This window comes from Zea mays, chromosome 8 (assembly GCF_902167145.1).
Source record: "Zea mays cultivar B73 chromosome 8, Zm-B73-REFERENCE-NAM-5.0, whole genome shotgun sequence".
NCBI lineage: Eukaryota > Viridiplantae > Streptophyta > Magnoliopsida > Poales > Poaceae > Zea > Zea mays.
Window position 1 is genome coordinate 8,114,768 of NC_050103.1, and position 70,845 is coordinate 8,185,612.

General features: G+C 43.9%; 4 protein-coding genes and 1 long non-coding RNA gene across 9 annotated transcripts in view; 1 reads left to right on the top strand and 4 right to left on the bottom strand.

Annotated features, from left to right (window-relative positions):
• Positions 1 to 21,331: 21,331 nt before the first annotated feature.
• LOC103634724 (non-specific lipid transfer protein-like 1) lies at positions 21,332 to 22,832 on the bottom strand. 2 transcript variants are annotated; one of them, XM_008657310.2, is made up of 2 exons: positions 22,210 to 22,832; positions 21,332 to 22,021 (listed from the first exon to the last, which is right to left on the bottom strand). In XM_008657310.2, the coding sequence occupies exons 1-2, from the start codon at positions 22,523 to 22,525 to the stop codon at positions 21,876 to 21,878; spliced, it is 462 nt and encodes a 153-aa protein (XP_008655532.1). In that variant the 5' UTR covers positions 22,526 to 22,832; the 3' UTR covers positions 21,332 to 21,875. The 2 variants fall into 2 exon arrangements, with proteins under 2 accessions (XP_008655532.1, XP_020397996.1); XM_020542407.1 differs by having other exon boundaries at positions 22,206 to 22,832.
• Positions 22,833 to 22,919: 87 nt separating this feature from the next.
• Positions 22,920 to 26,624, top strand: LOC100279335 (Mediator of RNA polymerase II transcription subunit 17). 2 transcript variants are annotated; one of them, XM_008656570.3, is made up of 8 exons: positions 22,920 to 23,421; positions 23,515 to 23,717; positions 23,803 to 23,916; positions 24,300 to 24,385; positions 24,458 to 24,848; positions 24,981 to 25,436; positions 25,516 to 25,836; positions 26,116 to 26,624. In XM_008656570.3, the coding sequence occupies exons 3-8, from the start codon at positions 23,878 to 23,880 to the stop codon at positions 26,440 to 26,442; spliced, it is 1,620 nt and encodes a 539-aa protein (XP_008654792.1). In that variant the 5' UTR covers positions 22,920 to 23,421; positions 23,515 to 23,717; positions 23,803 to 23,877; the 3' UTR covers positions 26,443 to 26,624. The 2 variants fall into 2 exon arrangements, with proteins under 2 accessions (XP_008654792.1, NP_001145828.1); NM_001152356.1 differs by having other exon boundaries at positions 22,982 to 23,421; positions 23,515 to 23,713; positions 26,116 to 26,622.
• Positions 26,625 to 28,120: 1,496 nt separating this feature from the next.
• On the bottom strand, positions 28,121 to 31,380 carry LOC118473077 (uncharacterized). Its single transcript, XR_004851841.1, has 2 exons — positions 30,903 to 31,380; positions 28,121 to 28,453 (listed from the first exon to the last, which is right to left on the bottom strand). It is a non-coding gene; the product is annotated as an uncharacterized lncRNA (long non-coding RNA).
• A 3,751-nt stretch (positions 31,381 to 35,131) lies between these two features.
• On the bottom strand, positions 35,132 to 41,271 carry LOC103634727 (uncharacterized). Of its 2 annotated transcripts, none has more exons than XM_020542766.3 (3): positions 40,974 to 41,271; positions 40,064 to 40,119; positions 35,132 to 39,020 (listed from the first exon to the last, which is right to left on the bottom strand). In XM_020542766.3, the coding sequence occupies exon 3, from the start codon at positions 38,850 to 38,852 to the stop codon at positions 35,793 to 35,795; it is 3,060 nt and encodes a 1,019-aa protein (XP_020398355.1). In that variant the 5' UTR covers positions 38,853 to 39,020; positions 40,064 to 40,119; positions 40,974 to 41,271; the 3' UTR covers positions 35,132 to 35,792. The 2 variants fall into 2 exon arrangements, with proteins under 2 accessions (XP_020398355.1, XP_020398356.1); XM_020542767.3 differs by having other exon boundaries at positions 40,813 to 40,975.
• A 22,209-nt stretch (positions 41,272 to 63,480) lies between these two features.
• The window catches only part of LOC103634728 (DNAJ heat shock N-terminal domain-containing protein), a 7,880-nt gene continuing 515 nt past the window's right edge, over positions 63,481 to 70,845 (bottom strand). The window contains exons 2-3 of one of the 2 annotated variants that reach the window (XM_008657312.3): positions 69,408 to 69,463; positions 63,481 to 67,167 (exon numbers count right to left, since the gene is read on the bottom strand). In XM_008657312.3, the coding sequence (XP_008655534.1) occupies positions 63,940 to 66,996 (3,057 nt within the window). In that variant the 5' untranslated portion in view covers positions 66,997 to 67,167; positions 69,408 to 69,463 and the 3' untranslated portion in view covers positions 63,481 to 63,939. The remainder of the gene's footprint in view (positions 67,168 to 69,407; positions 69,464 to 70,845) is intronic. The other variant, XM_008657313.3, reaches the window with a different exon arrangement.

Here is a 70,845-nt window from a genome sequence, read left to right on the forward strand (position 1 = left end):
CTATTTCCTAATTGATTTTGGTGGTTGAATTGCCCAACACAAATAATAATTGGACTAACTAGTTTGCTCTAGTCTATAAGTTATACAGGTGCCAAAGGTTCACACTTAGCCAATAAAAAGACCAAGAAATGGGTTCGAACAAAGAGAGCAAGGGACAACCGAAGGCGCCCTGATCTGGCGCACCGGACTGTCCGGTGTGCCACCGGACAGTGTCCGGTGCACCACCGGACAGTGTCCGGTGCACCTCTTGACTCCAAGCTGAACTCCTCACCTTCGGGAAAACGCAGAGGCGCTCCGCTATAATTCACCGGACTGTCCGGTGCCCCAGGGGAGAGCGACTCTGAACTCGCCGGCTTCGGGAATCCGCTCCGCTATAATTCACCGGACATGTCCGGTGCACACCGGACTGTCCGGTGAGCCAGCGGAGCAACGACTACTTCGCGCGCAACGGTCGACTGCAACGCATTAAATACGCGCCTGCGCGCGCAGAGGACAGGGCACACGCGGGTGGCACACCGGACAGTCTACAGGACTTGTCCGGTGCACCACCGGACAGCCAGGCGGGCCAACAAGACAGAGCTCCAACGGTCGGAACCCAACGACCAGGTGACGTGGCTGGCGCACCGGACACTGTCCGGTGCGCCATGCGACAGGAGCCTCCACCAAACGGCTAGTTTGGTGGTTGGGGCTATAAATACCCCAACCACCCCCACATTCAAGTCATCCAAGTTTTCCCACTTCAACTACTTACAAGAGCTCTAGCATTCAATTCTAGACACATCCAAGTGATCAAATCCTCTCCCAATTCCACACAAAGCTTTAGTGATTAGTGAGAGAGATTTGCTTGTGTTCTTTCGAGCTCTTGCGCTTGGATTGCTTCTTTCTTTCGTTCTTACTTGCGAACAACTCAATTGTAACCGAGGCAAGAGACACCAATTGTGTGGTGGTCCTTGCGGGGAATTTTGTTCCCGTTTGATTAAGAAGAAGAAGCTCACTCGGTCCGAGGGACCGTTTGAGAGAGGGAAATGGTTGAAAGAGACCTGGTCTTTGTGACCACCTCAACAGGGAGTAGGTTTGCAAGAACCGAACCTCGGTAAAACAAATCATCGTGTCTCACTCTTTATTCGCTCACGATTTGTTTTGCGCCCTCTCTCTCGGACTCGATTATATTTCTAACGCTAACCCGGCTTGTAGTTGTGATTAAGTTTGTAAATTTCAGATTCGCCCTATTCACCCCCCTTCTAGGCGACTTTCAATTGGTATCAGAGCACGGTGCTTCATTAGAGCCTAACCGCTCGAAGTGATGTCGGGAGATCACGCCAAGAAGGATATGGTGACCGGCGAGAAGCCCGCTACAAGCCATGGGAAGGCTCCATTGGGAGAGTCCTACAACAAAGGGAAGGGGAAGGAAAAAGAATCCCCTTCACACAAGTCACGTCAGAGCGGTGACAAGAAGAAGAAGATGAGGAAGGTGGTCTACTACGAGACCGACACCTCATCGCCATCCACCTCCGGCTCCGACACGCCGTCCGTCACTTCTAAGCGCCATGAGCGCAAGAAGTTTAGTAAGATCCCCCTACGCTATCCTCGCATTCCTAAACATACGCCTTAACTTTCCGTCCCATTAGGCAAACCACCAACGTTTGATGGTGAAGATTATGCTAGGTGGAGTGATTTGATGCGATTTCATCTAACCTCACTCCACAAAAGTATATGGGATGTCGTTGAGTTTGGTGTACAGGTACCATCCGTAGGGGATGAAGATTATGATGAGGACGAAGTGGCCCAAATCGAGCACTTCAACTCCCAAGCCACAACTATACTCCTCGCCTCTCTAAGTAGAGAGGAGTACAACAAGGTGCAAGGATTAAAGAGCGCCAAGGAAGTTTGGAACGTGCTCAAGACCGCGCACGAAGAAGATGAGCTAACCAAGATCACTAAGCGGGAAACGATCGAGGGGGAGCTCGGTCGCTTCCGTCTTCGCCAAGGGGAGGAGCCACAAGGCATGTACAACCGGCTCAAAACCTTGGTGAATCAAGTGCGCAACCTCGGGAGCAAAAAATGGGATGACCACAAAATGGTTAAGGTTATTCTAAGATCACTTGTTTTCCTTAACCCTACTCAAGTCCAATTAATTCGTGGCAATCCTAGATATACACTAATGACTCTCGAGGAAGTAATTGGGAATTTTGTGAGCTTTGAGTTCATGATCAAAGGCTCAAAGAAGATCAACGAGCTTGACGGCCCCTCCACGTCCGAAGCACAACCGGTCGTATTTAAGGCGACGGAGGAGAAGAAGGAGGAGTCTACATCGTGTAGAACACCCATCGACGCCTCCAAGCTCGACAACGAGGAAATGACGCTCATCATCAAGAGCTTCCGCCAAATCCTCAAGCAAAGGAGGGGGAAGGATTACAAGCCCCGCTCCAAGAAAGTTTGCTACAAATGTGGTAAGCCCGGTCACTTTATAGCCAAATGTCCTATTTCTAGTGACAGTGACAGGGGCGATGACAAGAAGGGGAGAAGAAAGGAGAAGAAAAAGTACTACAAGAAGAAGGGCGGCGATGCCCATGTTTGCCGGGAGTGGGACTCCGACGAGAGCTCCACCGACTCCTCCTCCGACGAGGACGCCGCAAACATCGCCGTCACCAAGGGACTTCTCTTCCCCAACGTCGGCCACAAGTGCCTCATGGCAAAGGACGACAAAAGGAAGAAGGTAAAATCAAGATCCTCCACAAAATATGAAACCTCTAGTGATGAGGATAATGCTAGCAATGAGGAGGATAACTTGCGTATTCTTTTTGCCAACCTAAACATGCAACAAAAAGAAAAATTAAATGAATTGGTTAGTGCTATCCATGAGAAGGATGATCTCTTGGACACCCAAGAGGACTTCCTTATTAAAGAAAACAAAAAGCATGTTAAGGTTAAAAATGCTTATGCTCTAGAAGTAGAAAAGTGTGAAAAATTATCTAGTGAGCTAAGCACTTGCCATGAGATTATTAACAACCTTAGAAATGATAATGCTAGTTTAATTGCTAAGGTTGATTCAAATGCTTGTGATGTTTCAATTCCCAATCCTAGAAATGATAATGTTGATTTGCTTGCTAAGATTGAAGAATTGAACATTTCTCTTGCTAGCCTTAGGAATGAAAATGGAAAATTGCTTGCTAAGGCTAAAGAATTAGATGTTTGCAATACTTCCATTTCCGATCTTAGAAGTAGAAATGATATATTGCATGCTAAGGTTGTAGAATTAAAATCTTGCAAACCCTCTACATCTACTGTTTAACATACTTCCATTTGTACTAGATGTAGAGACATTAATGTTGATGCTATTCATGATCACATGGCTTTAATTAAACAAAAAAATGATCACATAGCTCAACTTAATGCTAAAATCAATGAGCATGACTTAGAAAATGAAAAATTTAAATTTGCTAGAAGCATGCTCTATAATGGGAGACACCCTGGCATCAAGGATGGCATTGGCTTCCAAAAGGGGGACAATGTCAAACTCAATGCCCATCCTAAAAGATTGTCCAATTTTATTAAGGGCAAGGCTCCCATGCCTCAGGATAACGAGGGTTACATTTTGTACCCTGCCGGTTATCCCGAGGACAAAATTAGGAGAATTCACTCTAGGAAGTCTCACTCTGGCCCTAACTATGCTTTTATGTATAAGGGTGAGACATCTAGCTCTAGGCAACCAACACGTGTCAAGTTGCCTAAGAAGAAAACTCCTAGTGCATCAAATGAACATAGTATTTTATTTAAAACTTTTGATGCATCATATGTCTTAACTAACAAATCCGGCAAGGTAGTTGCCAAGTATGTTGGGGGCAAACACAAGGGATCAAAAACTTGTGTTTGGGTACCCAAAGTTCTTGTGTCTAATGCCAAAGGACCCAAAACCATTTGGGTACATAAAGTCAAGAACTAAACTTGTTTTGTAGGTTTATGCATCCGGGGGATCAAGTTGGGTAATCGACAGCGGGTGCACAAACCACATGACAGGGGAGAAGAAGATGTTCTCCTCCTACGAGAAAAACCAAGATCCCCAACGAGCTATCACATTCGGGGATGGAAATCAAGGTTTGGTCAAAGGATTGGGTAAAATTGCTATATCTCCTGACCATTCTATTTCCAATGTTTTTCTAGTAGATTCATTAGATTACAATTTGCTTTCCGTTTCTCAATTATGCAAAATGGGCTACAATTGTCTTTTTACTGATGTAGGTGTCACTGTCTTTAGAAGAAGTGATGATTCAATAGCATTTAAGGGAGTGTTAGAGGGTCAGCTATACTTAGTAAACTTTGATAGAGCTGAACTCGACACTTGCTTAATTGCTAAGACTAACATGGGCTGGCTCTGGCATCGCCCACTAGCACATGTTGCGATGAAGAATCTTCATAAGCTTCTAAAGGGAGAGCACATTTTAGGACTAACAAATGTTCATTTTGAGAAAGAAAGGATTTGTAGCGCATGCCAAGCAGAGAAGCAAGTTGGTACTCATCATCCACACAAGAACATCATGACGACTGACAGGCCACTGGAGCTCCTACACATGGATCTATTCGGCCCGATAGCTTACATAAGCATCGACAGGAGTAAGTACTGTCTAGTTATTGTGGATGACTATTCTCGCTTCACTTGGGTATTCTTTTTGCAGGAAAAATCTCATACCCAAGAGACCTTAAAGGGATTCTTGAGACGAGCTCAAAATGAGTTCGGCTTAAGGATCAAGAAAATTAGAAGCGACAACGGGATGGAGTTCAAGAACTCACAAATTGAAGGCTTCCTTGAGTAGGAGGGCATCAAGCATGAGTTCTCTTCTCCCTACACGCCATAACAAAATGGTGTAGTGGAGAGGAAGAATAGAACTCTATTGGACATGGCAAGAACCATGCTTGATGAGTACAAGACTTTGGATTGGTTTTGGGCCGAGGCGGTTGAAAGGGAATTAGGCTTACACCTAGTTCCTAAATAATTTTGGTGGTTGAATTGCCCAACACAAACAAATTGGACTAACTAGTTTGCTCTAGTGTATAAGTTATACAGGTGTCAAAGGTTCACAACAAGCCAATTAAAAGGACCAAAGTTGGGTTCCAATTTGAGAGCTAAAGGCATCCCGAAAGGCTCCCTGGTCTGGCGCACCGGACTGTCCGGTGGCGCACCGGACAGTGTCCGGTGCACCAGGGGACTTCGCGCAGAACTCCTCAGCCTCGGGAATTTCTAGAAGCCGGCGCGCTAAAATTCACCGGACTGTCCGGTGTACACCGGACAGTGTCCGGTGCTCCAACGGGACGCGACTCAGAAATTCGCCAGCCTCGGGAATTCACGAAGGCTGCTCCCCTATAATTCACCGGACATGTCCGGTGTGCACCGGACTGTCCGGTGCATCCACGGAGCAACGGCTACTTCACACCAACGGCTACCTGCAACGCATTAAATGCGCGCACAACGCACGCAGAAGGCAGGCGCGCCCATACCGGCGCACCGAACACTGAACAGTTCATGTCTGGTGCGCCACCGGACATCGAGGCGGGCCCAGAAGTCAGAACTCCAACGGTCAGATTCCAACGGCACTGGTGACGTGGCTGGGGCACCGGACATGTCCGGTGTGCACCGGACTGTCTGGTGCGCCATCGAACAGACAGCCTCCACCAACGGTCATGTTTGGTGGTTGGGGCTATAAATACCCCAACCACCCCACCATTCATTGCATCCAAGTTTTCCACTTCTCAACCACTTACAAGAGCCAGGCATTCAATTCTAGACACAACAAAGAGATCAAATCCTCTCCAATTCCACACAAGGCTTTAGTGATTAGCGAGAGAGATTTGTCGTGTTCTTTTGAGCTCTTGCGCTTGGATTGCTTCTTTTCTTTCTCACTTGTTCTTGTGATCAACACTCAATTGTAATCAAGGCAAGAGGCACCAATTGTGTGGTGGCCCTTGCGGGGAAGTTTTGTTCCCGGCTTTGATTTGAGAAGAGAAGCTCACTCGGTCTGAGGGACCGTTTGAGAGAGGGAAGGGTTGAAAGAGACCCGGCCTTTGTGGCCTCCTCAACGGGGAGTAGGTTTGCAAGAACCGAACCTCGGTAAAACAAATCCGCGTGTCACACTCTTTATTTGCTTGCGATTTGTTTTGCACCCTCTCTCGCAGACTCGTTTATATTTCTAACGCTAACACGGCTTGTAGTTGTGTTTATATTTGTAAATTTCAGTTTCGCCCTATTCACCCCCCCTCTAGGTGACTATCAATTGGTATCGGAGCCCGGTGCTTCATTAGAGCCTAACCGCTCGAAGTGATGTCGGGAGATCACGCCAAGAAGGAGATGGACGGCGAAAAGCCCACTACAAGCCACGGGAGCACTTCATCGGAAGAGTCCCGCACCAAGAGGAAGGAGAAGAAGAAGAGCTCCTCCAACAAAGGGAAGGAGAAGAAATCTTCTTCTCACCACAAAGAGAAGAAGGAGAGATCTTCCTCTCACAAGCCGCATCGGAGTGGGGACAAGCACAAGAGAATGAGGAAAGTGGTCTACTACGAGACCGACACTTCATCAACATCGACCTCTAGCTCCGATGCACCCTCCGTAACTTCTAAACGCCAAGAGCGTAAGAAGTTTAGTAAGATCCCCTTACACTATCCTCGTACATCTAGACATACTCCATTACTTTCCGTTCCATTAGGCAAACCGCCAACCTTTGACGGTGAAGATTATGCTAGGTGGAGTGATTTAATGAAATTTCATCTAACCTCACTCCACAAAAGTATATGGAATGTTGTTGAGTTTGGAGCACAGGTACCATCCGTAGGGGATGAGGATTATGATGAGGACGAAGTGGCCCAAATCGAGCACTTCAACTCCCAAGCCACAACCATACTCTTGGCCTCTCTAAATAGAGAGGAATACAACAAGGTGCAAGGATTGAAGAATGCAAAGGAAATTTGGGACCTCCTCAAGACCGCGCACGAGGGTGATGAACTAACAAAGATCACCAAGCGGGAAACGATCGAGGGGGAGCTCGGTCGCTTTCGACTTCGCCAAGGGGAAGAGCCACAAGACATGTACAACCGGCTCAAGACTTTGGTGAACCAAGTGCGCAACCTCGGGAGCAAGAAGTGGGACGATCACGAGGTGGTTAAGGTTATTCTAAGATCTCTCATTTTCCTTAACCCCACTCAAGTTCAATTAATTCGTGGTAATCCTAGATACACTCAAATGACCCCCGAGGAAGTTATCGGGAATTTTGTGAGCTTTGAATGCATGATCAAAGGCTCCAAGAAGATCAACGAGCTTGATGAACCCTCCACGTCCGAAGCGCAACCGGTGGCATTTAAGGCGACGGAGGAGAAAAAGGAGGAGTATACACCGAGTAGACAACCAATTGACGCCTCCAAGCTCGACAATGAGGAGATGGCTTTAATCATCAAAAGCTTTCGCCAAATCCTCAAGCAACGGAAGGGGAAAGATTACAAATCCCGTTCCAAGAAGGTTTGCTACAAGTGTGGTAAGCCCGGTCACTTTATCGCCAAATGTCCATTATCAAGTGACAGTGATAGGGATAACGACAAGAAGGGAAAGAGGAAAGAAAAGAAGAGGTACCACAAGAAGAGGGCGGCGATGCCCACGTGTGCCGCGAGTGGGACTCCGACGAGAGCTCCACCGACTCCTCTTCCGACGAGGACGCCGCCAACATCGCCGTCACCAAGGGACTCCTCTTCCCCAACGTCGGCCACAAGTGCCTCATGGCAAAGGACGGCAAAAGGAAGAAGGTAAAATCAAGATCCTCCACCAAATATGAAACCTCTAGTGATGAGGATGATGTTAGCAATGAGGAGGATAACTTGCGCGTTCTTTTTGCCAACCTCAACATGCAACAAAAAGAGAAACTCAATGAATTGATTAGTGCCATTCATGAAAAGGATGATCTCTTGGACACCCAAGAGGACTTCCTTATTAAAGAAAATAAGAAGCATGTTAAGGTTAAAAATGCTTATGCTCTAGAAATTGAGAAATATGAAAAATTATCTAGTGAGCTAAGCACTTGCCATGAGACAATAGACAACCTTAGAAATGAAAATGCTAATTTGTTAGCTAAGGTTGATTCTCATGTTTGTAATGTTTCAACTTCCAATCCTAGAGATATTAATGATGATTTACTTGCTAGGATTGAAGAATTGAACATTTCTCTTGCTAGCCTTAGAATTGAAAATGAAAAATTGCTTGCTAAGGTTAAAGATTTTGATGTTTGCAATGCTACTATTTCCGACCTTAGAACTAAGAATGACATGTTACATGCTAAGGTTGTAGAATTGAAATCTTGCAAACCCTCTACATCTATTGTTGAGCATGTATCTATTTGTACTAGATGTAGAGATGTTGATATTAATGCTATTCATGATCACATGTCTTTAATTAAACAACAAAATGATCATATAGCAAAATTAGATGCTAAAATTGCCGAGCATAACTTAGAAAATGAAAAATTTAAATTTGCTAGAAGTATGCTCTATAGTGGAAGACGCCCCGGCATCAAGGATGGCATTGGCTTCGAAAGGGGAGACAATGTCAAACTTAATGCCCCTCCTAAAAGATTGTCTAATTTTGTAAAGGGCAAGGCTCCCATGCCTCAGGATAACGAGGGTTACATTTTGTACCCTGCTGGTTATCCCGAGAGCAAGATTAGGAGAATTCACTCTAGGAAGTCTCACTCTGGCCCTAACCATGCTTTTATATATAAGGGTGAGACATCTAGCTCTAGGCAACCAACCCGTGCTAAGTTGCCTAAAAGGAAAACTCCTAGTACATCAAATGATCATGACATTTCATTCAAAACTTTTGATGCATCATATGTTTTAACTAACAAATCCGGCAAGGTAGTTGCCAAGTTTGTTGGGGGCAAACACAAGGGTTCCAAGACTTATGTTTGGGTACCCAAAGTTCTTGTTTATAATGCCAAAGGACCCAAAACCGTTTGGGTACCTAAAATCAAGAACTAAAATTGTTTTGTAGGTTTATGCATCCGGGGGCTCAAGTTGGATCATCGATAGCGGGTGCACAAATCACATGACATGGGAGAAAAGGATGTTCTCCTCCTACGAGAAAAACCAAGATCCTCAACGAGCTATCACATTCGGGGATGGAAATCAAGGTTTGGTCAAAGGATTGGGTAAAATTGCTATATCACCTGACCATTCTATTTCCAATGTTTTTCTTGTAGATTCATTAGATTACAATTTGCTTTCTGTATCTCAATTATGCAAAATGGGCTACAACTGTCTTTTTACTGATGTAGGTGTCACTGTCTTTAGAAGAAGTGATGATTCAATAGCATTTAAGGGTGTGTTAGAGGGTCAGCTATACTTAGTAGACTTTGATAGAGCTGAACTCGACACATGCTTAATTGCTAAGACTAACATGGGTTGGCTCTGGCACCGCCGACTAGCCCATGTTGGGATGAAGAATCTTCATAAACTTCTAAAGGGAGAACACATTTTAGGACTAAAAAATGTTCATTTTGAGAAAGACAGGGTTTGTAGCGCTTGCCAAGGTGGAAAGCAAGTTGGTACCCATCATCCACACAAGAACATCATGACGATCGACAGGCCGCTTGAGCTACTCCACATGGATCTATTCGGCCCGATTGCTTACATAAGCATCGGCGGGAGTAAGTATTGTCTTGTAATAGTGGATGATTATTCTCGCTTCACTTGGGTGTTCTTTTTGCAGGAAAAATCTCAAACCCAAGAAACCTTAAAGGGATTCTTAAGACGAGCTCAAAACGAGTTCGGCATAAGGATCAAGAAAATTAGAAGCGACAACGGGACGGAGTTCAAGAACTCTCAAATTGAAGGCTTCCTTGAGGAGGAGGGCATCAAGCATGAGTTCTCTTCTCCCTACACGCCACAACAAAATGGTGTAGTGGAGAGGAAGAATAGAACTCTATTGGACATGGCAAGAACCATGCTTGATGAGTACAAGACTTCGGATCGGTTTTGGGCCGAGGCGGTCAACACCGCTTGCTATGCCATCAACCGGTTGTATCTACACCGAATCCTCAAGAAGACATCCTATGAACTCCTAACCGGTAAAAAGCCCAACATTTCATATTTTAGAGTCTTTGGTAGCAAATGTTTTATTCTTGTTAAAAGAGGTAGAAAATCTAAATTTGCTCCTAAGACTGTAGAAGGCTTTTTACTAGGATATGATTCAAACACAAGGGCATATAGAGTCTTTAACAAGTCCACTAGACAAGTTGAAGTTTCTTGTGACGTTGTGTTTGATGAGACTAATGGCTCTCAAGTAGAGCAAGTTGATCTTGATGAGATAGGTGATGAAGAGGCTCCGTGCATAGCGCTAAGGAACATGTCCATTGGGGATGTGTGTCCTAAGGAATCCGAAGAGCCTCCAAGAGCACAAGATCAACCATCCTCCTCCACGCAAGCATCTCCACCGACTCAAAATGAGGATGTGGCTCAATTTGATGAAGGACAAGATCAAGAAGATAAGCCACCTCAAGATGATGGCAATGATCAAGGGGGAGATGCAAATGATCAAGAAAAGGAGGATGAGCAAGAACCAAGGCCGCCACACCCAAGAGTACACCAAGCAATCCAACGAGATCACCCCGTTGACACCATCCTCGGCGACATTCATAAGGGGGTAACTACTAGATCTCGAGTTGCACATTTTTGTGAGCATTACTCTTTTGTTTCCTCTATTGAGCCACACAGGATAGAGGAAGCACTCCAAGATTCGGATTGGGTGGTGGCGATGCAAGAGGAGCTCAACAACTTCACTAGGAATGAGGTATGGCATTTAGTTCCACGTCCTAATCAAAATGTTGTAGGAACCAAATGGGTCTTCCGCAACAAGCAAGACGAGCATGGTGTGGTGACAAGGAACAAAGCTCGACTTGTGGCCAAGGGATACTCCCAAGTCGAAGGTTTGGATTTCGGTGAAACCTATGCACCCGTAGCTAGGCTTGAGTCAATTCGTATATTATTAGCCTATGCTACTTACCATGGCTTTAAGCTTTATCAAATGGACGTGAAAAGTGCCTTCCTCAATGGACCAATCAAGGAAGAGGTTTATGTTGAGCAACCTCCCGGCTTTGAAGACAGTGAGTACCCTAACCATGTCTATAAGCTCTCTAAGGCGCTTTATGGGCTCAAGCAAGCCCCAAGAGCATGGTATGAATGCCTTAGAAATTTCCTTATTGCTAATGGCTTCAAAGTTGGAAAGGCCGATCCTACGCTCTTTACCAAAACACTTGAGAATGATTTGTTTGTATGCCAAATCTTGATGATATTATATTTGGGTCTACTAACGAATCTACATGTGAAGAATTTAGTAGGATCATGACACAAAAGTTCAAGATGTCTATGATGGGGGAGTTGAAGTACTTCTTGGGATTTCAAGTGAAGCAACTCCAAGAGGGCACCTTCATTAGCCAAACGAAGTATACTCAAGACATTCTAAACAAGTTTGGGATGAAGGATGCCAAACCCATCAAGACACCCATGGGAACTAATGGGCATCTCGACCTCGACACGAGAGGTAAGTCCGTGGATCAAAAGGTATACCGGTCGATGATAGGTTCCTTACTCTATTTATGTGCATCTCGACCGGATATTATGCTTTCCGTATGCATGTGTGCAAGATTCCAAGCCAACCCTAAGGAAGCTCACCTTACGGCCGTAAAACGAATCTTGAGATATTTGGCTTATACTCCTAAGTTTGGGCTTTGGTACCCTCGGGGATCCACATTTGATTTGATTGGTTATTCGGATGCCGATTGGGTGGGGTGTAAGATTAATAGAAAGAGCACATCGGGGACTTGCCAGTTCTTGGGAAGATCCTTGGTGTCTTGGGCTTCAAAGAAGCAAAATTCGGTCGCTCTTTCTACCGCCGAAGCTGAGTACATTGCCGCAGGTCATTGTTGCGCGCAATTGCTTTGGATGAGGCAAACCCTGCGGGACTACGGTTACAAATTAACCAAAGTCCCTTTGCTATGTGATAATGAGAGTGCAATCAAGATGGCGGATAATCCCGTCGAGCATAGCCGCACTAAGCACATAGCCATTCGGTATCATTTTCTTAGGGATCACCAACAAAAGGGAGATATCGAGATTTCTTATATTAACACTAAAGATCAATTAGCCGATATCTTTACCAAGCCTCTTGATGAACAAACTTTTAACAAACTTAGGCATGAGCTAAATATTCTTGATTCACGCAATTTCTTTTGCTAACTTGCACTCATAGCTCATTTGTATACCTTTGATCATATCTCTTTCATATGCTATGACTAATGTGTTTTCAAGTCTATTTCAAACCAAGTCATAGGTGTATTGAAAGGAAATTGGAGTCTTCGGCAAAGACAAAGGCTTCCACTACGTAACTCATCCTTCGCCGTCACTCCAAGCAATTCTCCATTTTTGGGGGAGAAACCATGAGCACCAAGCAAAAGGACTCCATCTTTGGTACAATCTTCACTCACTTATTTTGACCAAAGAGGGAGCAAGTAATGTGGGGGCTCTAATAATTCCGTTTTTGGTGATTCATGCCAAAGGGGGAGAAAGTATGAGCCAAGTATGAGCCCAAAGCAAAAGGACCGCACCACCACCAATTTCAAAAACTTAGTTTCAAAGAGTATTTTCAATTGGTATCCTATTGTGTTTAAAAGGGGGAGAAAATAGTATTTCAAAAATGATATATCAAAACCCTCTTGAACACTAAGAGGAGGATCTCATTTAGGGGGAGTTTTGTTTAGTCAAAGGAAAAGCATTTGAAACAGGGGGAGAAAATTTCAAATCTTGAAAATGCTTTGCAAATCTTATTCATTTACCTTTGACTATTTGCAAAAGAACTTTGAAAAGAATTTACAAAAGAGTTTGCAAAAACAAAACATATGGTGCAAACGTGGTCCAAAATGTTAAATAAGAAAGAAACGATCCATGCATATCTTGTAAGTATTTACATTGGCTCAATTCAAAGCAACCTTTGCACTTACATTATGCAAACTAGTTCAATTATACACTTCTATATTTGCTTTGGTTTGTGTTGGCATCAATCACCAAAAAGGGGGAGATTGAAAGGGAATTAGGCTTACACCTAGTTCCTAAATAATTTTGGTGGTTGAATTGCCCAACACAAACAAATTGGACTAACTAGTTTGCTCTAGTGTATAAGTTATACAGGTGTCAAAGGTTCACAACAAGCCAATTAAAAGGACCAAAGTTGGGTTCCAATTTGAGAGCTAAAGGCATCCCGAAAGGCTCCCTGGTCTGGCGCACCGGACTGTCCGGTGGCGCACCGGGCAGTGTCCGGTGCACCAGGGGACTTCGCGCAGAACTCCTCAGCCTCGGTAATTTCTAGAAGTCGACGCGCTAAAATTCACCGGACTGTCCGGTGTACACCGGACAGTGTCCGGTGCTCCAACGGGACGCGGCTCAGAAACTCGCCAGCCTCGGGAATTCATGAAGGCTGCTCCGCTATAATTCACCGGACATGTCCGGTGTGCACCGGACTGTCCGGTGCATCCACGGAGCAACTGCTACTTCGCGCCAACGGCTACCTGCAACGCATTAAATGCGCGCGCAGCGCACGCAGAAGGCAGGCGCGCCCATACCGGCGCACCGGACACTGAACAGTTCATGTCTGGTGCGCCACCGGACATCGAGGCGGGCCCAGAAGTCAGAACTCCAACGGTCAGATTCCAACGGCACTGGTGACGTGGCTGGGGCACCGGACATGTCCGGTGTGCACCGGACTGTCCGGTGCGCCATCGAACAGACAGCCTCCACCAACGGTCATGTTTGGTGGTTGGGGCTATAAATACCCCAACCACCCCACCATTCATTGCATCCAAGTTTTCCACTTCTCAACCACTTACAAGAGCCAGACATTCAATTCTAGACACAACAAAGAGATCAAATCCTCTCCAATTCCACACAAGGCTTTAGTGATTAGCGAGAGAGATTTGCCGTGTTCTTTTGAGCTCTTGCGCTTGGATTGCTTCTTTTCTTTCTCACTTGTTCTTGTGATCAACACTCAATTGTAATCAAGGCAAGAGGCACCAATTGTGTGGTGGCCCTTGCGGGGAAGTTTTGTTCCCGGCTTTGATTTGAGAAGAGAAGCTCACTCGGTCCGAGGGACCATTTGAGAGAGGGAAGGGTTGAAAGAGACCCGGCCTTTGTGGCCTCCTCAACGGGGAGTAGGTTTGCAAGAACCGAACCTCGGTAAAACAAATCCGCGTGTCACACTCTTTATTTGCTTGCGATTTGTTTTGCACCCTCTCTCGCGGACTCGTTTATATTTCTAACGCTAACATGGCTTGTAGTTGTGTTTATATTTGTAAATTTCAGTTTCGCCCTATTCACCCCCCCCCCCCTCTAGGCGACTATCAGCGGTCAACACCGCTTGTTACGCCATCAACCGATTATATCTACACTGAATCCTCAAGAAGACATCATACGAACTCCTAATCGGTAAAAAGCCCAATATTTCATATTTTAGAGTCTTTGGTAGCAAATGCTTTATACTTGTTAAAAGAGGTAGAAAATCTAAATTTGCTCCTAAGACTGTAGAAGGCTTTTTACTAGGATATGATTCAAACACAAGGGCATATAGAGTCTTTAACAAGTCCTCTGGACAAGTTGAAGTTTCTTGTGACGTGTTTGATGAGACTAACGGCTCTCAAGTAGAGCAAGTTGATCTTGATGAGATAGGTGATGAAGAGGCTCCGTGCATCGCGCTAAGGAACATGTCCATTGGTGATGTGTGTCCTAAGGAATCCGAAGAGCCTCCAAATGCACAAGATCAACCATCCTCCTCCACGCAAGCATCTCCACCAACTCAAAATGAGGATGAGGCTCAAGTTGATGAAGGAGAAGATCAAAGAGATGAGCCACCTCAAGATGACGACAATGATCAAGGGGGAGATACAAATGATCAAGATAAGGAGGATGAAGAACGAAGGCCGGCACACCCAAGAGTCCACCAAGCAATCCAACGAGATCACCCCGTCGACACCATCCTCGGCGACATTCATAAGGGGGTAACCACTAGATCTCGTGTTGCACATTTTTGTGAGCATTACTCTTTTGTTTCCTCTATTGAGCCACACAAGGTAGAGGAAGCACTACAAGATTCGGATTGGGTGGTGGCGATGCAAGAGGAGCTCAACAACTTCACCAGGAACGAGGTATGGCATTTGGTTCCATGTCCTAATCAAAATGTTGTAGGAACCAAGTGGGTGTTCCGCAACAAGCAAGACGAGCATGGTGTGGTGACAAGGAACAAAGCTCAACTTGTGGCCAAGGGATACTCCCAAGTCGAAGGTTTAGATTTCGGTGAAACCTATGCACCCGTAGCTAGGCTTGAGTCAATTCGTATATTATTAGCCTATGCTACTTACCATGGCTTTAAGCTTTATCAAATGGACGTGAAGAGTGCCTTCCTCAACGGACCAATCAAAGAAGAGGTCTATGTTGAGCAACCTCCCGGCTTTGAAGATAGTGAGTGTCCTAACCATGTTTATAAACTCTCTAAGGCGCTTTATGGGCTCAAGCAAGCCCCAAGAGCATGGTATGAATGCCTTAGAGATTTCATTATCACTAATGGATTCAAAGTCGGAAAGGCCAATCCTACACTCTTTACCAAAACACTTAAAAATGATTTGTTTGTATGCCAAATTTATGTTGATGATATTATATTTGGGTCTACTAACAAATCTACATGTGAAGAGTTTAGTAGGATCATGACACAGAAATTCGAGATGTCTATGATGGGGGAGTTGAAGTATTTCTTGGGATTTCAAGTGAAGCAACTCCAAGAGGGCACCTTCATTAGCCAAACGAAGTATATTCAAGACATTCTAAACAAGTTTGGGATGAAGGATTCCAAGCCCATCAAGACTCCCATGGGAACCAATGGGCATCTCGACCTCGACACGAAAGGTAAATCCGTCGATCAAAAGGTATACCGGTCGATGATAGGTTCTTTACTCTATTTATGTGCATCTCGACCGGATATTATGCTTTCCGTATGCATGTGTGCAAGATTCCAAGCCGACCCTAAGGAAGCTCACCTTACGGCCGTAAAACGAATCTTGAGATATTTAGTTTATACTCCTAAGTTTGGGCTTTGGTATCCTAGGGGATCCACATTTGACTTGATTGGTTATTCGGATGCCGATTGGGCGGGGTGTAAGATTAATAGAAAGAGCACATCGGGGACTTGCTAGTTTTTGGGAAGATCCTTGGTGTCTTGGGCTTCAAAGAAGCAAAATTCCGTAGCTCTTTCTACCGCCGAAGCCGAGTACATTGCCGCAGGACATTGTTGCGCGCAATTACTTTGGATGAGGCAAACCCTTAGGGACTACGGTTACAAATTAACCAAAGTTCCTCTTCTATGTGATAATGAGAGTGCAATCCGCATGGCGGATAATCCCGTTGAGCATAGCCGCACTAAACACATAGCCATTCGGTATCATTTCTTAAGGGATCACCAACAAAAGGGAGATATCGAGATTGCATATATTAACACTAAGGAACAATTAGCCGATATCTTTACCAAGCCATTAGATGAACAAACTTTTAACAAACTTAGGCATGAGCTAAATATTCTTGATTCTAGGAACTTCTTTTGTTGATTTGCACACATAGCTCATAAATATACCTTTGATCATGTCTCTTTTATATATGCTATGACTAATGGGTTTTCAAGTGGTTTTTCAAACCAAGTCATAGGTGTATTGAAAGGGAATTGGAGTCTTCGGCGAAGACAAAGGCTTCCACTCCACTCCATAACTCATCCTTCGCCGTCGCTCCGAGCAACTCTCCAGCTTTGGTATAATCTTCACTCGTATGTTTTATTTGCCAAAGGGGAGAAAGTAGTTAACAAAAGGGCTTATATCTCACTCAAGTATCCGTTTTTGGCGATTCATGCCAAAGGGGGAGAAAGTATGAGCCCAAAGCAAAAGGACCGCACCACCACCTAATTTTTAAACTATGATTTTCAAATTGGTATCTCATTATGTTCAAAAGGGGGAGAAAAGTAGTATTTTTAAAATTGATATCTCAAAAACCCTCTTGAACACTAAGAGGAGGATTTCATTGAGGGGGAGTTTTTGCTTAGTCAAAGGAAAAGCATTTGAAACAGGGGGAGAGAATTTCAAAACTTGAAAATGCTTCGCAAAATCTTATTCATTCACCTTTGACTATTTGCAAAAGAACTTTGAAAAGGATTTACAAAAGAATTTGCAAAAACAAAACATGTGGTGCAAGCGTGATCCAAAATGTTAAAAATGAAGAAACAATCCATGCGTATCTTATAAGTATTTATATTGGCTCAATTCCAAGTAACCTTTGCACTTACATTATGCAAACTAGTTCAATTATGCACTTCTATATTTGCTTTGGTTTGTGTTGGCATCAATCACCAAAAAGGGGGAGATTGAAAGGGAATTAGGCTCACACCTATTTCCTAATTGATTTTGGTGGTTGAATTGCCCAACACAAATAATAATTGGACTAACTAGTTTGCTCTAGTCTATAAGTTATACAGGTGCCAAAGGTTCACACTTAGCCAATAAAAAGACCAAGAAATGGGTTCAAACAAAGAGAGCAAGGGACAACCGAAGGCGCCCTGATCTGGCGCACCGGACTGTCCGGTGCACCTCTTGACTCCAAGCTGAACTCCTCACCTTCGGGAAAACGTAGAGGCGCTCCGCTATAATTCACCAAAATGTCCGGTGTACCACCGGTCAGTGTCCGGTGCCCCAAGGGAGAGCGACTCTGAACTAGCCGGCTTCGGGAATCCGCTCCGCTATAATTCACCGGACATGTCCGGTGAGCCAGCGGAGCAACTGCTACTTCGCGCGCAACGGTCGACTGCAACGCATTAAATGCGCGCCTGCGCGCGCAGAGGACAGGGCACGCGTGGGTGGCACACCGGACGGTCTACAGGACTTGTCCGGTGCACCACCGGATAGCCAGGCGGGCCCACAAGACAGAGCTCCAACGGTCGGAACCCAACGGCCAGGTGACGTGGCTGGCGCACCGGACTGTCCGGTGCGCCATGCGACAGCAGCCTCCACCAAACGGCTAGTTTGGTGGTTGGGGCTATAAATACCCCAACCACCCCCACATTCAAGTCATCCAAGTTTTCCCACTTCAACTACTTACAAGAGCTCTAGCATTCAATTCTAGACACATCCAAGTGATCAAATCCTCTCCCAATTCCACACAAAGCTTTAGTGATTAGTGAGAGAGATTTGCTTGTGTTCTTTCGAGCTCTTGCGCTTGGATTGCTTCTTTCTTTCGTTCTTACTTGCGAACAACTCAATTGTAACCGAGGCAAGAGACACCAATTGTGTGGTGGTCCTTGCGGGGAAGTTTGTTCCCGTTTGATTGAGAAGAAGAAGCTCACTCGGTCCGAGGGACCGTTTGAGAGAGGGAAAGGGTTGAAAGAGACCCGGTCTTTGTGACCACCTCAACGGGGAGTAGGTTTGCAAGAACCAAACCTCGATAAAACAAATCATCGTGTCTCACTCTTTATTCGCTCATGATTTGTTTTGCGCCCTCTCTCTCGGACTCGATTATATTTCTAACGCTAACCCGGCTTGTAGTTGTGATTAAGTTTGTAAATTTCAGATTCGCCCTATTCACCCCCCTCTAGGCGACTTTCACAAACATGATTAAAAGCCATCGATGAAATCCATCCAAGGAGATCTCAAACCTTGTCTAGCCCCTCTTCGTTCAACACTCTCACTTGTGGAAGTTGGTCAAGAGCCGAAGCAGCAACCACTATGATTAACAAGGACATGAAAAACTATCATGGAGGAAGGAAGGCAAGAGGAGGAAGTTGATCAAAGAGAGAAGGAGGAAAGGGAAAAAAGATCTCCAAGTTTGCATGAAAAAGGTAAAAATATCGTGCAGAAGCCTATTTTAAACCTTTCTCTCCCCCACACAGTTCATAGTGAAGAACCCAAAGCATCGCACTACCAACATGAAAAGGCGAGTCATGCAACATGATAGATGTACAAATGAAAACTATCCAGCCACTATGGTCATCACACCCAAGTGTTCCAATAGGTCAAATCTGTCATGCGTACTTAGGACTCAAGCCCTAGTTCAAAATCCATCCAGTATTACCAAATAAATCTCTCCACTTAAAGATTAGTAGTGATTCACTTTCTTCCATGTAATGATTGGATTCTGAGCCTAAGGTACACCATATCATTTCATAAGGAGGACAGACACAAAAACATGATTCTACCAACACTTCAACTTCTAGGTTCAAGGCAACAATGTCTTTCAACTAGCCCCACACATGGAACAACGACACGGTCTAGAGATAGAACACAACTAATAGCAAAATCTTGGTATGAATTAACTCTATCGTGATGGGCCACTTATTCCTAGCCTAGTTCAATCCCCCTTATGCTTAATTTCCACTAGGACCTGGTTATCACAGTGTTTGTCGATGCCCCTGATGATGAGATATGCAGTCCCAACTACCAGTCCAACAGTGGACCTAGGGGCCTTTTTCAGTGTATGGGGAAGGACATACCACCCAATGCTACCAAAAACACATTCAACGATCATGGTATAGGAAGCTATTGAGGGTCCCGACTACTAGGATTATCACTCTCGGGGCATCATGCCCTAGGATCACCCCTAGTCCTATCTAGGGTAGGGATTAACATTGGGTAACTTGATATTGGGGGCACTAAAAAAGAATAATAGCTACACCAAGTCCCGTTAAGTAATAAGCAACCTAGGGCACACTAGGTCTTAGGACTCTACATGGCCTAGTGCCTCCGAACGTCCCTAGCTAGAAGATTATAATCTTTGAGGGGCCTCGTGTCTCGAGGCACTACTAAAGGAACTAAGCCATGAAGCCTCTCATGCTCTGGGATGCTACTAAAGGAGTTAAGGTGTCTAGGGTGATTCGTCCCCTAGGACACTTAACAACATTTAGTCGTTTAGGACCCTCTCCTGGCCCTGGTCCCGAAGGTCTTAGACCTCACGTAATATGAACTATCGGGACTCAAACCTCTCATGGCCTAACGCCTCCTATGGGAATAAAGGGACTTGCTACAATTAGGTACAATTCTTTTCGTGAGACAAAAGGATGTGTTTGGGCCCACCAAGGGCATTACGACCCTAGGGCTAGAACCCCACCCCACAACTAAAGGCCTACTAACAGGCCCATAATGCTAGCTTATGATATAAGTCTCATGTACAACACATTAATTATATGATGTGTGATATTACAAGCCTGACAGACGTGTTGTTGCCATAACTTAGGTTGCAGGGTACTCAAGACCACTATTCGATACGTACATCGACCTTGTAGCCACACACGCATGTTGGTGTACCATGAAGTATTATCAATTATAGAAAGCTACGCTGACTACATCATAACCAGCGACACGGGCCTCCGGTGCTCATAGAAGTGATATATCATACCCTCTCCTACAACATGTATGGCAGCAGACTGAGGAAGGACATCCTCGCCCCCATGCCATGACTGAAGGCATGACTATGTGTATGACATCACAAACAAGATAAGGACGAGGCAATTGTGTCTTAGCGAGTGGAATCTAAGGTCCAATCGATGTAACTTGTCTCCTCTCTTGCTTTATAAGAGGAAGGGGCAAAGTAATGTTTAGGATAACGACATTCTTGTTAAGAAATCTCTCCACACTTTGATCCAAAATCTCTAGTTCATAGATAATTTATTCTACATAGATGACAGATATAAAAGTTCATTAGGACCATTAGGCTAGAACCGTCAACATAACCAAGAGCTAAGGGGAAGCTAGAAGTTCATGATACTCAATTGTGTTATGAGCTTATAATCTTCTTTACCTATGTGATTATCAACCGAATGAGTACCCACCGGTTCGAACCTATCTAAACTGTCCACGTGATGGCTGCCGGTTGTGGCTAGATTTAACACACCGTCGACCTCACCCAAATCTCTCTTAAAAAGGTCTCTTTTTCGTTACTTTACCACTGGTGTTGTTTCAGAACAATAATGAGTATTACAACTATCTTGGAGAGCTAAAGTATATCAAATCTACATATTAAAATAATACTATTTATGATATTAAATAAGTATCATTAATTATATTTTATAGCACACCTGTTTGATGTTATATATCTTTATAAATCTCTATATGATTTTAGTTAAACTTAAGATATTTTCTCTTAAAAATTAAAATAACTCATGCTTTTTTTAAAAGAGCGAGTAACTATGGAAGTTGAAACAAAGGAATAACATAGACCATGTTTGGTTTCTTACAGATAATAGAATCTGTAACGTGCATGTTACCCGAGAAAATACAGCGTGCACTTGCTTGATTCTGGGATTTTGTTTCTCCACTACAATTTATTTTCAAAATCAGATTTCAAGTATCTATGGTGAACCGAGGAACTGATGCAGCGCAGAGTAGCAGACATATCAGCGATCGAACACCCGACGATTTTTAGCTGCCACACCGCTCAGAGGAATTTGTCAAAATAGGTCGCTCGTACTTGCCGCTCTACAAAATAGACGGCTTCAAGCTGACCTCGTAAAAAAGGGTCACTCCAATTTGCGTGCTCGCCAAAAGAAGTCACGGATAATTTTGGGCACCTGCCGGTGGGCCCGCGAATTCTTGTGCCGATTCTGCCCTTACTGCCAGCGCCGTCGCCGACCGGGGGCTCGTCGCCATCGCCGCCGTCAAGTCAGCGTTCCCCGTCCTTCTTGCTTGATTCCTTATGCCCGTTGACTGCGTACGTCTAAGCGGCACGCACTAACGTTGCTTGTTCATCATCATGAACTAAAACCACCAAACACCCGGGCATCTTCAGAGGAGGCAGTGCGAGAGCAGAGTCGCAGCGACGACAATGGCGAACGCTGAGACCGGGGATCGGATCGCCGCCGCCGCCGACGACGACGACTTGGAAGAGCCCGGGCTTTGGACTGCCGGAGCCGTTCCGGAAGCTGTGGGCTCTGCAAACGTGGAATAAACAACGTTGTTCTTGTCAATGCCATCAAGTTTATGGAAACTATAAATTAAATTGTAAGAGGACGTAGAGACTATAGTAATCACAAATCACCACAAGAAAGAAACGAACAAGAAGCATTGACAGAAAAAAAAAAGCAGTGGAGAGCAAAGACGAGGGCGGCAGAGTACTGACTGTTGCACTTGCTCAAGGCGGCATGGTCTTCGCCGCACGCCGCGGGCAGCCCGGCGCCGCGGGTGAGGTTGACGGGCATGCCGTAGTTCTGCGCGACGGCGGCGCAGAGGCAGGCGACGGTGGCGGGGCTCTTCAGCGCGGCCTTGACGCCGGCGCAGCACTCCCTGTCGGGCTTGCCCTGCGTGCTCCCCTGCTGCACGTACGCCAGCGCCGACGCGCAGTCGGTCGACGGCGCCGGCCCCGGCGCCTGCGACGCCACGCTGGACGCTAGCGCGAGGACGGCCACTGCGAGGGCCAAGAGGCCGAGGCGCGCCATGGCTGGACCTGGATTGAACGAGGGAGGAGGCGACTTGCGTTGCGCTAGTGGGCTTGGAGGCGCGACTGGGAATCTGATATGCGTCTCGCTTGGCGCGCAGCGCGGCTCTTTTAAAGGCGGCGGAGTCGTCGTCCCGTGGCCTGCCAGCGCGGACGACGAGGTCTTCTAAGGGAGGAAGGAAATGGCGCTGGGTGCGAGAGGAAGACAGACAAGGAGGAGAAATGGAGAACAGACGGCGTGCCTTGATGCCTTGAGGCAGTAAAGGCAGAATCGGCACAAGAATTCGCGGGCCCACCGGCAGGTGCCCTAAAATTATCCGTGATCTCTTTTGGCGAGCACACAGATTGGAGTGACCCTTTTTACTAGGTCAGCTTGAAGCCGTCTATTTTGTAGAGCGTAAGTACGAGCGACCTATTTTGACAAATTCCTCCACCGCTCATCCTCTCCCGCGCGCTTGCCCCTTTCCGCTTGGCCTTCCGCCCCTCCTCTTCTCCGCACGGAGCGCCGCCACAGGTGATTGCTAGGGTTTCGGGGCCGCCGCCTGCAGCAGCCCTACCGCCAGCGCTCCTACGCCTGTGTCCCTGTTCCTCTCCGTCCCGTTCTGCCGGCGTACCACGGCTGACGGCCGACGCCCTGCAGATCCAGCAAAGGCAACGCTGAGATCCCTACGACTTCGAACGGCCTGTGACCTGTGGATCTGTGCCAGCCTGTTGGTCGAGCTACCTGCTCCAGACCGAGCAGCCCGTGTTAAAGCTAGCTAAGGAAACAGGGCCTAAGTGAGCTCAGAGGAAAAAAAGGAACGCAATGGAGGAAGGGAACGTGCGGGTGGACCTCGACAAGCTCCCCATCAAGCGCCTTGAGGCCATTGAGGAGACTGGCAACGAGCACTACCCACCGTAAGTTTGCTGACAGCCCGCATCCGCTCAAATCCACCAGGAACTCACGCACTTTTCCTTCGTCTGCTCGCTGAGTGGTGCCTGGGGTTGCAGTGACACTAGCAACGAGGAGCAGCGACTCGCGGCCATCCGCCGGATTGACTTCTCCTGGGTCATAGAGAAGGATGCAAAGAAGGCCAAGAAGGCGGCTGAGGCTGACACTGCCCAGCAGGCATGGCCCTGGCAGGGCCTTATGGAGAGCCTGCAGCAGGCACATCAGGAGCTCTCTGTCGTCATAGACCTCATCGGCACGGTTGGTAAATGCAGACGTGTGCCCAATTTCTGTCCCTGCGAATGCAATGCTGGTGACCGGTTATGAATATGTTGAAAGTTATGCTGCAGGTTGAGGCTAACGACGCTGTGGCAGTCGCCTCGACAACGAAGCCCAAGTCGCAGCCAAATGAAATACTGGTTGACATGGCAGTCTCTGCTGCCACCAAGCTCCAGCGCCTTAGGGTATGTTTCGTACTGTGGCTACCACATGTTGTCAAATAGCCTTTTCAAATCAATGGAATGAATGCATGGAGCTCTTTAGACTAGTGCAACAAAGACAACCAGAGCTGAAAGGGCAGATCCAGTGTCAGAGACTCCTACATGAGTGGGGTCTCGAGAAGGGATAAACCGAGGCAAGCCTTCCCCTGTAAATGCGGAGAGGCTGCTTCGAACCTGCAGTGACTTAGTGAGACAACCCTCACCACTGCATCAGGATTGCCCTTCAAAAACCAAGAGCTGAAGGGAACTCTAACAAAGAATGTTTCTGTAATTGTTATTTCAAGATCTACTGTTTATTATTGTACTTACTACCGTAATATTCATTTGTGCCTTTTGGGATCTCTCAGCATTTGTCATGGTACTTCAAACAATCTGCTAAGACTATGGAGCAACAATTCCAAAAGGAGACTAGGTTCTACGGCTCCTTAATAAGGTAGTTACTTCTGTTGAAGTTTTGAATGTAAAAGCTGTTAAAAAGTTGAAGATGTTGTCACAAAGTGCTCAGATTGCAGCAGAACTGGAAAGTGAAGCGGCAGCGGGCTGTTGGGAGTCCAGGAAGTGAAGGCTTCATGTTTGATCTAGTTGATAGTTCTCAGCTAGACACAACAACAGTGCTTCGATTATCACCATTATCTTTAATTCCGATTGATCAAGACTCTTCAGGCACTTTGTCTGTACAAATTCCACAGAAGTCTTTGCGTTCCTTGAGCCTTAAATTTCATGGAGACATAGTCAATAATGCAGAAAGCAGTGCTATCAAAAAGAAAGAAGGCACATTAACCAACACTACTGCTGAAGCCGAAAAGGATGTTTTGGCAGATGATGATGTCAATAAGTCTATTAGATATGCACATTCCATCCTTCGTGACATCCACAAGTCCATATTTGAGGAGCAGGTGGGTTAAATGCCTATGATTTTCATAGTCCTCTGACTAACTAGAGCACCATGTATAGAAAAGAACCATTGCACCTTGCTGTTTTTATTCTAACTGCACCATCACACTTAATTTAGCGCATATCTCTTGTAGGTATTTGATATGGTGATCCGGGAGACGTTTAACCAGTCTCAAGGCATCAATGTTACTGGGATGTGCGAAGATTTTCTCCAATTAGCTATTGGCCAGGAGTGTTCGTTGTGCCTTTCGCTTGAGCTCTCTGGACAGAACAATAACGCAGGAACAGTAGGACAGCAAGATCATATGGATACAAATTATCCTGGAAATCTTGCAGTAGCCACTGTAAATGGGAAGGAGTCCTCAAATAAGGATGTGAGAGGGTTTCCTAACCCCAAAAGCTTAGAAATCTACCTGCTCCATATGTTCCATGAAATTCTTAGGAAACTCAGGGAGAAATCTCGTCATGTGGTTCGCTACCAGAGTTCTGCTCAGGCTGCACCTGACGATTGTGGCCTGCTAAGCCATTTTTGCATGACAGTGGCTCACAGGATATTTTCTAACAAAGTACATTTGGAGCTGGAAAGCGTGGTATGACTACTCGACATTTGTCAATTAGTATAATTTTATATTAGTAGATTGGCATTGTGAATTCCTTTCACTAATGCAGGTTAGTAGGGTTCCTTATCTCCATCTGCGTTCCCTTCCTACATGGCATTCTCGAACTTCTTCCTGGTCTCTCTGCTTGAAAGTTCCTCAGCCTATCCTGGCCACCGGTCGAGTCACAAAGCCTTCAGACTATCACGAGCTGAAGTACAAATCCAGGTCGCAGTTTAGTACAAAGGTGATCTTGAAAGATGGCCAAATTAGTTTAATGGGTGAGGGCTCCCCAAGCATTGTTGGGTCCTTGACTGGGAAGCCATCTGATTCACGTCTGATAAATAGTTACAATTGTGACTTGGAAGACCTCCCAATGATGCTTCTGCAGCAGGTGATTAAAAGCTTCCCCCTTACCCTTCTTTTTTTTTGGGTTGGTCTGCACGATGGAAATTGGAAAATTGGTTGTCTATTCTTATATTCCAAGAAAAGCTTGCCATATAATATATTCAATACATAGCTCCAATGTTGAATCACTGTGCTTCATTATGCCTCTTTGTAAAACCTTTGTCCATTGCCCGTTCCATGCAAATTCTGCAAACCATGTGCAGTGCTTTATTCAACCGTACAATCAAAGAGTAATTTGATTACTTATTATTTTGTATATCTGCAGGTCGCCAGTCAAGTAATCCACTGGCTCCATGATGAAGCGATGATTCTTGGGATGAACGTGACCAGAGATTTCCTGTGCCTGTACTTTGACCTTGGCCAAGGCGAAACACTTGGTCTATTGGCACATGTCGACCCGGATGACACCTATGGCTGCATCTCATGGTACCTCACTGTTGAACACCCAATGGAGGAGGGGAAGATGTCAGCTGGCAGTCCAGAGTCAGAGAAGCGAAGGTTTTTGGGGTACCTTTCCCTGGAAGTGCTTTACTCTACCCTGATGGACCTGATAAAATTGTGCAGCACAAGTGATCAAATTCGTGCCTCTTGATCGACATAAGTGGATGAAATGATGTATGTCCGTGCAGTGTTTAAGAGTATGTAAATTGAGGCATTATGTGCACCTTTTGTTTGCTAATAGGATGTTTGGCTTGAAAAATGGAGTCCATCCTCTCACTCTTCAGTATGTTTGTTTGGTTCATGAATGAAATAAGCTGATACATCACCATCTTATTTCACTAAGTTAATAATTAGTATTAGCATGTGGAATAAAGTTGTCTCGCTACTCTATTAAAAAAAAGTTCCAGGGTTATTGGGCCTCTAACCTAGTGGTTAAGGACTTCTGAGTACCACCTCCAAGTCCTGGGTTCGATTCCCCTCGGGAGCGAATTTCCAGGCTTGGTTAAAAAAATCCCCTCGTTGTGCCCCATCCGCTCTCGGGTTACGATGTCCTGTGCGCTACCCTCCGGTTGGGCCTTTGCAGAGTGGACAGTTGACGCCGCCCCGTTAGTGATGGGGGGTCAGGGTTCGAGGATTTTCTCGGCCGGGACCATTGTTTCGGTCTCTTCTTAATATAATACCGGAAGGGCAGTCTTTCCCTCCCCGGCCGAGCTCGCTACTCTATTAAGAAATTGGTTGATTCTCCAAACCAAATACTCCATGAGTGTATGCTAATGCATCGCCAGCCTTATTGGGGGATGTGAGAGGGTCTGAATTTTTAATTGGCTAGAATTGAGAATTAGAATTTTAGATCACTTCGCTTGTGTCCTCTAAAGTTTCTGAGGTTTAAATTTTAGACAACATTTTATATCTTCTGTTTGAAGTACCAAGAGAGTGGTTTTAAATTTAGTGGCTAAACTTAAGACCGCGGCATGGTCGAAATATGTATCTTGACCCTTAACATGAAAGAAGAATTCATGTCTTAAACGATGATCTTTTTAGAATTTTTGTTTCTCTTCATTTTCTATTTCTGACCAAATTAGCCAGGTCGTGATAGCATGTGCCTCCGCCTCCGGGACTTTTTGGTTGCTTTGTGATTTTTTACAGCTGTAAATAGCTTGCATTTCTAATTTTCTGTACACAATAATATCATTAATTTTCATTGTTGATATTGCTCTTGCACATGTTGATAAGACTTCTGAGAAGCTAGATGAAGAGGTGATGGACTGCTAACCTTCTTCGTAAAGGGTAGAAGCCAATATGGTCTATTTGTCTTCCGATTAAGCCAACTAATTTTAATTGGTTTCACTTGAAGAAAATCACTAGTATGTTTAGACTAGACAGGGAGGTAGGTACACAATAAACTGAATCTAAAGAAACTACTTTAAAGGTGATTCTAGTCTCCAGTAAAAAAAGACATAATCACCCGAAACATTTCTACCCAAATTCAGTGTTATGTTTGACCGTTTGAATTTGACGCTTATACCTATAATCAGTATTGTGTTTGGCTGTTTAAGAATATTTCTAGTATGAAGAAATTGTGAACCAATTTTTTCACATCAAACGGAACCTTAGTTTCAAACGGACCCTTTTATTTTGGATGCTCAATTAGTTGCATCTGTTTTACAATTGGTTAGTTGGGCTTTTGGCCGGCTATTGAAGTGCAGTTAATAATAATCAGAAAAATAACAGATTCGTATGCTTCTTACCCTCCAACGATTAGGCCCTTCACCATCCCCCTTCAACATTTCTGTATCCGACCTGGTTTCTTCAGGTTCCAGAATGGCAAATTCAACTAATATGCCTGCTCACAACAATTCTGTAACATAATTCAAACAAGTTTACACAGTACACATCGGTCACAACCGGATTTAAAGGTCAAACCTAGGTGCATCTCAAATGTGTGTTAGTATCAAGTCTCACACATATGATGACTCATGTTACAGAAACGAATGTAACATTTTTAATATATAATGGAGTTTTATACAAAATAGTTAAATAATTATATCATACGAAGACAACAATCCAGCAACCATAGTTAACTCGGAGACGACGGTCTAGACCTCTCACGAACTCATCGTGACCTCCTTCATGCTCCTAATCTTGTGGTACATGTTCATGACCTGGGGATGTGAGTACATCAAGGGTGAACTCACATACGTTCATCGCTCAATAAGTTGTGGAGAATAATGTGCATGAGCTCACTTACGGTGAGGCTCATGTGAAGTGTAAGGCTTACCGAAGGAGATTATTAAAGTTGAACATTGCTTTTAAAGTTGGTCAAAGTTTTATTAGCAGTTACTAAGTCTAAGTAGATACCAACCCAAATATATAAGAGATCACAATTAATAATAAAATCACAATGCAATGAAATGACAAATTAAGTTTACTTCCATAAATTAATCATGTGAGTGTCTGAGCCGCTCATGACCGTGAGCATAGCTGATATACCAGTTTTACTGTCAGGGCCTAAGGAGGCCCAGGGAGGGGCTGCGGCACCAGCAGCCATGGGCCCTCCAAGGGGATTAGATAAGGATAGTTAAAGATAAGATTAGAAGATTAGTTGATATTATTTATGAGATTAGTTGAGATTATCTAGGAAGATTATCAGTTAGTTTGTTCAGAGATTTTAGGAGAGTTTTAAGAAGATAAGGATCTCTAGCTAGATAGACAGGGGCGACCAGTCAACCTATTTATGCAATCAATGGATGAGAAATAAAGTAGGCAAGAATTAGAAGGGAGAAACCTTCCTCTTGCTCGGTCGTGGACAGAGGCCCTCGGCCGACGTTCCTGCCCATCGACACCCCTCTCCAATCCCTCACCGATCTAGCGACCATAACATCTTACACTATGCAAAGGTTGCACATCTTTACCCACAAGTCGTCTTACTCATCTGTCACGGGGTCATGAATCCCATACACATCTACCGAGGAGGCGAGACAGGATAGCACTGCGAGACCTTTACAAAGTTTCACTAGCTTCAGAAAACCCGCTACAGTTTCTGAGAAGAGCAATATAGGGACCCCTCGTCCGAAAAGTCATCGCAGCATGATCGGCCCGAGAAACTCCTTATACCGCAGCTTCTCTACCGCCCTTGCCCCTTTCGGGGAAGGTAGCCCTCCACTAGTTTTCCTAATTAGTCAGCCATGAGCGTCCCATACCATTCTTGTGGTAACACTATTTTCACGGGTGATTCTCCATGTTCCAATGAACACAATAATCTTGTCATGAACAATAATTAAATCAACAAAAAAATTGGAACATGATCATAATTCAGTATAGCATTAATCCAAAAACCAGGTACAAAAATAGAAAGTCTACACAATAGTTAATTTGTTTGCAAGATGTGTGGTAAACAAAATTAGGGTAACCTATTAGGTCCCATCAAATTATCATGAGCATGTCACCGTGATTAAGCGGAGAACATTATTAGGTAGAGAAAAGTGATCAAGGGCACAACTTGACTGTGACTCGAGTTTCCACACCAAGTTGGTCTTTAAATTTCTCGTGACCTCGCTGCTACTCATAGAAATACATACAAATAGACAAGAGTACATAAAAATAAAATTACACCAAACATAAGAACAAACTGCGTAAGAATTATCTACACGTTGCCATGAGATTGTAGGTTCGAGAACCATTAGAATCGGGGTTAAAATGAGAAAGTTATGGGCTTTCTATGTTTTAGGTGATCAACCAGGAGAACTATAATCTAGGTTTGATTAATATAAGCCAGCAAGGTTATGACAAATAAATAACTAATTTATCTTTAATTTTAGGTTATAACTTGATTAGATGTTACATTTTAGTCAAACTATAGTTATAGATGTATTAACTTTGATTAGAAGGAATAATTTACTAAGCATAGATTAAATGAATATTTATTTGTGGAAACATCTTATTTACTAAAATAATGTCACGGAGGAAGCGTAGGTAATGTTATTACAAAGCTAACGCAACTGGAACGACTTAAATCAGCGTTAAACCAAATAAGTTATAAATTTATTAACCTTCTAGAATTGTTTTTATGCTAAAAATTCACTTTCTCAGATTTAATTTTATAATTATTAAAGAATCCGAACTGGGGAAACTATTTTGTAAAAGATCGCAGTTTAATCTGCTAAAACAGGACTCATTCGTAATTACTTTTGACTATGGATGGACTGCGGGTTGATTTGAACGAAACCCGAGGGCTCTTATGATAAATCGCTCATCCGAAGGGGTACAAATGATTTTGGGCCGCAGGTGAACATGTATGCATCGGCCGCCCTTAGATCGAGGATCAACGACCCAGATTTCTAAAGCACCAGATGGGCACAGGTCCACCCATTCTTAGATCAAAGCGCCAGATCGTTCAACCCCAAGCGGTATGACGTCAAATCTCTACCGCATGTTGCAAGATCAACAGCTCCTAGCCCACCCCTTTCCCTCAGCCACATATCACGGCGGCGCCGCCCTAACCGCGGCGGAGCTTCTCCGGTGAGTGAACATCTAGGTGCCCCAGTGCCTATTTCTACCCCGGTCAGCAGCTACGTGATGCACCGAGCATGGTGAAGATGATGGGGGTCTTACTAGGGTTCAGAGGCGATAGAGAAGCCGACCCACGGTGAGTGGCAAATCCACGACGGTGACACGCGCTGGTGAGCAATTGCCCACGCTTGGGTCGAGGTCTTGGCTCGGCTATCCCACGTACACACGCCGCACGCCGAGCGCAAACCCGGCGTCCCTCCTTGGTCCCTGAACAGCTTCTGAGGATGAGGTACGTCGGCGACGACGGTCCAAGCTCCCAACGGTTCCCTCCCTCTCTCAATGGCGAGGTCTGGTTTTATAGGGGCGTGGAGTCCGCGGCCGCAACGAGCTCCAGATCCCACCTAGGCCTTGTTCGCTTCGGCCGGGATCAGTCTGGATTGGAAAGAATCCTCCCGGGATCAGACCTCCGTGGTTGAAATACCGGCCCACGCAAAAACAACGTTCGTTTAAGCCTGTTCGGGCGTCAACCCCGCCCATCCCGGACGTTCCCACATCATCTCGACCGGGTTACAACCCTCGTCCCATCGGCGTGGAAAGAATCTGCGCTCGTTGGCGGCGCAGGAGGCTGCGGCGGCTCCGGGACGAAGGCGACTGCGGCGGCGTCCACAACATCCACGAGACGGCAGCAACAGGACGGAGACGGAGATCTGGTGCGCCTTGCGGCTGGGATCAGGTAAGGCTCCGTAGATCTTCGGAAAGCAAAAACGACGAGCGTCCTGTTATCTATGTCCGTAGGTCTCCGTAGATCAGCAACATCACTGAACGGATGGAAGAGCTGGTAGCTTGTGATTTGTGGAGATCGAATATGTTAGCTGATGCAGCGCTTCTGATTGCATTCAGAATTTATGCGGTGATTAATTCGTTAATGGATAGCATTAATTCATGCATGCGCGCACACACATGGCGCATAAACTTGGATCTCTGTATAGGTAGCAAGACCTTCCCAATAAGAATACAGTTAACCAATGCTGATTGCAGTCACTGAACCGACCAACGCTTCTGATTGCCGTCAGAATTTGTGCGGTGATTAGGAGCAGTAGCCAAGGATTTGTTTGTAGTGAATTTTCCCTGTTATTTGCATCACTACAGGTCTGATGATGCACGTTGGTGCATTGCTGGGTTGTAATTTTAGTTCTGGTCCAGTATAGCTTTTAGTAGGTAACTACTTTGATTTTGCAGATCTGACAGTGGCTTCTTCACCGCCTGACCGGCGTCCATGCTATCACGGTGGCTACTTCTCGCCGGTACACACGTTATCCTCCTCTAACTCCTTTCCATCTTCAGGCCATATAGAAGTGAATCAAATATCTTTCCTGTAGGTGGAGTTTTGCTTCTTGAGTTTTCAGAATATTAGAACTTCAGTAAACTTTTAGGACAGTACACTTTTGTGCTCTGTATGACTTATATGAGTCCTCGAGCTTTTTATCTCCATTTAAGTTATTTGTTTTGGATATGTGTACGACGGCACAACTATTTCTGACTTTTTTATTGGATCAATATATTTTGTTGATGAGAGGATTGAAAGCGACCTTGTCTGTATACTGTACACCAATGTGGTAGGCGCTAGTAGTTTTACACGGGTGCCTCAGGTTATGAACAATTGAACATCATGTTTAGCACAACTGGATTTTAAACTCTATCGCCTTTCTTTTATGCAGAAGACATGTACATAGCATGGTTACTCCTTTCTACAATTCTCCACTGGAGGTATTAACTTGAGTTAATCTGATTACAATATAAACTCAACAGAAACAAGTGACTACAATCCTAATCCAATCTTTAAAAAATGTCTCAAATCATAGAATAGATCTGTCGCCTTCCAGGGAAGCTTTGATCTTTAGAACAAATCCAATCCTTCACTTAGTGTATGTTAGCAATCAATATGATCATTTTTTCGTCTTTAGACCGCACAGATCAGTTGTCAGCTTCTTATTTGGGTGATGATGGTAGGAGCGACTCTGCAGCTTATTAGCTTATCCAATTTTATAATTTTGAAACCTAAATTTGGGTGATGATGTTCTTAGAAAGAAGGATAGTTGATTGTAGTAACTGGTTTTGTATCCTAAATTTTATTTAAGGCATGATTATGTTGTGTTTCTCTGTTGTAAAATATCAAGAAAATATGGAGTCTATCGAGTTGCAGAGTTCAACTCTATTTATTCCTTGTTTCTGTTATAAACTATTATATTTGTAGATGTATTTTTAACAAAAACCAATTATATTTCTAGATTATTCCTGCACCGGTTCGAGTTGGAGAAGAATTTCCACCGTCTTGGGATCTAAAAATTAGAAGCAAACAAGTTGAAGATGAAGCGACACAATTGGCAAGAGAAAGGGAGGTTAGAGGAAGTGATGATTTCTCAATTAAGAATTGCATAGCAGTTCTAAACACATTGGAAGTCACAAAGGAGGAGAAGGTCAAAGCCTATAAGGTGTTCAAGGACTCTGACAATCGACAGATTTCTTGAGTGCCTGTAATGATGATAGAGAGGCTGCATTGATGTGGTTGAGGAATGAGATGACTTAGTAGGTATACCTAAGGTTAACTGCGTACTCAATTTTACATACCTTGCATTATTTCATATTTTAGATTAGCAAACAGTATGTTGCTACAATTATTTCGTATTTTACAATTCTTGGAAGGCAAACAGTATGTTGCTACAATTTTACATACCAGCAATATGTATGATATGTGTGTAATAAGCTTTTGAATAGTGGTACCACATACATTTTCACTAATGAATACATTTTCAATAATGACCATTAGCTTTCTCATACCTGCATTTTCAGTGATGGATATCTTAGTATCAATATCAACCTTCTCTCTTTTGTTCTGGTAGTGAAAGCTTAGTTTTTTTGCTCTTTATTGAGTCATGTGGCATATACTAAATTGTAAATTTGGTTCTACCGTGAGATGTGTGGTTTACCTTGCTTAAATTGTTATAGTTGCTGACATGTATTTTTAATGGCATTTTTCTTTTTACGACAGTTCTAGACTTCCAGGGGTCGAGTTATGTACGAAGTAGCTCTAATCTTTAGAGGAAGAATGTCTTCTCGACGGGTTTTATGTACTTGTTCTATCAAAGAGTGAGATGAATCATTATCTAGATCTATGATCTCGTCATGTTTAGTACACTGGAAATGTAAGCTTTTGCAACTTATTAGTTTTAACAGACCATGAGATAATTGTGCAGGTTGTTTGGAAAGGCATTAATATTGAGCTGACTGAAAATTTTTATTTTGGTATTATTGTGGTTGTTTAAAATCGCATGTTCAGTGCATCTGTTTGAAACGTGTACTGAACGTTAGGGCACCTGTTTGAGTTATTTTGAGGCTAGTATTTTCTCTATCCCTGGATTAACCGAACAACATTTTAGTGCCAGGGATTACAATCCCTCTCTGGAATAAATCCAAGGGGTTTAAGTGATAGGAGGGGATTAACTCAATCCCTATCTGGAATAAATCCCTTTCTGGAATGTATCCACGTGAACCGAACATGCCCCTAGGTGGCGCGGTCGTTGCGCAGAGCCGTGGAGATCACGGTCGATGATTGGAGCAAGAAGATCTACAGGGCTGCGGCTGCCCAGGTGGACCCACATCGCGATGGCTCGACGAAAGGCATGCACGCGGCTGGGAGAGAGTGGCCCGAAGGCCCGTGCGTCAGTGAAGGCGTGGATAGCTGTGCGTGAGTCGGTTGGGCCACGGTGGGCCAACCGATTTCGGCCCAATGCAGGTATCCTTGTCTTTTTTTTTCTAATTTCATTTCTATTTTGTTTTTCCAATTTCAAATTCAAAACCAAGTCCACATCTTGTTTTAGATTTGAGTTCAAGTTTTATTGTACAAACAAAAAACTCCAGTGTGAAGACATTCAAGTATTTTTGATTATTTATTTCTTTTATTTGCTTATTATTACATTCCTTCAAATAATTACTCACCAAAACATGCCATGCATACATACTCTTTTATCTTTAAGGAAATATAATTTCTACTGTAGACTAGGTATTAGAAAATATTTTAACATGATTCTCTTCCATATACTTCAACTAGAGATAATAAGTCTCTTTTGTTTAATTTTATATAGAAAGTATCAACATTTTGGAAAGAGTGACTTCAAAGGTAGAAAAATTCTTTAGTCAAATATGTCTTAATTCAAAACCTTTGAAAAGTATTACTAAATTCTCAAAGTAAGATTTTGTGGTGTTACAACATCTAATACTAGTAATATCAAGTAAACACAATTCAAGAGAAGAAATGGCCATATAAAAAATCATGACGTGTAAGTGTAACTTGTATATACAGAGAAATGCGAATAGAAAGAGGCCTTGTCCCCTGCAAAACAACACAATCATAACACATTGATCGATGAGCCTGACCTGGCTGACTCCATTTCATGTTTCAGTTCCTGTAAGGGTGGCCAATAGAACTCTGATAATTAATCAGGATGGCACCCCACAGCTCAAATACAGCACTACCAGAGTACACTACAAGAGAAGTGGCAGTTTTTACACCATAAACCCCAGATACAGCTGAAGCTAACTACAAACAATTTACTCGGCTTGTGAATTACAGCTGCAGGACAGCCACCCAGCAAAGAGTCCAACAGTCAATGCCTTCATTGTGCAGATTGGTAGTCCACCTTTAGTGCCCGTTCGGTTCTTCCGGAATACTTTACTGGATTGGTTCCGGATTAGAATAGTTCACAAATTTGTATTAGCTTGATGAGTTGGAATGGTTCTGGCCTCCAATCCGGACTAAACGAACAGAGCCTTAAGAACGTTAGTGCTACGAATGCTGAAATCCAGACATCTTATGTCAGTGTCATTTGAACAATGTTGACCTGTCGACCTTAACATTAACTGAGCCTCAGTTACAGAAACTTCATCACAAGAAGGTTCCAGATTTGTGGTTGATAAAGTTTATCTCAGATGGAATCAGTCGAGAAATTCCTCTGGTACTGATAAGGGGTCAAGCTCCAAATAGCCTCGAAGCTTGCCACCTTTTTCATGTGTGAGACGAAAGCAAGGAATCTGGTGAGAGAACTTGGGGTACTCATCGTTCCTTATTGTCATCACAGAACCCTCTGCTCTGTATGACATAAATACCATCTTATAACCATCGACCTTCCTTAGAAGCTGAACTTGTATGGAGGAATCAGTATGGCCAAGTATCTCCACCAGTTCATACTCACATTTTTCAAAATCCTGTGCAGTCCATACAGCCTCCCAGTTTTTGTAAACCGCCCATATCTCACCATGACGAGGAAGTATTTCATATTCACCTTTTCTGCCAGTAGCTCTGGCCTTAACAGGATGAGAAAAGGGATCTGTACCAGTGTAAGTCATCATATCGAAGATATAGCCAAGCCTAAAGGTTCCAATGCCAATGGTCCGTTCTTCTTGGGACAATCTTTTCTCCACTTCTCCTCGAGGACAGACATCCAGCCATCTAACTTGTACTGTACCATTTTTAAGATCGACTTTCTGTATGAATGCATAGTAATTGGGGAATTTATCTATATCACTATAGAGAGCCCAGATTTGCCCAGATGAAAACTTTTGGAGAAATCTTATTCTTGAAAAATCATAGAATTCTGATTCAGCGCATACATACTCTGTTTGGCAAATGTTATCGTCATCGACATCTGTAACTTCAGGCAGATGAGTGTTATGCTTGATTTTCTCTTCATTTGGTGTTTTTGTAGCGATCCCTGCATTCACAGATTTTGTCTGTTGCCGCTGCCCCACATTCATGGTTTCTTTGCAATCTTCACTGGACAAACCAGCATGTTTGGAGTTATGCTCCTTACTTCTTACAGAACTGCATTCTGGGTTAGCAGAAGGAAAAGCCTCTTCCAAGTTGGAGGGAAGCGCTGCAGGATCAAGTTCAAGAGATCCTTCTGGAATGCCTTCTTTTTCAGTTCCGCTCATCAAATAATGCGGGACACAATGAGAAAATCTTAGTGTGTCACCCTGAGGTATCACATACGGAGCTGCCTCTCCAGACTGCACAAATAAGCTAACATAGCCTTTTAACTTCACAAGTGGCATGACAATAATGCTAGTGCTCGTGATGAGATCAGAAAGAACTTGAACAACTTCATAACGATGGTTCATTTTTTTGTGATTGCCAGCATCTGAGCTCCAACCAATATCCCATCCCTTAAAAAGGGCCCAAACCTCACCTTTCCTTGGATATATTTCATAGAAGTTGTTTGTCTTGCTTCTCTCTAATGATATAATCTGGGAGAACATACCAATTTCACTCGTTGTCTCTGACTGTCCATGCGTAAAGTGTCCACATGCAACAGGCAGACCCCTGTAAGACCATGCCTCCTCCGCTTTATTTGCAGGATTGAACTCCAGCCACATAAAGTTTAGCATAAACTTTGGAACCATTTTTACCTTTGTGATTCGAGCATAAAATCTAGGCATACAACCTTGATCATCATAGACAGCCCAGACCTGGTTGGCTCTAAATTGACTTGCATCTCGAAGTTTGTCAAAATCAAAAAATTCAGGATCTGGGAAAGTGAATTTGTTATCATCTGAAGCATCATCATCGTTTAGACCAAGACCATTGTTCCTGATAGAATGAAATAGCTCTTCTTTGCCATCACTATTTTCTCCAACATGCATTGGTTCTCTCTTCATCTGCTCAACACAATTGGAAGTTTTCTCTTCACATGGCAAACCACCATTCTTTTTACCTTTTATGTTACTGCAGCTACTCACACCATTATGTCCAGTGGTGTCTTCATTCAGCTTTGCTGTTTTAGTACTGTGATCGCCATGGAACAGGCCACCTTTTCTCAACCTTTTCAAAGCAGGAGAGCCAAAAAAATCATCCTCAACTGTGTTACCATCTTCAGCATCATAATTATCATCATCACTATCCTCATTATACTTAACTTCTTGCTTCTGCCTGCTAGATCTGCGAGTTTGTTGACCTGGCCCTGCCCTATTTTCAGAAGGACCATGTTTTAGAATCTCTTCCTCACTGTCGCTACTGGTTTCTGATATGCTAGATTCACTGGATTCAAATGCCGCCCTCCTGCCCCTTTTCAATCCAGCACTTGATGAAGCTTTTGAAGGTTTCCTGGTGGACTGTGCAGATTTCATTTTGTTTTTCAGTCCACCTGCGTTACCATCAGCTTTCCGCTTTGTATTCACATTAGCATGATGAGAACTGGTATTAACATGAACTCCTGAAGTGGCAGACCAGCCTTTCTGACCAGTGACATTTGATTGAGGTCCTGCAGAGTTCTGTGGTGTGCCTGCATTTTTCCAAACCCCGGCAGATCGCTGATTTGCACCAGAAGGAATAGCTTGGTCCTTCAAATCATGTGCGATAAATGACTTCAAACAATTCTGACAGCGCAAAACCTTCTTCAAGATCGAGAGGTAGTACTGATATTTCATGCCACAAGCTGGACAAATAGTCCAGAATGTTGTTTGCGGCCCTGTAGGATCTGAGGCTTGATACTGATGTTGCTGATGCATAGTATGGAGATTCACAGGAGTAGAACTAGATCTAGCAGGTGCAGGTCTTTTTGGTGGCTGATGACTGGGTCTTGCTGTAACACTCCTGAATGTTCTTCTTTTCATGTCATGCACAGAACGTTTTGACCGGTCTGTAAGAGTTATGTTTGCTTCTCCAACTAATTTGAATGCTGCCTCTGCACCTCCAAACTTATTCTTATCAGGGTGTAGCAAAAGGGCAAGCTTACGATACTGTTTCTTTATCAGTGCGTCGTCAGCATTTACAGGTACTTGCAGTATTCCATACCAATCAATCTCAGTATTCACCTTAGCTCCAGCAGCACAATGAACATCACAAACAGTTAACATTTTTGGAATGTCAACGTCATCCACTTCTTGGAGGAGTTGCTGCGCCTTCATAATCATCTTTTTTGCACCAATAAAATCCATGTCCATCATTTTTCTTTCTGCCAGAGCTTTTGCTCTAGCAGCTTCATCTCTGTTGCATTCCATGTAAACACGTGAAGTTGGTATCGTTGCAAAAATGCTAGACTATGAAGTGGCTAGCACAGTATAGTAGTAATCACAGGATTAGTTATCTAATAATAAGATGTGCAATGCAGGTTGTAGAACTCTTTGGCTGCCAATAGTAATATGTGAACAAAAACCAACAGCAAGTTTCTGCAACAAAGTAAACAATGTAGTTAATAAAACAAACATGCCAGCATAACAGCAATTTTCTAAAACAAAATTAACAATGTAGTTTTTGCAATATTCGACAATTATGTTGTGAACACTTTCATTGGAAAGCAATAAACTAGGAACAAGAAGGCGCCAGCAGCCACCAGTATCTAATTCTGGGCCATAGTTATCTGTTAGGGGAGCTGCTACTGCAAGTTAGGATCTGGAGAGTAAGAATAGGGGGATTGGTCAGAGTAAGAATAGGGGGACTGGGCAGCAGTTTGTTAGTAGACAGCCAGCATTAGGCGATATAACTAAGGGCCGCCTGATTGTGAGGGGCATGCAGAAGTAGAGGACTGTCGATCATAGCCTTTTGACCCTAACTCTAATAATGTTAGTTTGAGTATCCCAACTTTCAATTCAGTTTAGTTTTGGCCCCTAAGGCCAGTTAAAGTGGTTCTGGCTGATGTGGCAGCGGTTTTTGGATTGAGGAAGAAATACTCAAACAGCTCTATTTTTTTGGAAGAAACGAATGTTTTCGGACACAGGGAACCCCACAAAAATAAATGGAGTTCATACGTTCTAGAAGTTCCAAATAAAAGATTCAATAAGTCCGCGGGGGGGGGGGGGGGGGGGGGGGGGGCTTTAGAAAATTCCAAAAGGGAGCATATAAACCTTGTCACCAATGATGAGAATTATCTTTTCATGATTTATCGAATCATTTATTTAAAGTTTGTAGAACTTGTTTCACAATTGTTTGTGTCTTGTTATTTATTTCTCATTTAACTTGAAAACCACTGCCACAGTCCTAAACAATTCCGATCAGGTTCTAGTGCTAAAGTTTAACATTATGAAAAGCAAAGTTGAGGTTCCTACACACTAATGGTCATGGAGTCGGGATGGGTGGGGGAGGGGGATTAGACAAAATGGAGAGTTAAGGGGCCAAATATGGACTTACTTCAGAGACAGGGTGACAAATTAGAAGAAAATAAAGAGCACGTGCAGGCTTACAAGAGCTGTAACATGGCAAAAAGAATACTTACCTGTTATCAACAACAATCATTAGTTCATCATTGCATGCAGAGCAGCAGAAGCTTGCCTGCATAAAAGTGATAATCAATATGTGTTCAAATTTGACTATGTTATACATCATGACAATGTCTTTGTACAATAAAAGAATACGAAACAATTTTAGATAGACATCATAATGTAAACATCAGATTCACTACTAAAAATTGATATTGAAAATATAGAAAAATTGTTGCCCTTTTGGTCCAAAGATATGCAGCTCTTGGTACGTTTTTTTTTCTTTTTCTTTTTATTTATGCAACTAAGTCTACAGTGGCAACAGAGAAGGGTTAAAAACACGAGCTTTCACTCGTTTGATATATATGGAGAGGACTTTAGGTATTGACTAATGACTAGAAAGACTTCTTTCTGTCTGCATGAAAGGCGGCATACAACAGCGGAAAAAGCAACCCCTAGTTATCAAATATACATGGACATTCTTGCAATCAGCAACTAACACCCAACTATCAGCTACACTAACGTGTGTGCCCCGAGCCTCAGGCAGCCTCCATCTGGGAATAGATCTGCTCAAGCCTCAGGGGTCTCTTACAGAAACCCCAACCGAACCACAAATTGACTCATGGCAACTAAAATGAAATCTAGATTTGGAAGCACCACCTGTTCCATGCTCCAAACACCTTCAACAACCAAAAGAACAGACATTGGTGACCAAACCCGCCCCCAAAAAAAACACAAGCAAACAAAATTACTCGCTACCGCCTACCATATCCTGCTGGGGTGGACCTGCCAAAGGGGCATGGATGTACAGTTTTATCAAAAGGTTCGAAGTTAGGTGGCATCAAATAGCCAAATAGCTTTAGGTTAGGGTTTGGGTGCTCTGATTCGCACAGCAGGAAGAGAAGAGAAGACAAGGGATGGGAATACCTGGTGGGCGCTCGTCGCTGGCGAATAGATCAACGAAGGCCTCAGCACCTGGCGGCTGGCGCAGGGCAGCGGCGGCCCACCAGTCGTCGGAGAGCGAGCGAGTGTGGGGTGAGACACACCAGTCGTGAGCCGTCGGAGACTCGGAGAGCGAAACGGGTCCGAGCTGGTTGCTGAGACGACCGTGAAGGCGTGAACGGAAGGGGGATGCGGTGGACGGCCGGCCCAGCCTGGGATTGCTCGGCCCGGGAGAGCGCGCACGGGCCTCCACCTCGGCCGTTATTTTTCACACGTTTCCTTTGCATTTTTTTCTCTCTCACTATTTCTTAATTTGTGTTCTTCTCGATTTCATCTCTATCAATGGCTAGCACAACATTAATTTTAAAATAAGATATAACAATAATTATATTAATTAGAAATTTTGGCCTGTCGTAGAGTATAATAATAATTTTACCTCTATTTATTCTAACTTTGTAATTTTGTCGTATGTGTTTTTTTTATTTAAAGCTTCCGTTTATCCATGTTTCTAATAACGTTAGGTGGGCCGAGATTTAATCAATGGAAATGGAGAGACGAACAAATGAAAGGACTACCATGTTCTTTCACCTAACCTAAGGTGTTCAGTCCTTTATACTGTCTCCAACCATTTATCTGATATTTCCCCTACGTATAGGGTGTCTCCAACTATTTCTCTATGCACATTAACTCAGTTATTTTATATTTTAGAAGTATGTATCTGGCAAACTTTTTTCAGGTTGTCTGTACCAAGAATAGTTTTCCTTTTCAGTTTTCGGTGACAGTGACACATTGTGTTCCAAACATTCTCCGCTTTTGACAATTCGACACATGTTCAAAATCGTTATGGTGGTACCAGTTTTCTCTGTCACAACGCATGGACATGGGTAAACAGAAAAAAGGTGAACGATGAACAAGCAAAAGATAAACTGAACTTACAGGCGAAGCGAAAATATCATAATAATAGCTTTCGACGTAAGAATCTATTGATATCGAGTGGTTGTTAGCAAATACACACTTTACACAATATTAGTTAGTTGTTCGTACAATGTTATGGTTTTTATATATCATATAGTTAGATCTTGTTTAAATAAGATGTTTATTCAAACATGATTATATTTTTTTACTAATTATTAGTTATATATTTAAAGTATTATCTCTTTATATGACATGAACAGGCGTGCGCTCTAGTGGTACAAGTCGCTTGCTTTGAGCTGAACGTCTTATTCCATGCTAGCGCAAATTCAGATAGCGCCCTCACAAGTGCTTGTTCGCTGGGAGGATGCATAAAGATTTTCATCCTTTATAAATTATAATAATTATAATAGATTATGATTCTAATATTCTTCTTATGCTCGGTATGGCCAGTTGGCCACAAGTTGGACACAAGAAAGCGGTGGAGATGGCGTCGTAGGACGACAAACATTATATTGAGTTACGCCCGTTTGTTAACCCTCTAAATTATTTAATCCAGCTTAATAAATAAGTTACCAAGCAAACAAACAACATATATTATTAGAGTGAATTATATATAGTGTGTTGTTTCCTTCCAGAATTATATAATCTAGTTTATATAATCATACTAGAGATGTTTGTTTACTCAGACTATTAATGGGTAAAAAGTCAAAAAAAAAAGATTCTTAAATAAGCATCTAATTAATGTTGCTTATGAATTATCATAATCTTGGTACCTAGATTATATAATCCACCCAAATAATCTATGTTTTTTATCTCTTAACTTATTTAATCTAGATTATATATATAATCTAGAGGGTAAACAAACAGGGTCATAATCTAGACACCTAGATTATGATAATCCACAAGCTATTGAAGTGGAGTTTTTTGTTGCCAGCAAGCAAGTAATAAGATCCATCTGCTTCTTACCCTCCCGTGACCTACTTCCCCTCCAACATTTCTTTTCATGTGTCTGGTTTGGTCGCTTCTTCATGTTATAGAATGGCAAATTCAACTAATACTAGAATTTTTTGTGCCTTATCGGACGCTTTGCCAAGCACATACAAGCAGATTTTTGTGAATCATATTATGCACTGAATGAAATGATATATAATTAAAGAAGCCAGAAGCCTTTTGGAGACGGCGTATATCATGAACGAAGTATCAGCATATGGACCACACGAATCACAAACAGCAACATACATCTATGAAATGCATTACATGTATTGGTCATTATCAGGAAAAGATGTATGTTACACAACTATCCAAACAACACAGTTTTGCGTCCATTGGGTCCAAATATAGGTCTAAGCATTAGATGTTTCGTTTGTACAAGACATTGTCCAGGCGGTAGATGACTTGCGGCATTGTCCACTCGATGCTTGACACGCAGAGAGCAAGTCGCAAAAGATGATACTTGAAGGGAGGAAAGGGCACACGTTAGAGTGTACTTACTATCCAAACAACACAATTTTGTAGCCATTTGGTCCAAATATAGGTCTAAGTATTAGATGTTTCGTTTGTACAAGACATTGTCTAGGCGATAGATGACTTACGACATTATATAGTAGATGCTTGACATGCAAAGAGCAAGTTGCAAAATATGATACTTGAAGGGAGGAAAAGGCACACGCTAGAGTGTACTTGGCAACAACGGAGTATCTCACAGTAATGGGTCACATGTAGATTAGTGTGACAGTGTTAGAACATATATTGAGCAAAACATTTGTCAAATGTCGCTAAAAATTGTTTACCAGTGAATATACTTGTAGCAATATTGTGCTTCTTTTTTCTAGTTCTTATTAATCGAACAAATAATGCAAATGGTCAGGTAACAGCTAATCATATAGAATCTTTAGTTTCCCATGTTAACCCTGTTCCGATCACAAGTTAGTCCCCCCACCAATTTTATCCTTATCACAAGTGAACTCAAAGTTCACCACAATGCTACCTGCCCAACTCGACAACACTCAAGAACTCAGCTGGAGTCACATGTTTCATATTCACTAACTACTTTATCAGGATTGGTCCTTTTTGTTGTGTGGATTCTTGTCTATAATCCCACACTATACATCTAGTAATGGTTGTGCTAAGCAAAATACAAGAGATTTTAGAATAGCCTTAACCATTTTATGGTCATCCCACTTGGTGCTCCCGAGGTTGCGGACTTGGTTGACCATTGTATTGAGCCAGTTGTACATTGCTTGTGGCTCCTCTCCTTTGTTGAGGATGAACTGATCGAGTTCTCCCTCGATCGTTTCGCGCTTGGTGATTTTGGTCACCTCGTCCCCTTCATGCGTCGTCTTGAGGACGTCCCAAATTTCTTTGGCACTTTTCAACCCTTGTACCTTGTTATACTCCTTTCGACATAACGAAGCGAGGAGTATAGAGGTGGCTTGGGAATTAAAGTGCCTTATTTGGGTGGCCTCATCGGAGTTGTAGTCCTCGTTGCTCACCTGTGGTGTCTGCGCTCCAAACTCAACAATATCTCATATGGTTTCGTGGAGTGAGGTTAGATGGTGCCTCATTTTATCACTCCACATACAATAATCTTCACCATCAAAATATGGTGGTTTGCCTAGGGGTACCAAAAGTAAAGGAGCACGTTTAGCAATGCGAGGATAGCGAAGAGGCATCTTACTATACTTCTTACGCTATTGGTGCTTTGAAGATGTAGACTCGGCGTCAGAGGTAGAAGGTGATGAAGAGTCGTACTCGTAGTAGACCACCTTCTTCATTTTCTTTTTCTTCTTGTTACCCTTCCTATGTGACTTTATGGAGCCGGTAGATTCCTCCTTGTGCTTGTCGTCGGCCTCCTTCGATGGAGTCCTTTCATCGTTCTTCTTTCCCGAGGCTTCGGGCTTTTCGCCGATGACCATCTCTCTCTTGGCGTGTTCTCCCGACATCACTTCAAGTTGTTAAACTCTAATGAAGCACCGGGCTCCGATACCAATTTAAAGTCGCCTAGAGGGGGTGAATAGGCGAAACCTAAAAATTACAAACTTTGAACACGCACTATACCCGGGGTTAGGATTAGAAATAAATTCGGAATGCGGAAGATTTCCTCTTTGAGAGCACCTAGAGGGGGGGTGAATAGGTGATCCTGTAAAACTTAAACTTATAGCCACAAAAACTTGGTTAATTGTTAGCACAATAATTGCCAAGTGACTAGAGAGGAGCCAAAACACAATAACCACAAGAAATCAATCACAGAGATGACACGGTGGTTATCCCGTGGTTCGGCCAAGTACAAAACTTGCCTACTCCACGTTGTGGCGTCCCAACGGACGAGAGTTGCACTCAACTCCTCTCAAGTGATCCAATGATCAACTTGAATACCACAGTGTTCTTCTTTACTTTGATCTTTCCCGTTTGCGAGGAATCTCCACAACTTGGAGTCTCTCGCCCTTACAATTGAATTTCACAAAGAAGCACGGAGTAAGGGAGGGAAGCAACACACACAAATCCACAGCAAAATGCGCACACACACGGCCAAGAAACGAGCTCAAAAGACTATCTCAAAGTTCTCACTAGAACAGAGCTCGAATCACTGAGAATGACAAACGAATGCGCAAAGACTGAGTGTGGATGATCAAGAATGCTCTAAGGTTGCTTGTGTTTCTCCTCCATGCGCCTAGGGGTCCCTTTTATAGCCCCAAGGCAGCTAGGAGCCGTTGAGAGCAAATCTGGAAGGCCATCTTTGCCTTCTGTCGTCGGGTGCACCGGACAGTCCGGTGCACACCGGACACTGTCCGGTGCCCGATTTCCTTCCTTAAACAGCGCAGCCGACCGTTGCAGATCTGGGAGCCGTTGGCGCACCGGACATGTCCGGTGCACACCGGACAGTCCGGTGCCCCTTCCGACCGTTGGCTCGGCCACGTGTCTCGCGCAGATCGCGCGGCCGACCGTTGGCTCACCGGACAGTCCGGTGCACACCGGACAGTCCGGTGAATTTTAGCCGTACGCCGTCGGCGAATTCCCGAGAGCGGCTACTTCGCGCCGAGTCTGCCTGGCGCACCGGACACTGTCCGGTGCACCACCGGACACTGTCCGGTGCACCACCGGACAGTCCGGTGCTCCAGACCGAACAGCCTTTTGGCTGTACACAGCCAACTTGTCTCTGATTCGATTTCTCCTTTACTTGTGATTTGCACTTTGTTCATCCATGGGCATAGATTCTCATTTAAGCACTTGTGTTTGCACTCAATCACCAAAATACTTAGAAATGGCCCAAGGGCACATTTCCCTTTCAATCTCCCCCTTTTTGGTGATTTATGCCAACACAACATAAAGCAACTAGAACAAGTGCAATATCACTTCAAATAAAACTCAAATTTATTTTGATTCAATTTTGGCATATATGGATCATCCTTTGCCACCACTTGGTTTGTTTTTGCAAATCAAACTCAAATCTCTATCTCTAAGTCAAACACACATGTTGAAGCATAAAGAGAGTCATTTCAAAAGAGATTGATCAAAGATTTCAAAAACTCCCCTTTTTTCCCATAATCACTACTTCTCCCCACAAGAAGCCAACTTTTGACAAAAGAGACAATAAAAGAGTTTTGACAAACCAAAAAGCTCTACTCTACTATTTTCAAATCTCTCAAGTGGTAGCTGATCCATTTATTGCTTTGGCCTTTATTTTCTCCCCCTTTGGCATCAAGCACCAAAATGGGATCAATCTTGGCCCTTTAACCCCATTGCCTCACCAAAATCTTCAATTAAGAGCAAATGGCAATAAGAGTTCATGAGATGAACTTGGAATGAGTTACCCTCTCATCGGAGTGCAGTGGAAGTCTTTCATGGTCCAAGTCCACCTTTTCCCTTTCAACTCTCCTTCGAGACTAAATCAAGCTAACTCAAGCATATGGTTAGTCTCAAAGGGTCAAGTTGTAACACATCTCCCCCTAAACATGTGCATCACTTTGCAACAGACTTGTGAGGTCCAGGGAGTGTTTGTACAACTTGAGCACCACAGTAAGCAACAAAATGCAGAATGAACATGATCAGAGGCATAAACACATGTATGCTACAGTTCAATCCAAGTTCCGCGAATCTAAGACATTTAGCTCACTACGCAGCCTGCAAAAGGTCTTCTCATCTAGAGGCTTGGTAAAGATATCGGCTAGCTGGTTCTCGGTGCTAACATGAAACACTTCGATATCTCCCTTTTGCTGGTGGTCTCTCAGAAAGTGATGCCGGATGTCTATGTGCTTTGTGCGGCTGTGCTCAACAGGATTTTCCGCCATGCGGATAGCACTCTCATTATCACATAGGAGTGGGACTTTGCTCAGATTGTAGCCAAAGTCCCGGAGGGTTTGCCTCATCCAAAGTAGTTGCGCGCAACACTGTCCTGCGGCAACATACTCGGCCTCAGCGGTGGATAGGGCAACAGAGGTTTGTTTCTTAGAGTTCCATGACACCAGGGACCTTCCTAAGAATTGGCACGTCCCCGATGTACTCTTTCTATCGACCTTACATCCAGCATAATCGGAGTGTGAATATCCAATCAAGTCAAAGGTAGACCCCTTTGGATACCAGAGCCCGAAGCAAGGCGTAGCAACTAAATATCTAAGGATTCGTTTCACTGCCACTAAGTGACACTCCTTAGGATCGGATTGAAATCTAGCACACATGCATACGCTAAGCATAATATCCGGTCTACTAGCACATAAGTAAAGTAATGACCCTATCATTGACCGGTATGCCTTTTGATCAATGGACTTACCTCCTTTGTTGAGGTTGGTGTGTCCGTCGGTTCCCATCGGAGTCTTTGCGGGCTTGGCGTCCTTCATCCCAAACCGCTTTAGCAGATCTTGCGTGTACTTTGTTTGAGAGATGAAGGTGCCGTCCTTGAGTTGCTTCACTTGGAACCCAAGGAAGTTGTTCAACTCGCCCATCATTGACATCTCGAATTTCTGCGTCATCACCCTGCTAAACTCTTCACAAGACTTTTTATTAGTAGAACCAAATATTATGTCATCGATATAAATTTGGCACACAAACAAATCACCATCACATGACTTAGTGAAAAGAGTTGGATCGGCTTTCCCAACCTTGAAAGCATTAGCAATTAAGAAATCTCTAAGGCATTCATACCATGCTCTTGGGGCTTGCTTAAGTCCATAGAGCGCCTTAGAGAGCTTACACACGTGGTCGGGGTACCGTTCATCCTCGAAGCCAGGGGGTTGCTCCACGTACACTTCCTCCTTTATTGGCCCGTTGAGGAAAGCGCTCTTCACATCCATTTGGTACAACCTGAAAGAATGGTGAGCGGCATATGCTAGCAAGATACGAATTGATTCTAGCCTAGCCACAGGAGCAAACGTCTCCTCAAAGTCCAAACCTGCGACTTGGGCATAACCTTTTGCCACAAGTCGAGCCTTGTTCCTTGTCACCACTCTGTGCTCGTCTTGTTTGTTGCGAAACACCCACTTGGTTCCCACAACATTTTGCTTAGGACGAGGCACCAGCGTCCAAACTTCATTCCTTTTGAAGTTGTTGAGCTCCTCTTGCATGGCCAACACCCAGTCCGGATCTAGCAAGGCCTCTTCTACCCTGAAAGGCTCAATAGAAGAGACAAAGGAGTAATGTTCACAAAAATTAACTAATCGAGACCGAGTAGTTACTCCCTTGCTAATGTCACCCAGAATTTGGTCGACGGGATGATCCCTTTGAATCATCGCTCGAACTTGGGTTGGAGGTGCCGGTTGCGCTTCTTCCTCCATCACATGATCATCTTGTGCTCCCCCTTGATCACACGCCTCCTGTTGATGAACCTGTTCATCGTCTTGAGTTGGGGGGTGCACCATAGTTGAGGAAGAAGGTTGATCTTGCTCATCTTGTTCCTGTGGCCGAACTTCTCCAATCGCCATGGTTCGTATAGCGGCCGTCGGAACATCTTCTTCATCTACATCATCACAATCGACAACTTGCTCTCTTGGAGAGCCATTAGTCTCATCAAATACAACGTCGCTGGAGACTTCAACCAAACCCGATGATTTGTTGAAGACTCTATACGCCTTTGTATTTGAGTCATAACCTAACAAAAACCCTTCTACAGCTTTGGGAGCAAACTTAGAATTTCTACCCTTCTTCACTAGAATGTAGCACTTGCTCCCAAATACACGAAAGTAAGATACATTGGGTTTGTTACCGGTTAGTAGCTCATATGACGTCTTTTTGAGGAGGCGATGAAGGTAGACCCTGTTGATGGCGTGGCAAGCCGTGTTCACGGCTTCCGTCCAAAAGCACTCGGGGGTCTTGAACTCTCCTAGCATCGTCCTCGCCATATCGATGAGCGTCCTGTTCTTCCTCTCTACCACACCATTTTGCTGTGGTGTGTAGAGAGCGGAGAACTCGTGCTTGATCCCTTCCTCTTCAAGGAACTCCTCTACTTGAAGGTTCTTGAATTCAGTCCCGTTGTCGCTTCTTATCTTCTTCACTTTGAGCTCAAACTCATTTTGAGCTCTCCTGAGGAAGCGCTTGAGGGTCCCTTGGGTTTCAGATTTATCCTGCAAAAAGAATACCCAAGTGAAGCGGGAAAAGTCATCAACAATAACTAGACCATACTTACTTCCTCCTATGCTCAGATAGGCGACGGGTCCGAAGAGGTCCATATGCAGCAGCTCCAGAGGTCTTGAAGTGGTCATCACATTCTTGCTGTGATGTGCTCCTCCCACTTGTTTACCTGCTTGACAAGCTGCACAAGGTCTATCTTTTTCGAATTGAACGTTAGTCAAACCTATCACGTGTTCTCCCTTTAGAAGCTTGTGAAGGTTCTTCATCCCCACATGTGCTAAGCGACGATGCCACAGCCAGCCCATGCTAGTCTTAGCTATTAAGCATGCATCTAGACCGGCCTCTTCTTTTGCAAAATCAACTAAATAAAGTTTGCCGTCTAATACACCCTTAAAAGCTAGTGAACCATCACTTCTTCTAAAGACAGACACATCTACATTTGTAAATAGACAGTTATATCCCATATTGCATAATTGACTAACCGATAGCAAATTATATCCAAGAGACTCAACTAAAAACACATTAGAAATTGAGTGCTCATTTGAGATTGCAATTTTACCTAACCCTTTTACCTTGCCTTGATTCCCATCACCGAATATAATTGAATCTTGGGAATCCTTATTCTTGACGTAGGAGGTGAACATCTTCTTCTCCCCCGTCATATGGTTTGTGCATCCGTTGTCAATAATCCAGCTTGAACCCCCGGATGCATAAACCTGCAAGGCAAATTTAGGCTTGGGTTTTAGGTACCCAACTCATGTTGGGTCCTACAAGGTTAGCACAAATATCCTTAGGGACCCAAATGCAAGTTTTGTCTCCCTTGCATTTTGCCCCTAACTTCCTAGCAACTACTTTCCTATCCTTTCTATAAATAGCAAAGGAAGCATTTAAAGCACAATAAATTGTAGAAGGTTCATTCACTACTTTCCTAGGAGCATGAATAACATTCTTTCTAGGCATATGATGAATAGCATTTTTCCTAGACATATTTCTACCATGCATATAGGAAGAACTAGAAGCAAACATGTGATGAGAATCAAAATCATCATAAGTATTGTAACTCTTATAAGCATTTCTAGTTTGTCTCTTATCATGGTACATAAACGCATGGTTCTTTTGCACATTACTAGCCATAGGGGCCTTCCCTTTCTCCTTGGCGGGAATGGGGGCCTTATGGCTTGTTAAGTTCTTGGCTTCTCTCTTGAAGCCAAGTCCATCCTTAATTGAGGGGTGTCTACCAATTGTGTAGGCATCCCTTGCAAATTTTAGTTTATCAAAATTATTCTTGCTAGTCTTAAGTTGAGCATTAAGACTAGCCAATTCATCATTAAGCTTGGAAATTGAAACTAGGTGTTCACTACAAGCATCAATGTCAAAATCTTTACACCTAGTACAAATTACAACATGTTCTACACAAGAATTGGATTTATTTGCTACTTCTAATTTAGCATTTAAATCATTGTTGACACCTTTTAAAGTAGAAATGGTTTCATGACAAGTAGATAGTTCAAAAGAAAGCATTTCATTTCTTTTAACTTCTAAAGCATAGGATTTTTGTGCTTCTATAAATTTATCATGTTCTTCATACAATAAATCCTCTTGTTTCTCTAAGAGTCTATCCTTCTCATTCAAGGCATCAATCAATTCATTGATTTTATCAATCTTATTTCTATCCAATCCCTTGAACAAGCTAGAGTAATTTATTTCCTCATCACTAGACTCATCATCACTAGAAGAAACATAAGTGGTGTCTCGAGTACTCACCTTCTTCTCCCTTGCCATAAGGCATGTGTGACACTCGTTGGGGAAGAGGGTTGATTTGTTGAAAGCGGTGGCGGCAAGTCCTTCATTGTCGGAGTCGGAGGAGGAGCAATCTGAATCCCACTCCTTTCCGATATGTGCCTCGCCCTTGGCCTTCTTGTAATGCTTCTTCTTCTCTCTTTTGTTCCCTTGGTCCTGATCACTATCATTGTCGGGACAGTTAGCAATAAAATGACCAAGCTTACCGCATTTGAAGCATGAGCGTTTCCCTTTGGCTTTGGTCTTGCTTGGCTGTCCCTTGCGACCCTTAAGCGCCGTCTTGAATCTTTTGATGATGAGGGCCATCTCTTCATCATTAAGTCCGGCCGCTTCAATTTGTGCCACCTTGCTAGGTAGCGCCTCCTTGCTTCTTGTGGCTTTGAGAGCAAGAGGTTGCGGCTCGTTGATCGGTCCATTCAAGGCGTCGTCCACGTACCTCGCCTCCTTGATCATCATTCGCCCGCTGACGAATTTTCCTAGGACTTCTTCGGGCGACATTTTGGTGTACCTGGGATTCTCACGAATATTATTCACCAAATGAGGATCAAGAACGGTAAAGGACCTTAGCATTAGTCGGACGACGTCGTGGTCTGTCCATCGCGTGCTTCCGTAGCTCCTTATTTTGTTAATAAGGGTCTTGAGCCGGTTGTAGGTTTGAGTTGGCTCCTCGCCCCTTATCATTGCAAACCGTCCAAGCTCGCCCTCCACCAACTCCGTTTTGGTAAGCAAGGTAACGTCATTTCCCTCATGAGAAATCTTGAGGGTGTCCCATATCTGCTTGGCATTGTCCAAGCCGCTCACCTTGTTGTACTCGTCCCTGCACAAGGAGGCTAGCAACACAGTAGTAGCTTGTGCATTTTTATGAATCTGTTCATTAATAAACATAGGGCTATCCGAGCTATCAAATTTCATTCCATTCTCTACAATCTCCCATATGCTTGGATGGAGAGAGAATAAATGACTACGCATTTTGTGACTCCAAAATCCGTAGTCCTCCCCATCGAAGTGTGGAGGTTTGCCAAGAGGAATTGAAAGCAAATGTGAATTCGAACTATGTGGAATGCGAGAATAATCAAATGAAAAGTTCGAATTGACCGTCTTCCTGTAGTCGTTGTCGTCGTCCTTTTGAGAAGAAGAGGATTCGTCGCTGTCGTAGTAGACGATCTCCTTGATGCGCCTTGTCTTCTTCTTCTTCCCATCTTTGCGCTTGTGGCTTGAGCCCAAGTCGGTAGACTTGTCATTCTTCGGCTCGTTGAAGATAGACTCCTTCTCGTTGTTGTCGACCACCATCCCCTTTCCCTTAGGATCCATTTCTTCGGGCGATTAGTCCCTTCTTGAAGAGAACGGCTCTGATACCAATTGAGAGCACCTAGAGGGGGGGTGAATAGGTGATCCTGTAAAACTTAAACTTATAGCCACAAAAACTTGGTTAATCGTTAGCACAATAATTGCCAAGTGACTAGAGAGGAGCCAAAACACAATAACCACAAGAAATCAATCACAGAGATGACACGGTGGTTATCCCGTGGTTCGGCCAAGTACAAAACTTGCCTACTCCACGTTGTGGCGTCCCAACGGACGAGAGTTGCACTCAACTCCTCTCAAGTGATCCAATGATCAACTTGAATACCACAGTGTTCTTTACTTTGATCTTTCCCGTTTGCGAGGAATCTCCACAACTTGGAGTCTCTCGCCCTTACAATTGAATTTCACAAAGAAGCACGGAGTAAGGGAGGGAAGCAACACACACAAATCCACAGCAAAATGCGCACACACACGGCCAAGAAATGAGCTCAAAAGACTATCTCAAAGTTCTCACTAGAACAGAGCTCGAATCACTGAGAATGACAAACGAATGCGCAAAGACTGAGTGTGGATGATCAAGAATGCTCTAAGGTTGCTTGTGTTTCTCCTCCATGCGCCTAGGGGTCCCTTTTATAGCCCCAAGGCAGCTAGGAGCCGTTGAGAGCAAATCTGGAAGGCCATCTTTGCCTTCTGTCGTCGGGTGCACCGGACAGTCCGGTGCACACCGGACACCGTCCGGTGCCCGATTTCCTTCCTTAAACAGCGCAGCCGACCGTTGCAGATCTGGGAGCCGTTGGCGCACCGGACATGTCCGGTGCACACCGGACAGTCCGGTGCCCCCTTCCGACCGTTGGCTCGGCCACGTGTCTCACGCAGATCGCGCGGCCGACCGTTGGCTCACCGGACAGTCCGGTGAATTTTAGCCGTACGCCGTCGGCGAATTCCCGAGAGCGGCTACTTCGCGCCGAGTCTGCCTGGCGCACCGGACACTGTCCGGTGCACCACCGGACAGTCCGGTGCTCCAGACCGAACAGCCTTTTGGCTGTACACAGCCAACTTGTCTCTGATTCGATTTCTCCTTTACTTGTGATTTGCACTTTGTTCATCCATGGGCATAGATTCTCATTTAAGCACTTGTGTTTGCACTCAATCACCAAAATACTTAGAAATGGCCCAAGGGCACATTTCCCTTTCACTCTTGCTATGAGTTGCTCAATCAATATGAATAACTTTAGGAGCCAACTCAAAACAATATGAGCAAGAGAACTTTAGAGAGAGAGGAGAGGGGAGAAACAAATCGAGTGATAAAGATCAACACAAATGAACATGGTGATTTGTTTCCCGAGGTTCAGTTCCAAGGAACCTACTCCCCGTTGAGGAGGCCACTAAGGCTGGATCTATTCAACCCTTTCCGTCTCTCAATCGGTCACTTAGACCGGTTGAATGCTTCTTCTTAGTCACACGAGTCACTAAGACCCCGCAAGGATCACCACACAATTAGGTGTCTCTCGCTAGCTTTACAAAGCACTTAGAAGAATTAGAGTGAGAAGAAGAAAGCAATCCAAGCAACAAGAGCAACAAAAGAAACACAAAACACCATCTCTTAAGTCACTAAGCACTTGATTTGATTTTGGAGCTTGGAGGGGATTGAATGCTTTGATTGTGTCTTTGGAGTGTATTCTTTGCTCTAATATTGAATGTGAAGGTTGGAAGGCTTGGATGGCTTGAATGGAGGTGGTTGGAGAGGTATTTATAGCCTCCAACCACTTCCTAACCGTTGGCTAACTTTGTTGTCCATGGGTACATCGAACAGTCTTGTGGTGCACCGGACACAACACTGGTTCACTATCCGGTTAGTGCCACGTCAGCCGACCGTTAGGGTTTGGAGTTGTGGACTTTGCAGACTGGCTTTGACTTCTGACGGTCAGACTGTACTACAGTCGACCGTTGGTGAAGTTTACCTTTGCTCTGTTGGTTCACCGGACAGTCTGGTGGCTCACCGGACAGTCCGATGAATTTTAATGAAGTGGCTCTGAGAAAACTCGAGAGCGGCCAGTTCGCAAGGGCTATAGTCTGGGGCACCGGACAGTGTCCGCTGCGCCACTGGCTGCAACATTACTTGTATGCTCCAAACTTTGTAGAATTCCCCAACTCATTTCCATTGTATGTTGATGTGTACTTTATGCACCTGATAAAAACATTCACTAGACAAACTAGTTAGTTCATATGGTTTGTGATGGACGTCAAACACCAAAATCGGTTATAGGAAATGTTGAGGCCATTTCCCTTACAGGATGACTAGTTTGGATGGAAAGTGTGTCTATTGGACGACTTCACGTTCTTAGGTGTTGCAAAACGCTTGTACTGATCCAGTCGCACCCTTAGGCGGCTTTTGCTAGGATATAAATGTGCGTCTCTCGGACGACTTCGCACCCTTTGGGTGTTGTTACGCACATGTTGTGCTAATCCAGTTGTACCCTTGGGCAACTTTTGCTTGGATAAAAACGTGTGTCTCTCGGACGACTTCACGCCCTTGGGTGTTGTTACGCACTTGTTGTGCTAATCCAGCTACACCCTTAGGCGACTTTTGCTTGGATATGACTTGTCGCATGCAACGGCTATTTAGACTAGCTATTGTGGTGCCTGTTTCAGCGTCAAATGCCAAAGACCGACTCCGCAGTCTTTTTCGACATCTTGCTATCATGGTATCTATTTTTTTTGTGGGGAGATTTTTGTGGTGATGTATTACATGGTGCCGCCTCATTAAAACCTCACCCCGCGAGGAAAATAGTGCGGCCCCGACTGGAGTAATGTATATGTAAGTGTTACAAAGGCGTGAAGGCCTTGGAATTTGTTGGCTTATACATAAAATTTTCTCAGGTTGTCTATATTCTACGAATGCTCGAGGTCTTCGTCGGATTGTGTTGTGAGTCTGTAGGCATTTGGGGATGTTTTCCTCTTGACGATGAAAGGCCCTTCCCATTTAGGCTCGAGTTTACCTCGAGACACCATTCTGCTGTTTCTGATGAGGACGAGGTCCCCTTCGTCGAACTCTTTAGGACTAACAATGTTGTCCCGCCTAGCCTTTGTTTGTGCTTGGTATCTGTTCAATGTTTCCAGGGCAGTGACACGATCTCCATCGAGAAGGTCCTTGGTTGTTGACTTGTCGATATCTGGTGTAGCCATGGCGTTTGTTCATGGTGATCCATGCTTTATTTCTTGTGGAGTCATGGCTTCGGATCCGTACATTAATCGGAAAGGGGTGAATCCGGTGGCTCTGGATTCTGTTGTGTTGAGTGCCCAAATGACCTCAGGAAGTTGCTCGGCCCACTTGCCCTTTTTGTCATCTAGAAGTCTCTTCTTTATAGCGCTGAAAATTTTCCTGTTGGCGTGTTCTACTACCCCATTGGATTGTGGGTGGTAGACAAATATGAACACTGCCTTCGTGCCAATGGAGTTGCAGAATTCCCTGAAGTCTTGATTGTCAAATTGTTTGTCGTTGTCTACTGTTAACTCGGACGGAACTCCGAAGCGACAGACAATGTTTTGCTAGAAGAACTTTTGCGCTGTCTTCGACGTTATTGTTGACACAGCCATGGCTTCGATCCACTTAGTGAAGTATTCGACTGCGACGAAAGCAAAATTTAGGTTGCCCTGTGCTGTTGGCAGTGGTCCAACAATATCGAGTCCCCAACGTTGTAGTGGCCAGGTGTGTGCGGTGAGCTTTGTAAACTACGAAGGGGTGCCCATGCGAGGTGAGAATTTTTGACATACTTCGCACGAGCGGACCACTCTGTTGGCTATGCACACAATGGCTAGCTAGTAGAAACCTTGGTGCATGACCTTAGCAGCAAGAGCTCTAGGTCCCGAGTGTGATCCGCATGTTCCTCTATGGACCCCGCAAAGAAGTTCTATGCCTTCGACTTCAGTTATGCATTTTAGAATGGGTTGGCTTATTCCCTTCTTGTATAGTTGTTCGTCGATCACAGCGAAGTCACGACTTTTGTGTTTCAACCTTTTGGCTTCGCTTTGGTCAGAGGGGTGATAATGACCTTCAAGGTATAAGGTGATAGGTGCCCGCCAGTCTTCGATCATTATCAGATCTACAATTCTACGGTCGTCAAGTTCTTGTGTTTTCTGCAGGCCTTTAGGGTTTCTTACAGCTGGTGTACTGATCGTGTGAAAAACTAGTCAGATGTTAGTGGTTCTCCTTTCACTACTGCTTTTGCCAACATGTCAGCCTCTTCATTCTTATTATGTTCTATGTGTTGCAAAGTGAATCATTTGAATTGCCTCTCTAGACTTCGCATGATAGAGAGATATTGCATGAGGACTGGCTCTTTGGCGGAGCAGTCCTTTTCGATTTGGCCGGTGACTATCTTAGAATCAGTTTTGACTATGCACATTGTCACCCCTAGGGCCCGTAGCTTGCAGAGTCCAAGGATGACGGCTTCGTATTCTACTATATTGTTTGTGCATTTGTCTGTTTCCAGTGCAAAACAGAGGCGTGCGGCATATTTGTATTTGAGTCTTGTGGGTGATGTAATAATTGTTGCAGTGCCGCACCCACATGACACCACGCACCATCGCAGTGGATGGTCCAAATAGTCTATGTGCGAAACTGTTGTGGCTCCAAAGGCCCTATCCAATCTATTATAAATTCTGCCAAGACCTAGATTTGATTGTTGTTCTTGGCTCGAAGGTGATGTTGTAATGGAGAGTTCGGCTACCCATTTGGCTATTCTAGCAGATGCCTCTGAATTTTTGAATAGGCCTCCCAGACCTCAATCTGAGGTGACCCGTACTTTGTGCGCCTCAAAGTAGCGCCTTAGCTTGTGCGAAGCCATGACGACTGCATTTGCTATCTTTTCTAACTCAGTCATGTTGCATTTAGAGGTGGTGAGCACATCAGAGACAAAATATACTAGGCATTGGTGGGTCTTGCCTTCTCTGCACTTTTCTTGCACCAGGGCTGCGCTAAGTGATGCTACAATGTAGAGTAGTAGGGGTAGAGCTGGATCTGAGCTGGTTAATGTCACTAGATCATATAAATATTGTTTTAAGGACTCGAAGGCCGCAACTTGCTCTGGGCCCCAGGTGAAATCCTTGGCTCCGCGCAACGTTTTCAGGAAAGGAAGGCTTTGCTCGGCAGATCATGAGATGAATTTGTTTAGTGCAACTAGTCTTCATGTCAGTCGTTGGATATTTTCGGTTGATTGTGGCGGGGCCATTTCCATGATAGCCTGGATTTTGCTTGGGTTTGCTTCGATCCCTCTGTGCGATACAAGGTAACCAAGTATCTTGCCTTGTCGAACTCCGAATATGAACTTCTCCGGGTTCAAGCAAAGTCTGGCTTCACGCATGTTGGCGAATGTTTCTGCGAGGTCAGATAGATTATTTTCTTTGTTTTTCTCGCAATGACTATGTCATCAACATATGTGAAAACGTTGCGGCCCATCTGATCTTCGAGAATGCTTTTGGTGAGACGTGAAAATGTTGACCCGGCATTCTTGAGTCCTTCGAGCATTCGCACGAAGCAATATGTGCCGAAGGGTGTGAAGAAACTTGTTTTGGCCTTTCTTCTTCTTTCATGTAGATTTGATGATAGCCCGAGAAGCAATCTAGGAGAGACATCACTTCGCATTCGGCCGTGGAATCGATGATTTTGTTGATTCTTAGCAAAGGGAAATTGTCCTTTGGATAGGCTTTGTTGAGGTTGGTGAAGTCGATGCACATTCTCCATTTCCTATTTTTCTTTTGCACCATGATGACATTGGCGAGCCAGGTGGGGTAAGCAATTGATTCGATGAATTTTGCTTCTAGTAGGCAGTGGATTTCTGCCTTCGCGGCTTTTGTTTTTTCATCGGACATTTTCCGCAGCTTTTGTTTCTTGGGGCGCACGGTGGAATCAATGCCCAAGCTATGCTCAATGATGGTGAGACTGATGTCGATGAGGTCTAGGGTAGACCATGCGAAGACATCCTTGTTGCGGTTGAGATAAGAGAGAAGTCTCTCTTCTTCGGGCAACAGGTCTTCGCTGACTAGAACCATTTGCTTGGGGTCACGGGGTCAAGGGTGACTGTCTTGATTCCCTCGTTACTCTGTAGCTGTGTGTTAATGTTTTTTCCTTTGTTTGTGTGAGGACTGCTGGTGTCTTCGCATTCTGTTGTGAGGCAATGTACATTACGCTGGCCGGGGATGAAGTCTCTTTCTATGTTCTTGGCTGTCTGTTGATCTCCATATATGGTGATTGTGCCCTGGGGGCCTGGGATTTTCATGCACAGGTAGAGCCCATGTACTGCTGCCTCGAACTTATTGATGGATTCTCGCCCCATGATGGTGTTGTAGGGATAAACCATGTTGACTATGTCGAAGGTGACTTGCTCACTTCGTGTGTTCGGTGCAGTGCCAAATGATAGTGGTAGCTCTATTTTGCCAATTGGGAAGGTTCCTTTTCCTTCGAAGCCATAGAGAGGGTTACCTACTGGCTTGAGTAGGTTGTGGTTGATGCCCATGTGATTGAAGGCATGCAAGAAAATGATGTTGGCCAGACTGCCATTATCGACAAGTACTTTGTGCAGATCCCATCATGCTACTCGGCAGTTGATCACCATGGCATCGGCGTGGGGTGCGCTGCGAAGGTCGACATCTCTTGCATCGAAGGTGAGTGGTATATGGGAGCACTGTGTTTGAACGACTGGCCCGGTGAGGGCTACGTGATTGACCCTTCGATAGTGGTCTTTCTTATGCCGTTTTGTATTGAACTCGGAGCTTGATCCTCCGGTAATCATATGAATGACCCCTCGAAAGGGTTGATCAGTGAAGTCCTCTTGTTTCGGTGCTGGTGGTTGAGGCGGTTGATTTTGGTGATGTGGTGGTGGTGGAGGCGGTAGAGCTAGGATTTCTTGGTGTTGCTGGTATATGTTGTGGTTTTGGTGGTGGGGATGGTAATGCTCATTGTGGAATTGGTGCTGGTTATATTCTTGTGGATGGTAGGTGTGGGCGACAAATCTTTGGTTGTCAGCCGGTTGGCAGACCCTGGTGGGATGTGCTGAGTCTTCGCCATGTAAAATACAATAGAACCTTCGTTGTTGTGGGACTCGGCCTCTGCCTCTGGTGTTTCCGCCACGACCCTGTTGCGCGGGGTATTCCTGGCGACGGGCAGTGTCTCCGGTCTAATGTTGGTTGGCGATGGTGTGCACTTGGGACTGGTTACGATTTTGTCGGCCTGAGTCCGATTGCGAAGGCCTAACCCATGTCCTGCTGGACTATGGAGTATCCTTGGACTTTCGTTGTGAATCGATTTTTCTTTGGTGGGCGCTTCGGACTGGGCGTACTTTTCGAATAACTGATATAATTTTTGCAAGTTTTTGGGTGGGTCTCTTATGCAGTGACTGTATAGGATGTCGGCGCGAAGACCACTGATTGCATAATGGATAGCTATGTGGTTATTGATTGAGTGTAGTTGTGATTTTAGGAGGAGGAATTTTTTGTAGTACTCCCGAAGGGTTTCTTTCTCCTGTTGTCTGCAGAGTGATAATTCTGCTAGGGCATCTGTGTCTGGCATGTACCCTTGAAAATTTAACAAGAACTTGTCGCGGAGGGTTTTCCATGAGTCGATTGATAATGGCGGCAGTATGGTGTACCATGTGAGGGCTGGGCCTTCAAGTGCTATAATGAAGGAGTTGGCCATGGTGGTGTCGTCCCCTCCGGATGATGCGACCGCAACTTGGTAGCCATGATGTATTGTGTTGGGTCGGTGCTGCCATTGTACTTGGGATAGGTACCCGCTCTGAAATTGCTAGGCCATGGTGAGGCTTGGAGCTGTGCTGCAAGAGGGCTTCGCTCGTCAAGGTAGTTTATTCCTTAGAAAGTAGTTGGGGTCATGATTGGTATGTGGAGAGGGTTCTGTTGCATCTGGTGGTGGCCTTTGCCTTGCATGTCTGCAATTTGTTGTTCCAGCTTTTTGGCCTTCTGTTCCTCATCTAGTATCATCTACCTGACCCTGGCCTGCATGGTGATGCGCTGGCGCTTGGCTGCAAGTATTTCTTTCTACTTCTGTAAGTGATTGTTCTTGATGCGAAGGGCTCGCAACTTGAGCTGGTCTTCTGCTAAAATGCCTAGGACTTCGCCGTCTTCGATGATGTCATTTGCCTCTAGAGGGTGAAACCTAGCGGAGGTGCCCCAGGTAATCCCTCAGAGCTGCATGTGTGAACGGTGCCCTCTGGGGTGCGTGGATTATCTTGGCGATGTCGCTTGCTGTTGACTGCCTCATCCTCAAGGGCCTCGTGGGGGATGTCGTCAGCAAGGGCTGCCTTGCCTTCTCAACGAGAAGGGCCACCTTCGCTGCGTCGTCGATGGAAGTGGTAGCCTTCGAAGTCGTTTTCTTAGGGGCCATCGCGGGAATGGTTTTTCGAGGCACGAATGGTGGGCACCAAATGTTGGAACTTGCCGACACGTGGTCTAGCTAATCCAAACAGTGGGAGTATGAGGATGATTTGATGCTTGTCAACACAGTGTATTAGGGCAACAATGTTTTTCAGCCTCCTGCAATAGGGTACAATGTGGGGGTATTTATAGGTAACAGGGGACGGTTTCACCATGTCAAATACAGTTATACCCCTAATTACCTACGTTATCCCTGTAATATTCCCATCTCAAGGGTTATTACAGACCATTACAGTGTGATTAGGTATTACACGGACGGACACACCATTAACTCTACCCACATAGTGGCTTACAAGTGGGACCATGCGGCCTAGGGCGGTTTTACACGGGCCCAACGTCTTAACAACGCACTGGTGGCGACGTGAAGCCTTCGTACTCCACGCGCCAGGTCTTCGGTAGTTGGTGAGGCCTTCACCATTCCTGGCTCTAACGGGGACCGGCAAGGCCTTCGCTTGCTTCGTACGCTCCCTCTGTCTTGGGGCCTTCGCTCCATCAGTCTTCGTCTGCCTTTGCTTTTCCTCCATCATGATTTGTCCGTCCCGAAACAGTCGATCGAGGGGGTGGTACGCCTTCGCTCCAACACATTTCATATTACATTTTTCTGTTGGAAGTCTATTACTAATTACATTGTGATTGCTTATGGAACCAAATTCAATTTAGATGTTTGCTAAGTTTGCTCCCTAGCTTGGGCATTTCTATGCTCTTATTGATCATATAAGTGTATGTCCCCACCATTCTACAGTTGCACAACAGTGAAAACTTGCATGTGATCTTTGTCCCTAATACAGGTACAAACTATGATCCTATAAATTGCTACTACTAAGGATAGCTTTGGTTTTACTTTTGTTCTTATCAATCAGCCTTTCTTCTCATAGAGGAAAGGAGATAGAAGGCATGGCCTTTGAGGTACAGGCGAAAGAAAGAAGAGTTGAGTTCAATAGGACCTAAGAAGAGTTATAAATATACCTTGCAGATCAAATTTGACTTGATTTATCAAGAGTGACAACCTTATAAGCTTGAGACTGGTTCCTTGTGCCAAGATAGCGGCAAAGAGAGGAAATAAAACGAAATGAGTTCTTCCAAAGACCAGCAGCATTGACATATCTACAAAAAGAGTTCGTCCTTCCCATGGCCAGTCATGATGTTTTAGCTAGAAAAAGCAAAAATGGGGGCGATGAATATCTAAATATTGTTAGTCCAATCAAAGAAAGGTAGGCTGCAAAACCAGGCGCACCGGACGTGACCAACATTTAAACCTCTCCTAACATTCAAAAACAGTGAAACTATTATTATACACAACAAGCGCTTTCCTCCATTTGTTTCAGTGACTAATATTTAGTCTTTGATTTTTAGTCCCGTTTAGGCCCTGTTTGGTTTGAGAGACTAAAGATCAGTCTCTATATTTTAGTCTCATTTACTCTCTAAATTGTCAAACGGTGGGACTAAATTGTTTTAGTCTCTAGTCACTTAAGGGGCGACTAAAAGTGACTAAAATCATATTAATGCCACCTTTTGCGCCTCCTTTATTTCAGTTACACTAATAACTGGAGAATACTAAAGAATATTTTGGTCCTCTTATGATTCATTTAATGTTTTTTGAATATTTTTAGTCCCTAGAGCTAAACAGGGTAAAGACTCAAGTCTGTTAACTAAACTTTAGTCTCTGGACTAAAGAAACCAAACAGACCCTTAGTTACTTTTTTGCCAAACAAAAACACTGAAGTAGAGACTAACTTTAGTCTTTAATCCCTCAAAGGTAGCTAAAAGGGAGACACAGATTTTTTCTGTGCCTTCATTTATTGCTCTCACATCTTAGGGTTTGTTTGGTTTCTTTTTTTCGTGACTAAATTTTAGTTCAAAGACTAGAGTTTAGTATTTACTATGTTTGGTTATAAGAACTAAAAGTATCCGGGACGTATTAAATGACTCATGAAAAAGACTAAAATACTCATTATCATGAAAAAGACTAAAATACTTATTATCATTCTCTAGCCATAAGTGCAGCTGAAATAGATGAGGAGCAAAAGTGAAATTAATATAGCTTAGTTCCTTTTAGTCACTTCTTAAGAGACAATTTAGTCCTTGTTTTAGTCCACCGTTTGGCAATTAGGAACTAAATAAGACTAAAAAGGAGGGACTCCCTCAAACCAATCAAGCCCTTAAACATACAAGAGGTATTTCAGTTTTCTATAGTGCATTAATGTGTTTTTAACATTCTCTCTCTTAGACAACTTAAGCATATAAGAGGTATTTTAGTCTTTCTATAGTGTATTTAATGTGCTCTGAACCTGTTTAGTCCCTGAGATCAAACAAACAGGTAGAGACTAAAGTCCTAGAACTAAACTTTAATCATAAAACAAATAGGAACAAACAAGGCTTTAATACTTGTCAGCAAATAAAAAGAGTTCAAGAAAAGGCATGGTCATATCAAAATTAGGACGTGTAACATTTATACACAGAGAGATGCGAATAGAAATAAATTCTGATAATACGCTGAAGGATGCCATCTATGTCCCCGCACAGCAACACAAGCATGACACATTGATTGATCAGCCTAACCTTGCTCCAGCTCGATTTCATTTTTCAGTTCCAGGAAATTAATCAGGCTAGCATCTCACAGTTCAAACACAGTACTGCAATTTAGAGTACACTGCAAGATGTTAAAAGTAGCAATTTTTACACTAGAACTCAAACCGTAGATACAGCTAATGCTAACAACAAATAGTTACTGCAAAAAAAATACTAGACATGTGAATTGCAGCTGCAGGACAGCCATCCAGCAAAAAAGTCCAAAAGCCAATGCCTTAGTTGTGCAGATTGAGTCCACCGTAACAACGTCAGTGCTACGAAATTGTGGATGTTCCAGAAACTTCATTACCGGAGGCTCCAGATTTGATGTAGATAAGGTTTATCTCAGATCGAATCAGCAGAGAAATTCCTCTGGTAGTGATAGGGGATCGAGCTCCAAATAGCCTCGAAGCTTGCCACCTTTTTCATGTGTCAAGTGAAAGCATGGAATCTGGTGAGAGAACTTCGGGTACTCATCCCTCCGTATTGTCTTCACACCCCCTGCTCTATATGACATAAATACCATCTTATAACCATCCACCTTCCTCACAAGCTGAACTTGTATGGAGGAATCAGTATAGCCAAATATCTCCACCAGTTCGTATTCACATTTTTCAAAATCCTGCGCAGTCCATCCAGCGCTCCAATTTTTGTAAACTGCCCATATCTCACCGAGACGAGGAAGTATTTCATATTCACCTTTTCTGCCAGTAGGTCTGGCCTCAACAAGATGAGAAAAGGCATCTGTACCAGTGTAAGTCATCATGTCGTGGATGTAGCCAACCCTAAAGGTTCCAATGCCAATGGTCCGATCTTGGGACAATCTTTTCTCCACTTCTCCTTGAGGACAGACATCAAGCCATCTAACTTGTACTTTATCATTCTTGAGATCTACTTTCTGTATAAATGCATAGTAATTGGGGAATTTATCTATATCACTGTAGAGAGCCCAGATCTGCCCAGGTGAAAACCTTTGGAGCGATCTTCTTACTGAAAAATCGTAGAATTCTGAATCGGCGCATACATACTCTGTTTGGCAAATGCTATCGTCAACGACATCTGTAACTTCAGACAGATCAATGTTATGCTTGATATTCTCTACCTTTGTTGTCTTTGTACAAACCCTTCCATTCGCGGCTATTTTATGTTGCCCCTGCCCCACATTCATGGATCCTTTGCGATTTCCACTGGACAAACCAGCATTTTTGGAGTCAGACTCCTGGCTTCTTGCTGAACTGCATTCTGGGTTAGCAGAAGGAAAAGCCTCTTCCAAGTTGGAGGGAAGCGCTGCAGGATCAAGTTCAAGAGATCCTTCTGGAATGCCTTCTTTTTCAGTTCCGCTCGTCAAATAATGTGGGACACAATGAGAAAACCTTAGTGTGTCAACCTGAGGTATCACATATGGAGCTGCCTCTCCAGACTGCACAAATAAGCTAACATAGCCTTTTAACTTCACAAGTGGCATGACAATAATGCTAGTGCTCGTGGTGAGATCAGAAAGAACTTGAACAACTTCATAGCGATGGTTCATTTTTTTGTGAATGCCAGCATCTGAGCTCCAACCAATATCCCATCCCTTAAAAAGGGCCCAAACTTCACCTTTCCTTGGATATATTTCATAGAAGTTCTTTGTCTTGCTTCTCTCTAATGATATAATCCGGGAGAACATACCAGTTTCACTAGTTGTCTCTGACAGTCCATGCGTAAAGTGTCCACATGCAACAGGCAGACCCCTGTAAGACCATGCCTCCTCCGCTTTATTTGCAGGATTGAACTCCAACCAAACAAATTGTAGCATAAACTTTGGAACCATTTTTACCCTTGTGATTCGAGCATAAAATCTAGGCATACAACCTTGATCATCATAGACAGCCCAGACCTGGTTGGCTCTAAATTGACTTGCATCTCGAAGTTTGTCAAAATCAAAAAATTCAGGATCTGGGAAAGTGAATTTGTTATCATCTGAAGCATCATCATCGTTTAGACCAAGGCCATTGTTGCTGACAGAATGAAATAGCTCTTCTTTGCCATCACTATTTTCTCCAACATGCATTGTTTCTCTCTTCATCTGCTCAACCCCATTGGAAGTTTTCTCTTCACATGGCATACCACCGTTCTTTTTATCTTTTATGTTACCCCAGCTATTCACACTATTATGGCCAGCGGTGTCTTCATTCAGCTTTGCTGTTTTAGTACTGTGATCACCATGGAACATGCCACCTTTTCTCAGCCTTTTCAACGCAGGAGAATCAACAAAATCATCCTCAACCGTGTTATCATCATCTTCCACATCATCATTATCATCATCACTATCCTCATTATACTTAACTTCTTGCTTCTGCCTGCTAGATCTGCGAGTTTGTTGACCTGGCCCTGCACTATTTTCAGCAGGACCATGTTTTGGAATCTCTACCTCACCGTCGCTGTCAGTTTCTGATATGCTAGATTCACTAGATTCAAACACCGCCCTCCTGCCCCTTTTCAATCCAGCAGTTGATGAAGCTTTTGAAGGTTTCCTGGTGGCCTGGGCAGATTTCATTTTGTTTTTCAGTCCACCTGCGTTACCATCAGTTTTCCTCTTTGTATTCACATTAGCATGATGAGAACCGGTATTAACATGAACTCCTGAAGTGGCAGACCAGCCTTTCTGACCAGTGACATTTGATTGAGGTCCTGCAGAGTTCTGTGGTGTGCCTGCATTTTTCCAAACCCCAGCAGATCGCTGATTTGCCCCGGAAGGAATAGCTTGGTCCTTCAAATCATGTGCAATAAATGGCTTCAAACAATTCTGACAGCGCAAAGCTTTCTTCAAGATCGAGAGGTAATACTGATATCTCATGCCACAAGCTGGACAAATAGTCCAAAATGTTGTTTGCGTCCCTGTAGGATTTGAGGCTTGACGCTGATGTTGCTGATGCATATTGTAGAGATTCACAGGAGTAGAACTAGATCTAGCAGGTGCAGGTCTTTTTGGTGGCTGACGATTGGGTCTTGCCGTAACGCTTCTGAAGGTGTTTCTTTTCATGTCATGCACATAACGTTTTGATGGGTCTGTGAGAGTTATGTTTGCTTCTCCAACTAATTTGAATGCTGCCTCCGCACCTCCAAATTTGTTCTTGTCAGGGTGTAGCAAAAGGGCAAGCTTACGATACTGCTTCTTTATCAGTGCGTCGTCAGCATTTACAGGTACTTGCAGTATTCCGTACCAATCAATCTCAGTATTTACCTTAGCTCCAGCAGCACAATGAACATCACAAACAGTTAACATTTTTGGAATGTCAATATCTTCCACTTCTTTGAGGAGTTGCTGCACCTTGATAATCAACTTTTTTGCACCAACAAAATCCTTGTCCAGCATTTTTCTTTCCGCAAGAACTTTCGCTCTAGCAGCCTCATCTCTGTTGCACTCCATGTAAACAAGAAGAGAAGCTGGTATCGTTGCAGAAATGTTAGATTACCTAGTGGCTAGCACAATATATTAGTAACCACTGCAGTAGTTCTCTAAGAATAAGAGGTGCAATGCAGGTTGCAGAAATCTTTGACTGCCCATGGTCACATGTGAACAAAACCTAACAGCACATTTCTGCGACAAAATAAAGAATGCAGTCAATAAAACAGACATAACAGCACAACTTCTAACAGTGGGAAAATTAAACTCCCCGGGGGAAAGAGGCATATTCCCATTGTGACATCGCACCAAGCAATGAAACACAACAGGCACAATGGCAAGCTAGATTCTAAACTGTAAAAAGGCAGTATAAAATGTCATTGGTGTCATGGTGTTCACTTGATTCAAATTGGTATAACCTAGATGCATTTGCCATTAGTGATCCAACGACAAAGGAGATGTACCATGAATTCAAGAGAAAGAATCATATATTCACCACTTGACATACTCGAATACTCTTTGTTTCAACCTAAAGTGCATGCACAGCATCTGCCCGATAGCAGTAACTTTAGTTTCAACAAGAGCATGAACAAAGGTTTAAGAAACTGAATATTGTTATCTGACCAAAAGCATCATGCATAAACCATGAAAAAAATTAAGCATTAGATACAACACAGAAAAACAGCACAATGATAAACATATCTTGCAATCAAGGTTCTTAAGGCAGTAAGGCAAAATGTGGCATGCCACCCCTTCCAATCACCTAGGCGGTGATAAAGTGAGGAAAGAGGGCGCCATACCAATCTAAAAAAATGCAAAAAAAAACAGCATGGAGGAGGAAAATTGAAAGGAAAAAAGAAAAGAAAATGAAAGGAGTAATGAGGGGCTGGCTCAGCCAACCAACCAGCCCTCGTATCCCTCCTATGCCATAACTACAAGGATACTTCTACGATGGACCCCGATTTCCAGCGCCACCACTCGCTCTCTGTCCCTCGTGCGAGTACTCCCTCCTCGGTGATGTTTGGTCTCTCTCTCTATCTCCATATGTGCACCCACCCAAAACATCTCTTCACTCTCATCCCTTCCTCAAATAGACCACTGCTGCAATCCCCTTCCAGATTGGTTGTGCTGTGGCTGACTGGAGCAAGTGCTCTGTCAGCCACGAGCGCCGAAGCCAGCGAAATTGGCAGCAGCAGCAGGTTCTTGGCCTTGCCGGCCCGTTCCCCTTCCATTCTCCCTCTGTCCCCCACCCACCCACCCCCTCTTTTGTGAACTTTTAATCATAGAGACAGGGGCGCTCGGATTTCCAGCACGTCTTATCGAGGCGACACCTTAATAACCCTGCTTGCAATACACATTACAGTATTAGTAGCATTCAAAACCAGGAGTGGATCTATATAGATCATTGCGGGTGCTGCCACACCATCTAAAAATCAACCATAACTCTCAAATTTTCGCCATATATTTCATCTAGCATCTATAGGGCTACATAGTGTTGCATCACCCTCTATTTTGCACTAGCTCCACCCGTGTCGAAGTGATAACAATCTACAAATATGCATCCATAATTCAAATGCAAATCCACGGTGCTAAATTTTAGCACTAAACTTTTAGTAAACTTTAGCACTTAGAGGTCCAAACACGAATGCTAAAAGGCGCTAAAAGGTACTAGAAATGAAGTGCTAAACTTTAGCACCGATTAGCACAAGGGGTGCTAGATTTAGCACGTGGGATCCAAATGGGCCCTTAGTCAAAAGCCCAAATGCACCTTTGTCATCTAGCATGAAGTGGAAAAAAAACTCATGCAACAATGCCAAATAAGCACACGCGAATAAGTCCATGTCTGGTTCAAGTATCTCAGTTTCTCTAATTTTGACCCTAACTCCAATAATGTATAGTTTGAGTATCCTAACTTTTAATTCCGTTTAGCTTTGGCCCCTAAGCCCAGTAGTAGTTTTAAGCTGACATTACAGCCGTTTTTGAATTCAAGTGTGGAGAAAAACTGAAACGCCTCAATTTTTTTGAGAAAACACTCTAGATGTTTTGGGACACACGGAACCCCACAAAAATAACTGGAGCTTATGAAACATGTTCTAGAAGCTCCAAATAAAAGCTTCAATGTCTAAATGGAAAAAATAGAAAATTAAAAAAAAACTGGTCAATAATTATGAGAAATATCATTATCCGTGATGGCTGTGGCATCAAAAAAACACATTGTAGCTGAGGTGTGCATGCACCAGAAATCTCTTTGTTTTCGAGATCTATTGAATCATTTATTTAAAGTTCATTGAAGTTGTTTTCACAAATTTTTGTGCATTCCTTACATCCCAAAACCAAGTACTTACTTCAAAGTCAGGGTGATAATAAATTAGAAGAGAATAAAGAGCATGCTTGCAAGCTTACTATAGTTGTACCATGGCAAAAAGAATACTTGCCTGTTATCAACAATAATCATCAGTTCATCGTTGCATGCAGAGCAACAGAAGCTTTCCTGCATAAAAGTGCTCATCAATTTGTGCTCAAAATTCACTACACTATATATGGTAAGAAAGTTTTTTCTACAATAAAAGAAATGCAAAACAATTTCAGATAGCCATCATAATATAAACATCAGATTCATTACTAAAAATCATGGTTATTAAAACGACATTTAAATGCTGTTTAAACGATAAAACGCTATCAGGGTAGTGAAACGTCGGAACGTTTTAGAATTCGTCGTAAAATGTCGTTCTATGACGTTTAAACGTAACGTTTTAGCATTTAAACGCTATTTCTAGTGAAACGTCACGTTTCGAGCGTTTTATCCCTACCCTGTGACATTTGGCCCGGCCCAGTCTTAGAAATTGAGCCCAACAACCCATCTCACTCTCTCGCCACTCCCAACAGCCTACTCAGTTTCCCTTTCCCAGCCGTCGCAGCGCCTCCAGAGCCCAGCTGCGCGGCGCCGCCAGTACACAAGGCCTGCTGCCGTCGCCTGGTGCCCAGCCGCGCCGTCAGCTCAGCTTCGCCCTCACGCCAGGCCCGCGCCGCCGGCTCACGAAGCTCCGTCCTCATGTCCGTCACGCGCCTGCATCGATCCGCGCCGACGGCCGACCGACGTCGCCTGCTCGTATTACAATTATTTTTGCCCCTTTTGGCCAAAGATATGTAGCTCTTATTAGAATCAGTTTTTAATTTATACAACTAAGTCTACGGTGCCAAGAGAGGAGGGATGTTAAAAACACAGAGTAGCTTTCGCTCATTTGATATATATGGAGAGGACTTTGCCCCTGTTTATTTCAGCTTTTTGCAGCTTCTAGCCACCAAAAGCTGCTGCGGACTACCAAACGCTCAGCTTTTCAGCCAGCTTCTATAAAATTCGTTTGGGTAAAAACCATTCAAAATCAACATAAACACATAATCGATTGAGTCGTTTTAATAGTAGGAATCCGTTACTTTCTAGATCCTGAGCCCTATGGGCATCTTTATCTTCCTTCGCATGTAATCTTAATGATACTCAGATTCTCTACACAGTCAGATTCTCCCCACAGCCAGATTCTCAGAAAAGCTGGTCAGAAAAAAGATGAACCAAACGGACCCTTTAGATCTTGACTAATGATTAGAAAGACTTCTTTCTGTCTGCATCAAAGGGGAAACCCTTAGTTATCAAATATACATGGACATTCTTGCAATCAGCCACTAACAGTCAAACACTTATAAATATTCAGCTACGAGTGCGGAATGCACACAATAACATCTGTGGCCCCAGTAGCACAGGCACCCTCCATCTGGAAAGAGATGCATGTCTCCAGAAGGAGACCAGCACATATCTCAAAGCTTTGCTGATTGATTCCTGAAGGGTCTTAGAGAAACCTAACCAAACCAGAAACGGAC

Coding starts and splice junctions, on each gene's coding strand:
- LOC100279335 (NM_001152356.1), top strand. CDS start 23,330: ATGGAGGAAGGGAACGTGCGGGTGGACCTCGACAAGCTCCCCATCAAG. Junction 23,917..24,299: donor CCAAGCTCCAGCGCCTTAGG/GTATGTTTCGTA, acceptor GGGATCTCTCAG/CATTTGTCATGGTACTTCAA. Junction 25,437..25,515: donor ATTTGGAGCTGGAAAGCGTG/GTATGACTACTC, acceptor TCACTAATGCAG/GTTAGTAGGGTTCCTTATCT.
- LOC103634727 (XM_020542766.3), bottom strand. CDS start 38,852: ATGGAATGCAACAGAGATGAAGCTGCTAGAGCAAAAGCTCTGGCAGAA.
- LOC103634724 (XM_020542407.1), bottom strand. CDS start 22,525: ATGGCGCGCCTCGGCCTCTTGGCCCTCGCAGTGGCCGTCCTCGCGCTA. Junction 22,022..22,205: donor TTGAGCAAGTGCAACAGTCA/GTACTCTGCCGC, acceptor CCACGTTTGCAG/AGCCCACAGCTTCCGGAACG.